Source organism: Pecten maximus, chromosome 8 (assembly GCF_902652985.1).
Source record: "Pecten maximus chromosome 8, xPecMax1.1, whole genome shotgun sequence".
In the NCBI taxonomy this organism is placed as follows: Eukaryota; Metazoa; Mollusca; class Bivalvia; order Pectinida; family Pectinidae; genus Pecten; species Pecten maximus.
In genome coordinates, this window is record NC_047022.1 from 26121565 (window position 1) to 26180477 (window position 58913).

The 58913-nt window shown below is 36.5% G+C and overlaps 2 protein-coding genes across 2 annotated transcripts; one reads left to right on the forward strand and one right to left on the reverse strand.

Moving 5' to 3' along the window:
- The first annotated feature begins 5891 nt into the window (after window positions 1-5891).
- Window positions 5892-47820, forward strand: LOC117332996. Its single transcript, XM_033892102.1, has 3 exons — window positions 5892-5946; window positions 24214-24276; window positions 42456-47820. The coding sequence occupies exon 3, from the start codon at window positions 42756-42758 to the stop codon at window positions 44328-44330; it is 1575 nt and encodes a 524-aa protein (XP_033747993.1). The 5' UTR covers window positions 5892-5946; window positions 24214-24276; window positions 42456-42755; the 3' UTR covers window positions 44331-47820.
- Window positions 47821-51301: 3481 nt separating this feature from the next.
- Window positions 51302-58127, reverse strand: LOC117332997 (mitochondrial import inner membrane translocase subunit Tim22-like). Its single transcript, XM_033892103.1, has 4 exons — window positions 57881-58127; window positions 55541-55725; window positions 53573-53645; window positions 51302-52415 (listed from the first exon to the last, which is right to left on the reverse strand). The coding sequence occupies exons 1-4, from the start codon at window positions 58113-58115 to the stop codon at window positions 52333-52335; spliced, it is 576 nt and encodes a 191-aa protein (XP_033747994.1). The 5' UTR covers window positions 58116-58127; the 3' UTR covers window positions 51302-52332.
- Window positions 58128-58913: the final 786 nt, after the last annotated feature.

Here is a 58913-nt window from a genome sequence, read left to right on the forward strand (position 1 = left end):
CTAGCACGGCCGCTTTAAGTCCATTTCTTATCTTTAAATCATGGTCAAACGTACAACAGAATAAGTTATTGAAATTCTTATGCGTTTGATATTTTAGGCGGATTGAACTAAATTAGGAGATCGAGCGATCGCCCATCAACCGACTTTTCAAGTGTTACACCTGTTGATATACTAGTAGTAGGAGTAGGGGCTGATATTTTTTTCTATAAATACTCACCAGATGCAGACACCTGTGGTGTTGCTGAGATGTCCACTTCCGTTAGTGGTCGGAGAGTGGTTGATTCAGGATTGGCGAGTTCGGGATGTTGACAAGACCTCCTACACACAAATTAAGTGTAATGGCCAGTACTATGATTCCATGAATACTAACAACATGTTATAAATCATATACATTTTCTGCTTGTCATACATCGATCGCTGTGACAGCGTATAGATCACTAACAATAACATAACTTAAACCTATTCATACTGACGGAACAGACGTCACTAGCGACCTTTGTTACAGTAACAATAATGCTGTATTGTGTAGTAGTACATGTTCTACTAATAAACTTATATCATATATAGAAACGTACAAAAATCGTAACCTCTTAAAGTAACCTACGTTCGTTTTTATAAAGAACACAGCGTGTTGTCAGAGCTGAAACCGTGAAAAAGATCCCGTATGCTCTGGTAATAACATTTGCTATGTTAATCAATGACGTCATCCAATATTACTGAACTTTATCCTTTGACTCTGTGCTAACACCTCCACATGTGTTCGTCATTGGAATGAAACATGCCCGAGTTCATGTTCACATATCGCCCTGTGATATACAATCACCCGTAAATCTTAGCATTAAATTACGTATAAAATGGAGCACAGAGTTAGATTTACCATATTGTTTTAAAGCTAGTTGATGAAGACAAGGGGGATTGTAATGATCTAAATTGTAATTGCCAGGCGTTGTCAATGTTGTTGCATGCCTTTTGGTTTTGGTGGTCGGAGTTAACTCATTATGTTGATAATGAACGAGTATTTGTACATTGCTTTAAACACAGTATGATGAATGTTTTTATTCAAGCAAGAAATCAATTTGTTGAAAGGTCATCTAAATGTTATTTATATAACTATTATGTAGAGAGATTTACATTGCAATTTTACCTAGCAATGTTTATTCCTGATGTGTATCGTAAACTTATTTCGAAATTACGATATTCACCGCATAAGCTTTTTATAAACGAAGGTCAGTATCGTAATATCACAAGGGCGAATAGGGTATGTCGTTATTGTAACCAAAACAAATTATAGGATGAGTTCAATTCGATTCATATTTGTCAACCGTATGTTGATATTCGTAAAAGGCTCATAAAAAGTATTACTGAAACCGCCCTTCTTTATTCAAGCTTACCCAAATGCTTTCTGTACGTAATAAAAAAGATCTATGTAATCTTGGAAAGTATTTGCATTCAAGCTGGTTAACACGGTTGAGATTCTAACCATTGGTATAGATCAATATCATATTTGTTTGTGTTTATCTCCAATCATACGTTTTGTTTGGCCCATCCCCTAACTGTTTTTTTCAAATTGTTTATGTACTTATCTCCAGTTTTACCTATTGCTTTGTCTATCCTCTGACTACTCTTATAAATTGTATATATTCTGTTGAAATGAATGTTACTGTATACCTCTCACCAGTTACGCCCATTTTGTCCATCTCCTAACTTACATGTTGTATAAATGTTGTTGAAATTGATGTTTCTATGTACATACTAATGAGCCGTAAGGCTTCAATTTGAATACAATATTGAACTACAACAGACGGAAATCGACCGTACGACAACCATTGTCGTGCAAGAAGTAGAAGAGAAAAACAATGTAGCGCCTTTCTCGACCTCATTGGAAGCCATGGCAATTACAGGGGATTGGGATAAGATAGAAACAAATTTAAAGAACACTGTCGTCTACTCGATTTATAATATATTACACAAATGTTAGTCGATAGAGAGACAATGTTAATTTGGAATTTCACATGTGAAATGTGAAACTTATCCGTAATAGGACGGTAAGTGATACGCACAATGCAAAAGGTAAAGGTGTTGAGCTTTGGGGAAGCGACCACATTGATAAAGCAACAGCAGTGTGTGGTCTTAAAAAAGGAACCGCTTGTTATAATGAAGAAAACTCCACTAAACAGAAGAGGATTTGATTGTTAACATATTACAAAGAAAATTCCTAAATCTTTACAATGTCAAAGTACTAATACCATTAAAACTAACACCTGGATCAACTGTATCCACGGGTTATACAACAGTACTGGTGTGTATCAAGAGGTGAACACTATAGCTCAATACATCCGGCCAGTGTTAAATCATCCTTGAAATGTAGCAGGCTGAAGTTAGCAGCGAATGTCTAATCCGCTGCTGGCAGTTGCAGCGGATTCGTTATTCGAATCCCAAATAACGAATAACGAATCCGCTGCTAACTTCAGCCCGCTTAGAAATGTCAGGTTGCGCTTTCGGTCTTAGTGATGCATCGGATGACGTAAAACACAGCCATCAGAAAAGTAGACCAACCAACTGACTGGATCAGCTGACAGTGGCGAAGCCTACAGGAAAACGAGCTTGTTGTTTGGGCCTTAAAGACAAGAACGCTGCAATAAAGAGATAATACTATCAACTGTATAATAAAGTGGATATCATACCGCGTATACAAAACGCATGATATTCAAATTCGATAATGTACTAATTGGGTACTGGCAGGACGCCATGCATTCAACATGAACTCGAGCAAATTCTGTTATAACAAGGTGCCGTTTCGTAATAAGATTACGCAGGAGGTGTTTCAATTTCGGAGCAGTCGACATTCCAGTGATATATGGAAACCGATATAGACGATATACCAGTTTGAGGATGTAATGTTGAGGAACATGACAGAAATATCAAAACGTTTCAAAAAGTTTGTTGCCGTATTTAGTCACGATTTAATCAGTACACGTTAGACAAACAGACAAACGTTTGTGGTCGAGTCGGAATCTACTACCCTGGAACCCTTGAAACAAGCGCCACCTTGCGTCTTTAGAAATAAAACTTGAGTGTAGAGCTTGCAAGGACGCCCTATTACGAGTCTACATTCAAACATATGTTGAAGATCATTTCGACAACGAAATATATCGAGTAATAAAGGACTTTTCAGTTACAGTGCAGAAATAGGAGACATTTCACAGAGAAACCTCAAATGATATAACACTTCAGGAACGATATAGTGTGATCGAGTTGGGATGGCCTTAACACCGATCAAAATCACCGAGTTTGACTTATTCCCATGGACGTGTAATGTAATCCTAAAGAAGATACATCCAGATCACATGGGGAGGGGTTGTTAAACGAAAGAGTGTCAAGTCTTGTTCTAGCCTGGAATGACTTATCAATTAGCATGCACAGTAACGTCGTAGCAGATTCCAAGACTCCGGAAATTCCATAAGGGAGAAAACCTTAATACAAACACCTACAAGTATATCCCGGACAGGCCTTGGAAAGTTGTGGCTATAGGCTTTTGCTAGACAGGGAATTCCTGTAAGTAAAATTAGATAATGATCCAAAACACTTGCCAATAGAATTCAGACAGTTCGCCAAAGAATTTGAATATTCATATTGAACATAAAACGCCTACAATCGGATACCACTAACATTTTGTGTAACATAAGCGGTCCTTTTATCAACATAAGCGGTTCTGAAAACACTAGCGGTTGGTGAAGTATAAGTGTAATAACACTCGTGTTTGGTGAAGTATAAGCAGTTCTGATAACACGTGAGTGTGTCGTATACTCAACATGTGAGTGTGTCGTATATAACCAACACATCAGTGTGTCGTATATAGCCAACACGTGAGTGTGTCGTATATAGCCAAAACGTGAATGTGTCGTATATAGCCAACACGTGAATGTGTCGTATATAGCCAACACGTCAGTGTGTCGTATATAGCCAACACGTCAGTGTGTCGTATATAGCCAACACGTCAGTGTGTCGTATATAGCCAACACGTCAGTGTGTCGTATAAAGCCAACACGTCGATGTGTCGTTTATAGCCAACACGTCAGTGTGTCGTATATAGCCAACACATGAGTGTGTCGTATATAGCTAACACGTCAGTGTGTCGTATATAGCCAACACGTCAGTGTGTCGTATATAGCCCACGCGTGAGTGTGTCGTATATAGCCAACACGTCAGTGTGTTGTATATAGCCAACACGTCAGTTTGTCGATAGCCAACACGTCAGCGTGTCGTATATAGCCAACACGTCAGTGTGTCGTATATAGCCAACACGTCAGTGTGTCGTATATAGCCAACACGTCAGTGTGTCGTATATAGCCAACACGTCAGTGTGTCGTATATAGCCAAAACGTGAATGTGTCGTATAGAACCAACACTTGCCAATAGAATTCAGACAGTTCGCCAAAGAATTTGAATATTCATATTGAACATAAAACGCCTACAATCGGATACCACTAACATTTTGTGTAACATAAGCGGTCCTTTTATCAACATAAGCGGTTCTGAAAACACTAGCGGTTGGTGAAGTATAAGTGTAATAACACTCGTGTTTGGTGAAGTATAAGCAGTTCTGATAACACGTGAGTGTGTCGTATACTCAACATGTGAGTGTGTCGTATATAACCAACACATCAGTGTGTCGTATATAGCCAACACGTGAGTGTGTCGTATATAGCCAAAACGTGAATGTGTCGTATATAGCCAACACGTGAATGTGTCGTATATAGCCAACACGTCAGTGTGTCGTATATAGCCAACACGTCAGTGTGTCGTATATAGCCAACACGTCAGTGTGTCGTATATAGCCAACACGTCAGTGTGTCGTATAAAGCCAACACGTCGATGTGTCGTTTATAGCCAACACGTCAGTGTGTCGTATATAGCCAACACATGAGTGTGTCGTATATAGCTAACACGTCAGTGTGTCGTATATAGCCAACACGTCAGTGTGTCGTATATAGCCCACGCGTGAGTGTGTCGTATATAGCCAACACGTCAGTGTGTTGTATATAGCCAACACGTCAGTTTGTCGATAGCCAACACGTCAGCGTGTCGTATATAGCCAACACGTCAGTGTGTCGTATATAGCCAACACGTCAGTGTGTCGTATATAGCCAACACGTCAGTGTGTCGTATATAGCCAACACGTCAGTGTGTCGTATATAGCCAAAACGTGAATGTGTCGTATAGAACCAACACGTCAGTGTGTCGTATATAGCCAACACGTCAGTGTGTCGTATATAGCCAACACGTCAGTGTGTCGTATATAGCCAACACGTCAGTGTGTCGTATAGAACCAACACGTAAGTGTGTCGTATATAGCCAACACGTCAGTGTGTCGATAGCCAACACGTGAGTGTGTTGTATATAGCCAACACGTAAGTGTGTCGTATATAGCCAATATGTCAGTGTTTCGTATAGAGCCAATACGTCAGTGTATCGCTATTTATATAGTTGATTTTCATAACTCTTAATTTTTTGAAAATCAGTTTCAATTTCGATGTTTTTCACATAGGCCGTTTAGCAAAGCAAATATAGTTCCGATTTATTGATAATCAGTCAATAATAGTATGCGTAGCAGAAATCGATTGTGGTTATCGCATCAGTATTGATGTAAACAAAGACAGCACTGACATCATATCGTAGGTTGAAGTGTACATTAATTGTCAATACATATGTGAGCAGGGACTCCTTTTGTGCTGACCGGTCATTGTGCCAGCTATGACTGCTGTGACGAGCTTGAGTTTTGGCGTCAACGCTCACGTGCGGCAGCGGGTCAAAAGGATTCTGATTGGTTGTTTTCTGCTGTCGCTACTTACTGAATGGACATAAGTAATGAGGCCAATATTTAAACACCATCGGTATACACTTGTATCACACTGGCGTGAAGGATTTCTGCACCACTCGGCAGAGGTAAGATTTCATTTCTTCATACTGAGAGGCCTTTCACAATCGGGTAGCAACATCATGTCCTTTTAACATTTTGAGATGGATTGATTTGAATTATTCCTCATTAAGAAAACATCCAGTTTGATGATTTCAGCTCTCTCTCTTTCTAAGATTTATGGCTTACATACGTACTGAGGATCACAGTGACGATCTTTTAAATCATTTTAAACATGTGCTACATCTCCGACAAAGAGTTAATTATGATCGTTTGATATCAAGAAAAGGTTGTATATTTTAAACAATACCTAAAGTTCCTAGTTTTTCTGATTACCACCTTCCAAAAATTTGAGTTTCTATTTTTTTCTATTGATATTAAAGTTAATCAATCTTTACTTCCCGAAGAAGTTCTATCGTGTTTCCCCTGCATATTTTGTATTTTACTTTCAGTCTTATAAGCGGTCATTATTGGAGCGCTTTTTTTGTTTCTGTTTTGTCATTTTCTGGTGCTAATTAGATATTGTTATATACTGTGGTGACATTAACTTGTGTTAGATATATTTGTATACTATTGGTGACATTTGTTGGTGTTATAATGTTTTTATCATGTGGGTGACATTTTATGCATTTTCGTCAGAAGAAGTGTATACGGTGTCAGCTATGTTTCACCTTTAACCATTGCGTTAAAGTAATACTTAACTTGTAAACTTCCATAGATGGTAGTACCAAATAACAAAGTACATATCCAAGTGACACTTGTAATAAATTAAGAAAATTTGTTTAGATTGACAAAACAACCTTAACTGAATCTAAAAGCACTGTGGTTCGTGTCATAATTTATTGAATTAATGGAATTTGAATTGTTATAATCGTGAATACATTTAATTAACTTCCGATTTGCCGTCAGTATACATTCCAATTAACATTTAGTGTTATTCCCCATTGTGACTTACATAACGATGAAGTGGTATATATTTGAACAGATACATAATTGTGGCGTTATACCTATCCACGCTTTAACTGTATTTAGGTTAACGAAAGTTTGTCTCGCGAGGAAGGACCTAGACTGAATTTCCTCATAAGCAACTATTAATTTATCTATTTATCTATTTCATTCATTTATTTGCAATTTGCACATCTCCATTAAATTCTTTGTTCCCGTTTATGAAACTCGCTACAGTGTATAAGCAGTGAGAAACACTCGAGACACCATTTGCCTTCCACCTAAATCAGAGATATTATTGACGTATCGATTACGTGACATTGTATTGCCACCGAGAGAGGTTTTCACTGAAACGTGGGATATTTTTTATGACTGCACCGGCAAGAGTTCTGTAGCATTTAGCAAATACAATGGTAGTGACGTTATCGTATGACAGGTGATTGGTGTTTACTATAATGCCAAAGTCCTACACTGTTGTCCGGTCACCACAAACCAGTGGTAACGTACTAATCGTGTTTCCTTTAGGGATTACGTAACAATTCCATTCACAAGCCACACGTAAAACAACTGCAACTAGAAATACAGTGCATGTGATTTATAATAATAAGATCACAAATTAATAGGTAACGGCGCGATGGCAGCAGATGTTAGTATGATGACGTTCCCACTCAGATCGAGAGTAGACAGGAGGTGGGCAGGGTGTGATCTACACCACCTTTTCTGTCACTCGATAATATTTGATAATTTATCAAACAAGTTTCAACATATATACGCCCTTTCATTCGCGTCATTTTCTTAGATGAACAGAAAACCCTGTGGGCGTTATTAGACTTGCGCATTCTACTATGCTTTAAGCACCAATAAGCCGTTCAAGTTTGAGTTTACCCCCGATCTGATATTAAGTATGGCTTCCGATGGTCACATTAATTTTGTTTTACACACCTGAAGCTTTCTATCGCGACTGTTGCACCAATGTCATTTATGACATCAATAACCACAAAGCTACATACATACACTTACTACATCAGTTCTTACGAATGATTTATTTACAAGACTTCATGTAAACTACGATATAAACTATCAACGAAATCTAATTAATCACTTAGAATAACAATCCGACCCGGCCTTAGGTTGCTTTTGTCTGATCAGGAAGTCAACTACGCATCTCGCGTCTCTAGAATCACTAACGAGTCCTAGAAGGACGGAACAGCAGTACGATGTCTCTAATATCACTAACGAGTCCTAGAAGGACGGAACAGCAGTATAATGTTCCTAACATTACTAACTAGTCTTAGAAGGACAAACAGCTGTATGATGTATCTAATGTCACTAACGAGTCCTAGAAGGACGGAACAGCTGTATGATGTATCTAATGTCACTAACGAGTCCTAGAAGGACGGAACAGCTGTATGATGTCAAATATCACTAACGAGTCGTAGAAGGACGGAACAGCTGTATGGTGTCTCTAATATCACTAACGAGTCGTAGAAGGACGGAACAGCTGTATGGTGTCTCTAATTTCACTAACGAGTCCTAGAAGGACGGAACAGCTGTATGATGTCTCTAGAATCACTAACGAGTCCTAGAAGGACGGAACAGCTGTATGATGTCCCTAACATCACTAACGAGTCCTAGAGGGACGGAACAGCTGATATCTCTAATATCACTAACGAGTCGTAGAAGGACGGAACAGCTGTTTGATGTCTCTAATATCATTAACGAGTCCTAGAAGGACGGAACAGCTGTATGATGTATCTAATGTCACTAACGAGTCCTAGAAGGACGGAACAGCTGTATGATGTCTAATATCACTAACGAGTCGTAGAAGGACGGAACAACTGTGTGATGTCTCTAATATCACTAACGAGTCGTAGAAGGACAGAACAGCTGTATCATGTCTCTAATATCACTAACGAGTCCTAGAAGGACGGAACAGCTGTATGATGTCTCTAATATCACTAACGAGTCGTAGAAGGACAGAACAGCTGTATGATGTCCCTAGAATTACTAACGAGTCCTAGAAGGACAGAACAGCTGTATGCTGTCTCTAATATCACTAACGAGTGCTAGAAGGACGGAACAGCTGATGTCTCTAATATCACTTACGATTCCTAGAAGGACGGAAAAGCTGTATGATGTCTCTAATATCACTAACGAATCGTAGAAGGACGGAACAGCTGTATGATGTATCTAATATCACTAACGAGTCCTAGAAGAAGGAACAGCTTTATGATGTCTCTAGAATCACTAACGAGTCGTAGAAGGACGGAACAGCTGTATGATGTCTCTAATATCACTAACGAGTCGTAGAAGGACGGAACAGCTGTATGCTGTCTCCAATATCACTATCGAGTTCTAGAAGGACGGAACAGCTGTATGCTGTCTCCAATATCACTAACGAGTCGTAGAAGGACAGAACAGCTGTATGATGTCTCTAATATCACTAACGAGTCGTAGAAGGACAGAACAGCTGTATGATGTCCCTAGAATTACTAACGAGTCCTAGAAGGACAGAACAGCTGTATGCTGTCTCTAATATCACTAACGAGTGCTAGAAGGACGGAACAGCTGATGTCTCTAATATCACTTACGATTCCTAGAAGGACGGAAAAGCTGTATGATGTCTCTAATATCACTAACGAATCGTAGAAGGACGGAACAGCTGTATGATGTATCTAATATCACTAACGAGTCCTAGAAGAAGGAACAGCTGTATGATGTCTCTAGAATCACTAACGAGTCGTAGAAGGACGGAACAGCTGTATGATGTCTCTAATATCACTAACGAGTCGTAGAAGGACGGAGAAGCTGTATGCTGTCTCCAATATCACTATCGAGTCCTAGAAGGACGGAACAGCTGTATGCTGTCTCCAATATCACTAACGAGTCGTAGAAGGACAGAACAGCTGTATGATGTCTCTAGAATCACTAACGAGTCGTAGAAGAGCAGAACAGCTGTATGATGTCCCTAACATCACTAACGAGTCGTAGAAGGACAGAACAGCTGTATGATGTCTCTAGAATCACTAACGAGTCGTAGAAGAGCAGAACAGCTGTATGATGTCTCTAGAATCACTAACGAGTCGTAGAAGAGCAGAACAGCTGTATGATGTCTCTAGAATCACTAACGAGTCGTAGAAGGACAGAACAGCTGTATGCTGTCTCTAATATCACTGACGAGTCCTAGAAGGACAGAACAGCTGTATGATGTCTCTAGAATCACTAACGAGTCGTAGAAGAGCACTTGTAACGGCTTATTGAAATTATATTGAGGAGTACATGTACTTATATCTTGTATGTTTTTGTGTTACCCTTTTAAAGGCGATAAATGTTGAATGAGTGAATACTGATTAAAAATCAAGGGCTTCCAATGCCAGTAGTCCCGTACTACTGTCCAATAAATATACTTGTGAGCTCTCCTATTATGACACGTCTAGGATGGCAAGGCGATCCGAAATAAACATTTCCAAACTTTAATTTTAAAGGTAAAAACGAAAAACGGAAGAAGTAAGAGTTGGTCTTGAAAATATTTGTTTTATCATTGAGCAAGAATATGATAAATGCATGTGTATCTAATTTCAACAACGATCGGTAAAACACGACATCGTAAAACAAGGAACTTATCAGACCATGTGTTCCGGAAGGCTAAGGACACATTTCATATCACACCAGGAAATTGATTTTTGCAAATGCTATCATGGTGTCGAACATTGTGTCGAACATGGAAACTTCTTCCATCCACATTTCTTGAAACCCTGTGTTATTAGTTTTCAGTCAGCAGTCAACACCTCCTTGAATATCAAATCGAATAGAGCATATTAACACTGTTTGGTTTGTTTTTGTTTAACGTCCTATTAATAGCCAGGGTCATTTAAGGACGTGCCAGGTTTTGGAGGTGGAGGAAAGCCGGAGTACTCGGAGAAAAACCACCGGCCTACGGTCAGTACCTGGCAACTGCCCCACGTAGGTTTCGAACTCGCAACCCAGAGATGGAGGGCTAGTGATAAAGTGTCGGCACACCTTAACCACTCGGCCACCGCGGCCCCTATTAACACTGTAGACAGGGGAGGCAGACGTATCACTGTTTAGAAAGTGAATATAAACAATAAGGAAAATTGAAATCACTGTGTTGATACAGCTTACATTATCAGCTTACATTATCAGTTTACATTATCAGCTTACATTATCAGTTTACATTATCAGCTTACATTATCAGTTTACATTATCAGTTTACATCCAGCGGTCCCTGTTGGTTACCTTGTAAGTAAACCTCGAAGCGACTTGGGTTGATGTCTGTATCGTCCTTAACTTCTATTTCTTAAGAGTATATTGGATCGACATGGCCAATCGAAGGTCGCTTTAATAATAATAAAAACGAAAACTAAACCAAAACTCCAAAAAAACCCCAAAAAGAACAAATACAAAAAACGCATCATCACTATTCTATGTATCTTTTGGATATCTTTCATAGTCACCGATTCTTGCTCTGATAAGCTCTTAGAATATAATAGAATCACATGCCTCAGCTCTTTATCATAAGCCATGTAATGTAGAATAGTAGTTAGGAGATCACTCACTCAAAAGCTACTGTATCACGTTTTTCGGGAAATCGTTATTTCTCTAAATTAACATTCAAATAATTTACTAAACCAAGCATATTAAAAACTACCGAAATGAAATATCGACAAAAGCGTGTGCTCCTGGTAAAACCTGATTCTTGTTTCTTTGTTGGTACATGATCCTGCTTGTTTTGTTCTGGCTTTTAACAATGAACGTTTTAACAATGCATTTTTTTCGGATTTTTAGAAACATTTGCAGGTGAAATATATTGACATACCACAACTTCCATGAAGTAATTATGATATTTATCTATTTTAGTTTAAGCCAGCATTAGTGCCAATTAATTGAAGATTGATTTCTAAGTGACGTCAATTGAATAGCAGTACTTGAAGTTCAGTGTTTATATAGTATGATATCTGTTTGACACATGGAGATATCCGGTTGGCGTCACACTATGCTATTTTGGGTATTTTTATGATAGACTATATTGGCTTGCATGCAAATAAATATCATTCAGGTTCTCACCGATATCCCTCGCAGTGTTTATCTTTCAACTTCCGGTTTTCATATACTTCCGTTAATGTGTATATACATACTTCCTGTTACGTTGTTAGGCGGGCATTTTATATATGCATGACTCTTTAATGAAACTGCGTCATACCGATTCAAAAATATACCAGACAATTTTAATATATATATAACATATGACCTTGACTCACTTTGACGTTTACCTCTTGATTCCTAAGGAGGGCCACAACAAAACTCACCCAACTGTCTCGACACCCCATTCAATATTATAGGATTAAATAAAATATAGCAATGAAAACATATCATGTTTGAATTATCTTACGAATAAAAAACGTTGTTACTGTGGAGCTATATATCTGTAGTTGACAACCTTTCCCGCCAAATTGGAACCAGCTGTTTAGCGACTCCATTAATTGTCCGGCTGTAACATCTATTCGTAGAACGCCGAAGGAAGAATGACACTAAATAAAAACACAGATTAAAATGTAAAAAGAAGTAATGATTCTTGTTTTGTATCGTTTACTGGTGTGTCATCTGCATTTTTTACAGATATTTCACGTGCGCCAGTTGAAATATCTGTAAGCAAAAATGCATTTTATACACCAGTAAACGATACAAATAAAAACATTATTCCTCAAATAAAATCGCCGGAAACATAATCGTTTTATCATTATTATCTTGAGACGATACTGGTGTGCTGATATACGAAGGAAGATTGATATATTGTGAGCCTCGTTTGGAAGGAGGTACTCAAGGATGTTCTTTTAAAGTCCCACTATTCTCTGACTATAAAGGGTCGTGTACCCAAGGACTGGCCTCATTTGGTAAGTTTATATCGACGAGGTAGCACTCCTAAGGATACCCATAATGATATGGTAGCAACACTAGGGAAACACCCCTTCATATGCTGCAGTAAAAAGGTGGGTGGCGGAATTAGGCGCGGCCGACAGAGCCTTGAGGACAACCCCAGCAACACCAGAAATGGTCAATAAAGTTCATGATATTGATATGACTGACAGACGAGTCACAGAAAGATATATAGCCAGTAGAGTTGGCATTTCACACGAAAGAGTACATTCAATTCAAGATCGACCCGATGGGTACCAAGACCTCAGACGGTTGATCAGAAGCACGCCTGGCGCCCATTACCGCGTGATAATCTAAACCATTTTGAGGAAGATCCCGCCAACTTCCTTCAGATATTTGTCTCTATGGATGAAACAAGGCTTAATTATGTTACCCCGAAAGAACCCTTGCTCTCCCCTGCCAAAGAAGGCAAATACTGTTCCATCAGCTGGGAAGGTTATGGCATTGGTTTTCTGGGATGCAGGTTGTATTCTGCTGATAGATTATCTCCTAAAGGGACAAACAATCAATGGCACATACTATGCCTCAATTCTGAGACAGTTACGGGAAAATATTAAACTTAAGTGCCGCGAAAAGCTCACTAAATGTGTATTATTCCATCAGGACAATGCTCCTGTCCACAAGTCTGTCATTACCATGGCTGCCATTCACGATTGTGGCTTTAAATTGATTGAGCATCCACCTTATTCGCCTGATCTCGATCCATCAAACTTCTATTTCCAAAATTGAAAACAGCTATTTCAGGCACCCACTTTCAGTCCGATGATGAAGTCATACATGCAATGGATGACTTTCTGAATAGCCAAGAAAGGAGTTCTATGAAAGTGGCATTGATGTCCTTAAACACCGCTGGCAAAAGTGTATAGTTACTGAAGGGGATTATGTAGAAAAATAATACAATATGTCCGGCAAAATTCAAAACCTTCAATATGAGGCTCACAACATATCAATCCGCCCTCGTATGACGATTCCATATATCAAGAATGAAATGTGTTGTCCACGTAAATCTGTCGTTCTGATATATGATTTTGTTTTGGAGAAGGTAACAAAACAAAATTATATTTGTTGAGCAGGAATCCATTCAAGTGTTAATACGTGGCATACTGCATTGTAGTTAGCAACTTCCTGTAAACATCTTATCTAAATAGTGAAGGAGTAAACAAGGTCGTCATGCTGACATGTTATTGTTGTTGTATCTCCGACCTCTTGTCATGATAATGAGATTTAATGTACGTTGATTTCTCAAGCAAACTAATTTCGTACTGCACTATTCCAAGTTCAGCCCCAAATACAGTCCTGTACATCGCTTCATGATATTTTATAGTGTATCGAGTAAAAAAAAGAGATTTGAAATTTGTCAAAGATCAAATATCTTTATGTAGGAGTCTAGTATATTTAATGACTGAACTTACTAATTCCTCAAACATAGGGGTATTGTACTACAATCTGTATATGGGTTATTACTTCAAAAGAAAACGTAAACGACTATGTCCGAAAAAAGGTGACTGCAAACTGAACGGGCGAAGAATCGGCGGCTAGAAAGGAAAACTAGTCTCTGAAGGGTATAGATTTATCGTTTCTTTGCGGCCTCTTTACCAACTCCGTGTTTAATGCGTCATCAACATTAAGAGGTTAAGAGCAATATGTCAGGGGCACGTGTGTTGTCTTCACTCGGAGTGATTTTCACATAGATTAGAAATCACGCGATACTTTCACGAGCCTTGTTATTTAGCTTAGTGTTAAAACAGTGTATGTTAGACGTCGTGAATTGGAAATAAAAAAAGAATTCTTAAAGAAGCAGTTGCTCCGTAAGTTATATTAGGAATTCCTCTAGTCTCGTAATGGGCCGACATGTTCTTTTTCAGACAGATATTCTTTTGGACTTTCTAAGCAGGACTTCTACACTTGTGTAATGTTGAATGATAAATGTAATCATCCGAAAAGGTTTGTCACTCAATCTTCCAGCACGAGCAAAATAATGGCTGTAGCCATGGTCTTTCTAGAGTGCCAAAGCGGAAATGATTTCACCGTTAGACGACTAATCCATTAACACAAATTAAAAAAACATTTCTTGTGACTTTATTTATTTTTTCTAAACGTCGTTTATATCTGTTTTAAGTGACTTGTCCTTGCCGTAATGCACCATTACCTCACAAGACGTCTTCAAAGATATTATATCAGCGTCGATGTCTTTAAAGTCGTTATCAATCGTGTTGCCATTCTCGCCTTAAGATTTACAGCACGTAACCACGTAAGCTATATGTGTCTTAACATCTTAGTTATTTGCTAATTGTTCAAAAAGTGAAAATTAACTGAAGGATGAACCGGATCATAATTCAAATACTTTGCGTACGTACGACACAGGGAAGTGATATCAATGTGAAGGTTACATCATCAAAACAGAGGAAACGTAATAAAGTCAAGGTTTATTTAGCTACTTATATATATGTTACCTGTAATAAACTACCTTAATATGTAACTTGTAGTTAGCTACTTTGATATTTTACCTGTACTAATCTACCTTGATATGTTACCTGTAGTTAGCTGCTTTGATATATTACCTGTAGTTAGCTACCTTGATATGTTACCTGTAATTAGCTACCTTGATATGTTATCTGTAGTTAGCTACCTTGATATGTTACTTGTAGTTAGCTACCTTGATATGTTACCTGTAGTTCGCTACCTTGATATGTTACCTGAAGTTAGCTACCTTGATATGTTATCTGTAGTTAGCTACCTTGATATGTTACCTGTAATTAGCTACCTTGATATGTTATCTGTTGTTAGCTACCTTGATATGTTACCTGTAGTTAGCTACCTTGATATGTTACCTGTAGTTAGCTACCTTGATATGTTACCTGTAGTTAGCTACCTTAATATGTTACCGATAGTTTGCTATTTTTATATGATACCTGAAGTTAGCTACTTATATTTGTTACCTGTATTTTGCTATTTTAATATGTTACCTTTAGTTTGCTTTTTTAATAAGTTACCTGTAGTTAGCTATTTTGATATGTTACCTGTAGTTAGCTACAAGTTAAACATATTAGTTAAGCGTTTCTGCCTGGTATATAACGACCATATACATAATATGTACTCACCTCTCCGACTCTGAATCAACATTGAGATAAAAATAACATCGATCGGATATGTTCTATTGCTCACCAAAATATACCAACCGGCGACGATAGGTTTTCTAGGCACAACTTAAAACTGCATTATATCTAGCGTAAATCAAATTAGATAATAGTGAGTATTGTCTGAAATTGATGTTGATTAATTTTTATTCTAATTTTCAGAAAAAAAATCAGAACTGTTCATCATATCAATGTTTGCATTGAGATTCTTGAGAACTTCTGACAACTTTATAATGTTTGTCTTCATATCATTCATTTTAATCCAATAACGTTTGATTTAAATATTTTTATTTTATATTTGAAACAATTTCAAGTTATATTTTTGTTAAGCGGAAAATGCGTTCATTTTTACACTTAACTTTTAATGTTAAAAAAGACTAAAATTAAATGACATCAATGTTTAAAATCTCTTTCAAACACCGTTCAATTTCTTTATTTAGAAAACAAATGGAGACAGTCTTCCATAATATAGTAAACAATAGCGTGATGTCAGCTTGTAAAGTCACGGGTTGTCTACCGGACCGGTTCAGGCCTTTTACTGATGAGTTCAGTAATGGTTACAATATTTTAGAAGATCGATTAAAATCAAGACACAAAGCATTTCAAACGTTTTCTTTTCCTATTTTGGAGAATAGTTTCTTTCAAAAGGATATGATATAAAATGTTGTTATACAGACAAAATTCATCGACGTGAAATGATTGAAAGGAAATAGCGATGAAATATAATCTGATATTTCAAATCTAATAAACACTACAACGATATCAAAGAGACTAATTAATTGATCAGAAAGTCATAACAAAATAATAATCTTTGAAGACATAGCAATGAATATTGAGAGGATACGCGACAGGCTAATCAATATCGGCTTTACAGGGACATTGCGTGAGAGAAACAATGTCGGCGGATATCTTCGAATGTGATTAAAACTTCAGGACTGGACTAAACAAAAACGTCTATAGTAATTTGTCAAATATTGATAAGGCAGTATAACGTCTTATCGTTTTTACGCTTGAAGTAAGCATTTATGTGAACAAGATCTCATTACTGACAATGCCCTCGAATCATCACGTGACCAATGCATTGAACTGTTCGATATTCGGCCGTAACACTAACCTTTGAGCGTTTTTTGTATTAATATTGGAGATTAAAGATTGCAAATATCTTTTTCAATAAATATTGCTTCCTGTTTAATATTTGCATTAATAGAAAAGCATAATTGAATCATGCAGAATTTATATTGAGTATAACTAACGGATAGTAAATATTACATACATCATTGTTAAGAAACAGTCTCGAACTCTTTCCCCGAGCGATAAGAACTGATTGGTAGAAGTCTGGTATAAGATAGAAAATTGTGAAAGAAACCATTCCCAAACACCAGAAAGAGTTATTACGTCGGCTGATATATCGTAAAACCAATAGAAAATTATACTGCGCTCGTACCAAGTAATTCCTTTAAGTTACTGTTTATCTTTTTCTCGTTTCGCTAACTTGAGTGGTTTCAGAACCTTGATCACGACTCCGATATGTAACGGACGACTTAGGCTGTAAATCAATTCGATGTTATCATGGCAAGTAGTGTCTATCATATGTATCCATGCATCCTATACAATATATATTTGACGCAATGGACGACTCTGAGTCAACACTGATTTACAGCGGTGAACCGCAAACAACGAACTTATAGGATGGTTGTTTTAACGTTTTTAACAGTAAATCGGCACAGAGGCAAAGTAAACGCTGTTTCTACACAAATACAGACACTTTAACCCGAACAAAAAGAACAGAACTTCTCGAATCTGTAACAAGAAATAACATCGACATTATCTGCATTACGGAAATTCTACCAAAATCTTCAACAATAGACTTCATACCAGAAAACTACCAACTGGAAGGCTACGACTCCATTTTTGGCACAACCGACCATTGTCGTGGAATCGCCATATACCATCAAAAGGGGCTAGTTGTAGAAAATACCAATCTAAACACAGACTTCAAGGAATATGTATCCTGTAAGATCAAGCTTCGTGGAAACGACACGCTTCTCTTGTGTTGTATCTATCGCAGCCCAAACAGTACAAAACAAAATAACACAGAGTTATCTGAGCTCTTGGAAGAAATCCAGAACTCAACCTGTACACACAAACTAGTCCTAGGAGATTTTAATTTCAAGGAAATTGACTGGAATGCAACATCAACAGTAGGAGTCAACCACCCAGCCACGGTATGCCTGGGAAAATAGAGGACAACTTCTGGTACCAGCATGTCACCGAACCAACAAGATTTAGACAGAACCAAACACTATCTGTCCTGGACCTTATCTTTACCAATGAAGAGAACATGATCAGTAACCTACAATACAAAGAAAGTCCTGGACCCAGTGACCACATCACTCTACAATTCAACTACAACTGTTACTTTGACCCTCCTACAAGCCCGAACAACCTGGAACGCAAGAACTTTCACAAAGGAGACTATCATGCCATCCGTAATGAATTAAAAAAACATAGACGTAGAGGAGCTAGCAGCTAAACAGGATGTGCATCAAGCATGGGAATGCCTTGTAGAGATATTATCTACGATTATTGACAAGCACATACCCGTACACAAGGTGAATGCTAAGCACAGATCCAATTTAGACCAGCAAACACGTCAGTCTATGATCACAAAGTCAAGGAAATGGCAAAGTACCTACATTGTAGTACCCAAGACAACTGGGAAGCCTATAAGGAAGCCAGAAACCAGACAACTAAGAATAAAAGGACTTCAGAATACAACCTTGAAAGAGACCTAGTAGAGAAAATAAAAACTGATCCTAAACTATTTTGGAAGCATGTTAGGCCAAAGACAAAAACAAAATCGTGTATCCAGCAAGTTAAGAATGAAAACGGAATACTTACCCAGAATGATAAAGGAACAGCTGATACCATGGTCAGATTCTTTGCAACAGTCTTTGTGAAAGATACAAACAATCCTCCACCAGCACTTAGAAACAGGACAGAAAAATGGCTTACTAAACAGTGTTGAAATAACAGAAGAAAAGACAGTAAAGGCAGTTAACAAGTTAAAACCAAATAAAGCTGCAGGACCAGACAACATACACCCCAGATTCATCAAAGAAACAATAAACGAACTAAAAGAATCACTTAACTTGATAGTTAACAAGTCTTTAGACCAAAGTACTCTCCCATCTGACTGGAGACATGCTCATGTCACATCTATACATAAAAAAGGATCAAGAAATGAGCCTGGCAACTACAGACCAATCAGCCTTACATCCGTGCCGTGCAAAATTATGCAACGAATCATTAGAGACTCTATCCTACAACACATGGAAACAAATAACCTTTTCAGTTCACACCAACATGGATTCAGACAAAAGAAATCGTGCACAACACAACTCCTTGAGACAATGGACGACTGGGCCAAACTGCTGGACGAGGGAAACAACATTGATGTAATATACATGGATTTCAGTAAAGCCTTCGATAAGGTTTGCCACAGACTTCTACTCCACAAAATGGAACACTACGGTATCACAGAAAAACTGCTAAAATGGATTGCTGAATACCTTACAGATCTAACTCAACAAGTCGTCATAAATGATGTAAAATCGGAAAGCTTACCAGTCCTAAGCGGTGTCCCCCAAGGAAGTGTAATAGGGCCAATCCTCTTCCTAATATACATAAATGATCTGCCAGACCTGTTGAAATGTACTACCAAGCTATTTGCTGATGACTCCAAATTATACACCAAAAACTCAACACGGAAAAAACAACTCAATCTACAAATCAGCATAGACAAAATGTGTCAATGGACAGAAAATTGGTTGATGAAGCTTAACGTTGAAAAATGTAAACACCCGGAGTTAGGATCTAAGCAAATGACTACAAACTACACCCTCACCCAACTCAACAACACCTTCAACATAGAAAAAAAACAAGTGAGAAAGATCTAGGCGTCATAATAGACGAGAACTTAAACTTTTCGGTTCATGTCCAAAAAACAGTGAAAAAAAAACCAATCAAATAGTTGGGATAATTTTCAGAAGTTTTACTTATATGAGCAAAGACATGTTCGTCCAATTATATAAATCTTTGGTAAGACCCCACCTGGAATATGCTTCCGTCATCTGGTCACCTATGTACATCAAGGACAAAAGGGCAATTGAGAACATTCAACGTAGATTCACCAAACGAGTGCCATCCCTAAAAGATAAACCATACCAGGAAAGACTACGATTACTGGGACTACCAACCATTGAATATCGAAGGGAAAGAACGGACATGCTGCAGGTCTATAAAATTCTCAACAACATGGAAAACTTGGAAAAGGGTAAACTCTTCACACTGTGCGAATACGGCGCTACCCGTGGCCACTCAAAGAAGTTATTAAAAAAAACATGTAAAGGGCAGAAAACCCTAAACTACTTCAGCAACAGGGTTGTGTTAAACTGGAACTCGCTACCAGAATGTGTGGTTTCAGCCCCGTCAGTAAATAGCGTTAAGGACAGGTTAAACAAGCACTGGCGTAACTACCCCCTGAAATTTGAACCCTCGTTCAACTAACCTGGAATAGTAATATCAGCAAAAACACAACAAGTACATGTAGAATGTGCGAGTTCCAATCCAGCTCAACTAGGAAACTATGACATAAGTATTCCACAAACTGTGTATACTATATAAGTATAGTAGAGCTATATATGGACTATCAGCTAACCGATAAATGTATTACAGTCGTAACGTCTACCTTTCTCATTAAGGACATATACCCCAGTTTTTATGCCCAACTTCGACACTATACTCTGAGTATACATTATGTATTTTAGAACTTTTAAAGTGTATATATACAGTTTTGCGATTTCAGTGTGTGTGCAACCGGAACGAAGTCGCGAAGGACAAACATTAGTTGTGGGAAAACGCCAAGATACATCAAAGAAGTCAAATAAGACTTATGTCGATGTCATCCAGTGATTCCAGTGATATGTAACATAGGGTTCATCACGGTAACCAGCGTCCTTCTGTATCCATACCTCCTATACAATATATATGTAACATAGGGTTCATCACGGTAACCAGCGTCCTTCTGTATCCATACCTCCTGTACAATATATATGTAACATAGGGTTCATCACGGTAACCAGCGTCCTTCTGTATCCATACCTCCTGTACAATATACGCATATATTTCAATTAGAAACATGGTAGTGTTGCTTGATTCATTCAACGGTCTATTGACGAGTGAATTTACACGCTGACATACTATCTATGTCTGGATAGTTTATGTAAAAAGAACCGACATGTAAGGGTAGCACTGTTAAAATACAAACTTAAAAACAAACGACACTGTGTAAACATGTAATCCAATTTAAGATTTATCATACCTCTTTTTAACCACTGTTATATAATAATTTTATTTATGAATACAGAGAAGCGATCTGATACTGAGAGTAAGATTAATACCCCCTAATCTAACATTCTAACATACCAACTATCTCTACACAAGTCTGTAACGTTTACGTAATGCAAATGTTAAAACATAATGTAAATATACAATTCTTCCATGAATACGAAACGAGAGCTTTTTCTAACACGATATGTCGAGGCTGAAGAAATGATCGATTTAATGAAATTGATGCAGTTCATTAATGTATTACGAAACGTTTAGCGTATGTTGACAAGCATTGTATTTGTAAATTGCAGACAACTGTTAGCATTGTACTTTGAGATATGCTTTTAATGTTACCTTAGCGAAATACAGTAAAACATGTCAGATAAATATAATGTATAATGTCACTTTACAAGACACATAATTGAGCATTTTCTTGCACAAAGTCGTTTACGACTGTTCCAAATTTTCTGCGAAAAAAAAGACATAAAAATGTCTGATCAATCGGCCTCTTATATTATTGCTGGTGCCTTCGATAAATATTTCCAGGAGATGAAACCAGGTGACTTCCCATGCCTACCATGAATACAGCAATCATATCTTCTATGTATATCTTACTGCATATTACACCTATTTATGGACCTGGCGTCAACTGATGAAGTCATATTAAAGAAACAATTATTTGTCTACCCATAAGAAATGATAGTTGTTTCAATTCCATGCATTAATGATGAAGCTAGTCTCACTAACAGAAAACGTCTAAGCTTATGTCCTTAATCTGATACGAAATGAGAGCTAGTGTTTATACCATATTCATGTATAAATATTGTTATGTCACAAAAAATTAATTTAATTTCGCCTACATAAGCTGACTTGACACACGAAACCACACCCAGGATTCTGAGCTAGCTATTCTCTCTTCTTGATGGCACTCGTTCCGTTTGTAATCAAAATGCAAATGAGGGAGTTCTGTTATACAGTTATGTGTACGTTTATGTAAAGCATGGAGGGTTAAACCATATTTACGTCCTTTGACTGCTGGTGTCTGAGGCCTAGCATCACCAATCTAATAAGAATATGAAGGAATACAATTTCAACTTTATCGATTAGTGACTGCACATGATATCACGACGCTTGTAAAAATACAACTTAATCAGATTCATTTACTGGGAAATTAATCCAAGCAAGTCAAATTAACAACACATATCTTAAATCACAATACTTTATTATTAAATCACTACTACAAGTATTATCATTGCTACTTCATGATTTTAACCACACCTAGGACCAAATGTTTTGACTTGATAATTCATATTTTCAAGTCCGTCGTTTATATATAATAAACGGCAATTTCAATTCAAACTAGTCTCTGTGTTGTCTTTATCGTTGTTTGTATTTGGTCCAACAAGCTTGCCCTCACGACAGTCATGTATAATAAAACTTTATCATCATTGAATGTAAACGGTACATTGGTATATGCACGTTATCTAAATATTAATCTTTTCTTTCGAGCGCGAACAAACAACATAAAAACGACACGACACCTAGTAAAACAGACACTTAAATGGTTTTCGACCTGGCAGATCAGTTAGATTTAGATTTATTGAGATAATTATACATTGATTTGATATTTCATCTAGTAATTTACGTTTCTAAGGACCTCTTACTATTCTTTGTCCCTGTATCACCTGGCAGCAGTATAATTTGCTGGGGTAAACACACAGAGCCCAAGCTGTTAATCTCTAATTTACAGTTCTTGGTATTTACAGAAACTTGAACGCTATATGGCCTCTATCATGGTCATCGTGGGGACATAATATATTTATTTTTGATGACGACTTTTGATATATAATTGTACACCTTGTCTCCAATCTAAGACCTATCATTACTTGGATTGACGTACAGGTAGACGATGTGTTGGAGATCTCCAGAAACACCTGGTCTCTTGTACTTATTATTTCATCGATTCACTGATGTTAAGGAGAATGACGGCTTTGACTGCTCGGTTGGTTCCTTTTACTGCCTGATTCGCGATAATGACAATATTAGTAATAATTCGAATGAAGGCGTGTAATTTTAGCCTTATAATAACCTTGTTTTTAATATATAAGCTGAACAATAGAAATCTGACGTTTTCACAAACAAAAGAATGACTTACAAAAGTTGAGGGGAAAAAAAGAAAAAAATAACTTGATGTACGTTGCGTTTGAGGGTGAGCATTAATGTAAATATTTTTAACATTTAGACCGTGTCACATCCTCAATATAAGAACAGGGGCCATGACAACGAAACCATGGTAGCGGAACCATCAGACATCATTGACTGCAGCAAGTCAGAGCTCATACTGGGCAATGGAAATGGTTATAACCCAATGAGTCTGTAATGACCATCGTACGTCAGTATGAGGCTGAACGGTATGCTACTTTAGTTTCGAACAATGTACATACCGCACGAGGAGGGAATAAATATGTACATACGACACGCGCAGGGATAAATAGGTTCATACCACACGCGCAGGGATAAATAGGTACATACCACACGCGGAGGGATAAATAGGTACATACCACACGCGGAGGGATAAATAGGAACATACCACACGCGGAGGGATAAATAGGTACATACCACACGCGGAGGGATAAATAGGTACATACCACACGCGGAGGGATAAATAGGTACATACCACACGCGGAGGGATAAATAGGTACATACCACACGCGGAGGGATAATTATACCACACGCGGAGGGATAGATATGAATGGAATTTGTGTATATTGTTTTATTGGCTTTTGATGTTTGACCATGACATACTATCATTGCCAAAATCATGAATATCTCTATTTAATATTAATACATATCTTAATTGTTTTATAGGAACTTCAAGGATGTTGCTGACACTGTACCTGTGTCTATGCCTCACATATGTTACTTCAAACGGTCTGTATACTCTTTATCGTGATTTGCATGTTTTTTTTATGTTTCATATGGTCCTTAAATTGTGAGCGCCGTTGTAGTATGTTAATGATGCTAGTCATTGCATTGTCTTTCCTTGCCTTCACGTGATCCTCCGATTATGTCGGAAGATCTGCTGCTCTTTTTATATTATATTCTATCTCTATTTATGATCGCTTTCGAACTTGAACGTACAAAACTTCTGTACAAAAGCAGATTTCTCGTACTATACAGGTTAAATTTTATACATTTGGTAATAGCATTGCGGTCTAACTCATATCACCGCCGTCAACGAACTTTTTTTAAGAAAGAAATCACCACACTTACACGCAGGAGCCCATTGCTTCATCAAAGGACTCGGTTTATCTGATGCTTCGTGATCTTCTATCAACAAGCTCCTGGTTGACAATGAAACGCTTTTCGATTTCCATGCTTTTTTTTTATCATATTAATGTAATATGATTGCGAAATGTATTTATCGAATTATTTGATAGATTTGAGGCGAAGTTTTGATGGACCTAAACACGAAAATAATATTATACTTCCATGTTACTAAATGATAATTTATTTGAATATTTGTGTTTCCCTACAATCATTTGAGAAACCATCCTTTGCAATAAAAGAATAGTACACGCATAGTCTAAATATTAAGGGAAACCTAATCACGTCATGTTTATCTATAGTATAATGTATTCTTCGATTTAACATTATTTTGATATCACAACACGTGATAAATTATTATTTACATATACATTATTCATCAGTGTGGAATAGGCATTGCCCTGTGTTACAGTGGCGTTTTATTTATGAACATCTCCGATTTCTAGATTTTTCTAAAATACCAAAAAAGGACCACTCTGTCTGTAAACGACTACAGCCACGGATGTGTATAGTGTTGATACATTCTCGCCATAGACGAGTGCAAACTCTGACATCGGATAGCTAAATAAGCTTTATCTTTAAATTATAATTTTAGCGAAACTTTGTGATAATTCTGTTAAATGATGATCTGAAAGCAACATTCATACATTATGACGTCAGTAAAATATGGCAAAAGTATTCTGCTTTATTTTACACGATGTAGGCCACGACGCGCGTAACATATAAGATACAAATGATAAAACAACAGTCTTTCCAGTTTTATTGCTGTGCGCTTTAAAATAGAATGATAGAATAAAGCCATTTAAGCATTTAAAAATTAAAATTAACGAAATGAAATCACAAATATATTTAGTATCACAGCAGTGCTTTTACAGATAACGCTGTAAACGATTTTTCAACACTAATACAGAATATATTTGTTAGTGAATATGTAAGGCATATATCTGATATTGTCGAAGGCCTTCTGAGAGACTTCAAGCTATATAAAGTTTTCACTATATACAGTATATACTTGTCCCTTGACTGTATTGATATGGTCTGTAGCGTTGTGGACTGTATCGCTGAGAGAGACTACAAGCTATGATAACTTTTCACTGTTTATACTTGTCCGTTGACTGTATCGCTGTTGACTGTATCGTTGCAAGAGACTTCAAGCTATAGTAACTTTTCACTGAATATTAATACTTGTCCCTTGACTGTATGGCTGTGAGAGACTATATGCTTGTCCCTTGACTGTATGGCTGTGAGAGATTATATGTTTGTCCCGTGACTGTATGGCTGTGAGAGACTATATGCTTGTCCCTTGACTGTATGGCTGTGAGAGACTATATGCTTGTCCCGTGACTGTATGGCTGTGAGAGACTATATGCTTGTCCCGTGACTGTATGGCTGTGAGAGACTATATGCTTGTCCCTTGACTGTATGGCTGTGAGAGACTATATGCTTGTCCCGTGACTGTATGGCTGTGAGAGACTATGTGCTTGTCCCTTGACTGTATGGCTGTGAGAGACTATATGCTTGTCCCTTGACTGTATGGCTGTGAGAGACTAAAAACTATATTAACTCCTCACTGTTTATGCTTGTCCCTTGACTGTATGGCTGTGAGACACTTCAAGCTATTTCAGCTTTTCAGTGTTTATGGTTTCCTCTTGACGGCATTGCTTGATTTCAGTCTTTAGTGATAAAGGATTCTTAATATGCATAATAATAACCCGTTCCTTTAAGGGTATTAAATGGCGAGCTGCCACTCACGTATAGAAATTAACTACTAACACACATAGCATTCAATATTATAAACAAGTTTATGAAGGAGTAAAATACATATGTAGACTCGACGAAGTTGTTTTGGGTACTTGATATTGCTTAATTTTATTCCTGGGCAAGAGAACGGTAATTGGAGCTTATATATTGTTGTATAGATATGAATGAACATCTGAATTCACGTACGATTAATTTACATCAGCATATACCAATTAGCTTAAAGTCGCAGTTTGCATATGAAATCCGATTTCTTTCCTAATTTCAAAGTATGATGGGCTCGTTGTGAGGAAATCTCCACAGAACGGGGGCTTGTCTCGTACTTATGGTCTCTAAGCACGGAATCACGTGCTGAATACAGCTACGATCAAATAAGGTCTCTCGAAATGAGACCGTGGAAAGAAAGTGGGATGGCTTATCGAAATTTTATAATCACACGTCCAAGAAAATTATATTCTATAAATAAGCCGGAGTCAAGTTGCTGGAAATGTGTTATCTTAATGAAATGTTGTACTGAAAGGACCTCTCTCCAAAACGACATTTAAAAAATCCAAATCAATATTGATGCTCTAATAGTATCGCCATGTGTACTGATTATAGCATTTCATGAAAAACCTTATTTTTGACTTATCAAGTGTTGGCTAATTTATAGCATAACTAACGATAAAAATGTGTCTACTGAACATATTTAACATAATTATAAAAGATCATTACCTGATCGTAACCATCTACTGAGATACACACAGACTTTGGCCAGTATATGCTTTAATTCCCCAGACTGTACACATGTTCTTATTAATGCCATGGGTTTGACAATGATATGGCGATATGAATCCCGTTACAAGGTGTGATACAAACGTTGTTGTGCGTAGCTGCCCGATAACGGACACTACGAATCCTTTGCGTAATTAGATCAATTACATACATATGTCGGTATCAATGTCCGGTCTTCCAACACAATACTACCAGTGCCATTGGTGTAGATCGTTTAATAATGGATTATCATTACAGGACAGTCTTTATTATATAATTACACACTATAATGGTACACAATGTTACATAAAGACACATTAAAGAAATCAATTCATTGTCGCTACATACAGTGTATACGAGGCCAATAGATATCCGGTTTGTGTGTTCATCCATGCGTGTTAAAAGACCGTTGTGTCGTGATTTCGTTGTTACAGGTGTAGCAGAATATGCATTAACACCTGTACCAAAATACCATCGACTGGTCATGCCTAAGAGTCATATCCAAATATTGTATTCCAACATAATACTGATTGCTTGTTTTCCTAATTTCACCCTTATATATCGATTTATGTCCTTGTTAGCACTTACATATCCACATATGTAGCAGTAATAATTTCTAATTTTCAAACCAACTCATGAGTACTTTTCCGACACAATTGCCATTTATATGACACACGGTAATTGCGATTTTATTACAGATGAACACGTCCTATTTATCGGATGTCTATTCAAGCTGATAATAAATTGTGGTCGCTTCGTCAAATCGACCAGACAAGGTATAGATGTTCGTAGGAATTCAATAAACAGACTCATAATGTAATGTTAAATTCAGTACATCACATGAGTCGTGATACTTCTATTGAAAGTTAATGGAATTTATTTCTACTAAAATGCAATTATATTGGTAGTATATGGTTTATTGATAGTAACGGTATGACATTGGATATTAAATGATTTCATTATGAAATAATCTAGCAGTAATGGACTGCTGTATTAATTGTAACAACGGCTGTTGTAGTTTTGTTGTTCGTCCTTCGTGTTTGATGTACCGATGGGCTTTTATAAAACGTTATCTCCTTGGTGATACAGTTACAAATATGAAAATACAAGTCAGCATGTCTCTGAGTGAAACTATCATATAATATATATACAGGCCAAAACAACGTTTAAATGATGTCCATGGAATTCTCGAGGGAGTTCTGGTTCAACATACGTGTTTTCTGCTTCCCAGAGAGTTGTAATGGCATCCGAAGAGTAAAAGAAAAAGGGAAAATATTCGCCATATCATATGTATGAAACCTTAAGTAATAAACAATGTTCACATACAAACATACACTTTACATGTATATTCTGTAAAAGATTAACGCTGGTATATTTGAATATATGGTGATTGCAGTTTTCATTGTATAGAAGTAAATAATAAAGTAAACAATAAAAGTAAATAACAGAAGTAAACAATAAAGTAAACAATTGAAGTAAACAATAAAGTAAACAATAAAAGTACACAATTGAAGTAAACAATAAAAGTACACAATAGAAGTACAAAGTAGAAGTAAACAAAAGGAGCAAGCAATAGAAGTAAGCAATAGAAGTAAACAATAGAAGTAAACAACAAAGTAAGCAATAAAGTAAACATTTTGTTTGTTTTTATTTAACGCCAGGGTCATTTAAGGACGTGCCGGGTTTTGGAGGAACCACCGACCTACGATCAGTACCAGGCAACTGCCTCACTTGGGTTTCGAACTCGCCACCCAGAGGTGGTGGGCTAGTGATAAAGTGTCGGGGCACCTTAACCATTCGGCCATCGGGGCCCTAAAATAAAACTAAACAATAAAGTAAACAATAGAAGTACACAATAGAAGTAAACAGTAGAAGTAAACAGTAGAATAAAGCAATAGAAATAAACAATAAAACTAAACAATAAAGTTAACTATAAAGTAAACAATAGAAGTACACAGTAGAAGAAAACAAAAGAAGTAAACAAAAGAAGTAAACAATAAAGTAAACAATAAAGTAAACAATAAAGCAAACAATAAAAGTAAACAATAGAAGTGAACAGTAGAATAAAGCAATAGAAATAAACGATAAAACTAAACAATAAAGTTAACTATAAAGTAAACAATAGAAGTACACAGTAGAAGAAAACAAAAGAAGTAAACAATAAAGTAAACAATAGAAGAAAACAATAGAAGTAAAAAATCAAGTAAACATTTAAAGTAAACTATAAAGTAAACAATAGAAGTATTCCGTAGAACAAAAATGGCTGGTCTAGTCTGTTGTCTCCGTTCAAAGTCTGGTTCTCGTTTTTATCAGACAAATGTCTGTTCTGGTCTTTTGTCTCCGTCCAGAGTCTGATTTTTGTGTTTATCAGACAAATGACTGGTCTGGTATCTCCGTGCAGATATTTTTATTTAGATATTGATCGATCGATATTTGTACCGGTCTTTTGATTAAAAACAAACAAAAGTAAGATTTGAAATGGGAAAGAAAATCATATGCTATAAAAAGATATAGCATAACCCCGTCAAGGTATTATTTTAAAGCGCATCAAAACGCATAACCGAAATGATATGCGATATCAAATGCATAGACAATGGTGAGAAATAGCACTAACCATGAACACTCCTCTTTCAATAATGAAGCACGTGGAAAAGCTCGTTAGTGGCATTTGTATTCGGAGGAAATGAAACGCATGGCTTATTCTGACTTAACGGTGATCTGTTCCCTAAAACACTGGATACAAATAGACAGGGGTGGCTAGATTAAAGACACTCGACTATAATTAGAATATGTTAACGGCGACAACAACAAGGGTGAAACATGACTGTTGTCAATCTATTTGTTAGTTTGTTCTCAAGATTTTTATCAGAACATGTAAAGTGGAATGTCGTTAGCGTTGTACTGATACAGAGCATGGTTAATTTTGTGATACAGAAACTGGATGTTTTGAATGATTTCGTCCACACTTCTTTTCGTGAGTTGACATCAAACTATGCATTCTTAACATAAGCTTAATCCACCTACAAAAATGTACATGTCTAAATTTCCTGTGATTGTGCTTCAAGTGGAATACAGGTTGATTTTCCTGGGTTTGGAACTTTGTTTTTAAATTATTCATGGGCTTGTCAATCTAACAATGCTTTGACTAAACGGGAGTGTCTGATGTGTTTACAGGCATGCACTTCTAGCATCGAAAATCTATTCGTAGCCCCTCGGGATTCTAACGACCCCGTATTGTGTTTAGATGCCTAAGATTGTACCATACATAATACCGGGTTTACAAAAACTGTTTGTATTCAATGAATAAATTAAATGCTTCAAGATAGCACCCTGCTGATAGACAATCATTTCATCAATAATGGATATACATATTGTCATGACAACGATCGAGGACAAAACTCTCATTACTTATTTCGATTTGTTTGGTGAGGATGTCACTTTCGACTATTACATTACTTTACAAGTATAGTCGCAACTGGACTAAGATTCTTATTATTTTTAGCATTTAGTTAATGTCATATTATATTAACAAACAACTACCCCAAAAATATATAATACATCGACAATATTCTAGTGTATTGTGTTGTTTTGTGCGTTATTACAGCGCTGCGCGCTGAAGTGTGTACGGTCAAAGTGTAACACTAGTACGACAGGTATTGGTACTACATTACTGTGTATCGACAGTACTCTAACAAAGTCGATCGCGCTGAGTAAGCGTTGATTTGATTGGTCGAACTGAATGCACACACCTTTCTCAGCACTCGTGTGCACATGAGTAAACTTGCGAGAATGGCGGGTTATGAAAATGTTCTTCAAATGAAATATTCAGTGACAAGTTTATAAATGAAGGTCCATATATGAATTTATCCTGCAACTGCCACCGCATTGTCGGAATACACCCACCGTAGAGTGTATTTTTGCTGTATACGGCAGTGACGGAAAACAGCTGTATTTTGGAATCTTAGCACGTGCGTCAGATCGACTGACCTACTTCAAAGTGAAACTACGTTTAAAAGACGAACATACATCTGTGATATTTGACACCGTTTCACATAAAAATGATTATTTTTGATGATTATTTTCTTGACTGTTGGAGGATAAATAGAATACATAGTCAGTGTCTTAAAATATAAGCTGTATTTCTGGCTCGGGACAGAAAGACAAAACAGAGACCTATATACTAGTAACCCTCGCCAAAATACAGCTTATATTTTAAGTCACTGACCATGTATTCTTTATGTATATACTATACATACATAAATGGAACGTCATCACCATCGTGCCAAGCCCCTGTGCTCCGGAACCCAGTTTTGTCTGATGTTTGACCCTTCCAAATTACATGTAAACTGAATCGCGATCGTGACCCAGATAGTTTAGCTTGTACACGAGGTGTGAAAAGAAGTGCAAATGCTATCTACCCTATACAATGGACTTTCCCACTCTCAAATCAGTGTATTGGGAAAATATATCACCGAACTGAAGGGTCGACCTGGTCAGCTGGTGACAAAGTTCGAATGGCTGGTTAGCTTGACGATCATCAATCAATACGTGCATAATTTTCAAAATACCCTGACTGTGTTGTCCATATTGAAAGAACATCTGCATAATAAACATTTAAATGTATAAATATTAGATATATTGTAAATTTAGCTGGTTAAACCTTGCAAGTTGCAGTTATACACATGTAGTTGTGAGCTTATGTAATGCAAATCACCTTGGTTACTTACATGTCTGACAAAGAACCCGGGAAACTATAGGTCTAGACGGTGTACACGACGCTACGCATATAACGTACTACTTCAAACATGTAAAATTCCATGGGCCGTGTTTACACCAGAGGGAAAAGTAAAAAGGTGACTCAAGATGTTATGGAATTCATCCAATTCAAAAAGAAATGTAAGCCAAGTATTTAAGATGCTCTGGATTTCCCTGCTTCGTTCATGTCTGGATTTTTCCGACAGCGTGGATATGTATAATCACGGAAGGTATCATATAAGTTGTTCATAACAACATGGCATATATATGTGTGTAATAACCCATGTGTTCAACGAGTATCAGATCTTTATTAAATGCTTAAAACTTAAACGTAAAAGTTGTCATTGTTTTGGATAGTCATGTAATTATATATAATCGCACACGTGCACGTATGCACAGCCACGGTCCTGGTACAGTACATACTCCGTGTTCGCCCCGCCCCTTTCGGCACAGAACCAATCAGGAAGGTCGATGCATTGTTTCAAGCTTATCGGTTGGCGATTCAATACAATCAACAGTTGCTGTACTACTATTGAAAATGTACCGTACACACTTCAGCGCGCAGCGCTGTAACCTTACCATTCCCTTACTTTTTGTTATTGACCTTACCATTCCCTTACTTTTTGTAATTAACCTTGACATTCCTTACGTTTTGTTTTTTGACCTTACCATTCCCTTACTTTTTGTTATTGACCTTACCATTCCCTTACTTTTTGTTATTGACCTTACCATTCCCTTACTTTTGTAATTAACCTTGACATTCCTTACGTTTTGTTTTTGACCTTGACATGCCCTTACTTTTTGTTATTGACCTTACCATTCCCTTACTTTTTGTTATTGACCTTACCATTCCCTTACTTTTTGTTATTGACCTTGACATGCCCTTATTGTTTGTTATTGACCTTACCATTCCCTTACTTTATGTTATTGACCTTGACATGCCCTTACTTTTTGTCATTGACCTTACCATTCCCTTACTTTTTGTTATTGACCTTGACATGTCCTTACTTTTTGTTATTGACCTTGACAATCCCTTATCATTTGCTAATGACCTTCACATTCCTTATGATCTTGTGTACTCTAACAATCCATTTTTTTATCCTCAGTCTTGGCAATCCTCTAACATATGTCCTCTATTTCTTTATTTCATCACTCACCCCTCACGTCCGTTTTATATACTCATTACTCAATATTCAGTGATGTGTTAACACACACTGTCAATATTTATAATATTGCCGATTATATATCCTCTACTCTTAAAATCTATACCTGTCCTTTAACTCTCTATATGGCTTGTTCGGGCCATTATCACGATTTCAATGACAACTGACGAAGACATTATTAATAACACAAGGTTTCGTAGGATGCAGGTTGATGAAGACCACGGGGAACTATTACGGTCGACATCAAGATCTCATTTCGAAATATTCAATTTCATTTACCGATATGAAGTCAGACGTGTATGGTGGGTGTCGTCGACACAATAGAAGACGCCCACCCTCCTGGAACATCTGGTCTTGTTATCCTTGTACTTTTGTTATGAGTCTTTATGCAATGGTATATTTTGTTTATATTTTGCCCTCGTTTAATCGATCTTGAGTTTGAATGTATGCTTCGCTATCATGTCAGTTTTCGTTGTTGTTTTCGCTCTGACATTTAAACTACTCTATTGATGCCCTAAACTCCATCAATCCTCATTACCATATTACCTAGCTTCAACATTGTAATTCTTCCGCTGTTTACCCTCAAGTGAATCATTCTACTTGTATATACCCACCGCTTAGACCCATCCTTTTACGAGTTAATTCATTTTAAATATAAAATTCTACTAAAGGTAATCTAATCAAACTAATTCTATATACCAACGTATTCATTCCAGAATTATCAAGAAGCAAGACGCAAACGTTTTTGTTCAATCTATTTTTGTAGTTATATTACCCGGAAGTGAAAAAAAATATAACAAAAACATCCCAGAAGTATTCCTACCACGCGCACTCCCACGTATTTTACATATTAGTGATAAACAACAGGTGGTGGCCAGCGGGCGTGGATTGGATTTCTGTAGCTGTGGAAATTACATCCGAACAAATATATATATATATATATATATAAGTTCAAAAGTGAAATTTCTTATTAACAAACCATTAGCTAGACGACATTGAGAAAGTAATGATTAGGTTTCTTATCATTTCTGTACCATGTTTCTGATATTGTAAGATAAATCAAAATTAGGAAGTTTTATATAAATGAATGAACTATTGGATAAATGCGTTCATATTCATATGACTATATTGTTTTACTTGTCTGGCAACAATCACCTACACACAATGTCAATACATACTGTTTATTGGTGTACAGATCTACGTTTGTCTCGGCCAATTTAGACCCTTCTAATTTCCCATGTTGGTACGTACACATGTATTTAATTGAGGAGTCCTAGAAGCACGAAACAGAAGTACGATACTGTCTTATTCTCTTCTGTTTTTTTTTTGTTTTTTGTTTTTGTTTTTTGTTTTTAATTTAAATGTTCTGCACCTATGTCGTTTGTACTTTGGATTGATTGCATATGCAATATAGGATGTTGGCGTTTCGTTTACATGGTATGGGCATATGTCTCGGATTCTTCCTCGGGAAATATTTTTCTACATCCTCCGTTATACACGGCATATTCAAACGGAAATTTTAAGTAGCATTTCCGGATGCCAGAAGGTAATTTGCATTTATTTTGTTTTAATTTCACATTTACAACGAGACATGGACAATCAATAGAATCACCAATCACGGTCTGAGGTAATATTCCCTGTAATCCAGCCCGCACCTACCAACACACAAATGCTTTAGAAAGCCGCCACCAGAGAGAGGTTATTTTCCAATTATTAACATTCCACTTCCTGATTTTCAAAAGTTACATGTAGAGAAAATAAAGGCTTCTGTGAAAATTGTTTAAAATTGCTTTCATCATTCCCATAAGAACGAAAATTAAAAAAAAAAAAAAATTATTTATTTTACAAGATATATACACTAACGGTTGTATGATTTATCAACGGAAGTCATACTGAAAGACAAAAAAAAAGCCATTCTCTTGTCTGACGCAGTTTATAGACTTTATCGTTTGCCATTGTTAATCCTTGTATAATGTTAAATTAATGTTTTAATTTTATTACTCATACCGGAAGTCAGAAGATAGGTGTCTTCATAATTAAATCAATTAATTACTTGATCTTGATACTGAATATTACTAGTAGTTAATCAATTAACTTACAAAATGTTACCAAATAAACGATCACATGCATCCATTTAATTGTGGTTCAAAATGACGTCGTTGTTCTGACCTTTCTTACCTTTCTGAAAACAAGATTACATTTGGTGGAATGACAACCTACATGACTAATGTGGCTTTTTTGGCATTCGCTGATATTTTTTGAATGGCCAACAATTGTCGATGAATAGGTCATTTTTATGACGGAAGTAATACAATATTCGTTGATTTAGTGTCTTTCATGAGAAAATCAATAATACATGCAAGCTAAATTAAACTGTGGCTAAAGATCGCTTGACAGAAAAGGGATTGGCGTTGTCATTACGAGTCTAGGTCTATATAAACAGACTGGACAGGGTTATTTATGATGACAGTAGGTGGACAGGGTTATCTGTGATAACAGTAGGTGGACAGGGTTATTTGTGATAACAGTAGGTGGACAGGGTTATTTGTGATAACAGTAGGCGGACAGGGTTATTTGTGATCAAGGTAGGCGGACAGGGTTATTTGTGATAACAGTAGGTGGACGGGGTTATTTATGATAACAGTAGGTAGACAGGGTTATTTATGGTAACAGCAGGTGGACAGTGTTAATTATGATAACAGTAGGTGGACGGGGTTATTTGTGATAACAGTAGGTGGACAGGGTTATTTGTGATAACAGTAGGCGGACAGGGTTATTTGTGATAAAAGTAGGTGGACATGGTTATTTATGATAACAGTAGGTGGACAGGGTTATTTATGATAACAGTAGGCGGACAGGGTTATTTGTGATAACAATAATAGTAGATGGACAGGGTTATTTATGATAACAGTAGGTGGACAGGGTTATTTATGATAACAGTAGGTGGACGGGTTTTTTATGGTAACAGCAGGTGGACAGGGTTATTTATGATAACAGTAGATGGACAGGGTTATTTATGATAACAGTAGGTGGACAGGGTTATTTATGAGAACAGTAGGTGGACGGGATTTTTATGGTAACAGTAGGTGGACAGGGTTATTTATGATAACAGTAGGTGGATAGGGTTATTTATGATGACAGTAGGTTGACAGGGTTATTTATGGTAACAGTAGGCGGACAGGGTTATTTATGATAACAGTAGGTGGACAGGGTTTTGTATGATAACAGTAGGTGGACGGGTTTTTTATGGTAACAGCAGGTGGACAGGGTTATTTATGATAACAGTAGATGGACAGGGTTATTTATGATAACAGTAGGTGGACAGGGTTATTTGTGATAGCAGTAGGTGGACAGGGTTATTTATGATAACAGTAGGTGGCCAGGGTTATTTATGGTAACAGTAGGTGGACAGGGTTATTTATGATAATAGTAGGTGGACAGGGTTATTTGTGATAACAGTAGATGGACAGGGTTATTTATGATAACAGTAGGTGGACAGGGTTATTTGTGATAACAGTAGGTGGACAGGGTTATTTATGATAGCAGTAGGTGGACAGGGCTATTTATGATAACAGTAGGTGGACAGGGTTATTTATGATAACAGTAGGTGGACAGGGTTATTTATGATAGCAGTAGGTGGACAGGGCTATTTATGATAACAGTAGGTGGACAGGGTTATTTATGATAACAGTAGGTGGACAGGGTTATTTATGATAACAGTAGATGGACAGGGTTATTTATGATAACAGTAGGTGGACAGGGTTATTTATGATAACAGTAGATGGACAGTGTTATTTATGATAACAGTAGGTGGACAGGGTTATTTATGATAACAGTAGGTTGACGGGGTTATTTATGATGACAGTAGGTGGACAGGGTTATTTATGATAACAGTAGGTGGACAGGGTTATTTATGATAACAGTAGATGGACAGGGTTATTTATGATAGCAGTAGGTGGACAGGGTTATTTATGATAACAGTAGATGGACGGGTTATTTATGATAGCAGTAGGTGGACAGGGTTATTTATGATAACAGTAGATGGACAGGGTTATTTATGATAGCAGTAGGTGGACAGGGTTATTTATGATAACAGTAGGTGGACAGGGTTATTTATGATAGCAGTAGGTGGACAGGGTTATTTATGGTAACAGTAGGCGGACAGGGTTATTTGTGATAAGAGTAGGTGGACAGGGTTATTTATGATAACAGTAGATGGACAGGGTTATTTATGATAACAGTAGGTGGACAGGGTTATTTATGGTAACAGTAGGTGGACAGGGTTATTTATGATAACAGTAGGTGGACAGGGTTATTTATGATAACAGTAGGTGGACAGGGTTATTTATGGTAACAGTAGGTGGACAGGGTTATTTATGGTAACAGTAGGTGGACAGGGTTATTTATGGTAACAGTAGGTGGACAGGGTTATTTATGATAACAGTAGGTGGACAGGGTTATTTATGATAACAGTAGATGGACAGGGTTATTTATGATAGCAGTAGGTGGACAGGGTTATTTATGGTAGCAGTATGTGGACAGGGTTTGTATGATAACAGTAGGTGGACAGGGTTATTTGTGATAACACAGTAGGTAGACAGGGTTATTCATGATAACAGTAGATGGACAGGGTTATTTATGATAACAGTAGGTGGACAGGGTTATTTATGGTAACAGTAGGTGGCCAGGGTTATTTATGGTAACAGCAGGTGGACAGGGTTATTCATGATAACAGTAGATGGACAGGGTTATTTATGATAACAGTAGATGGACAGGGTTATTTATGATAACAGTAGGTGGACAGGGTTATTTATGATAACAGTAGGTGGACAGGGTTATTTATGATAACAGTATGTGGACAGGGTTTGTATGATAACAGTAGGTGGACAGGGTTATTTATGATAACAGTATGTGGACAGGGTTTGTATGATAACAGTAGGTGGACAGGGTTATTTGTGATAACACAGTAGGTAGACAGGGTTATTCATGATAACAGTAGATGGACAGGGTTATTTATGATAACAGTAGGTGGACAGGGTTATTTATGATAACAGTAGGTGGACAGGGTTATTCATGATAAAAGAAAGGTTGACCGTGTTATCATATAAAAGAAAGGTAGACAGGGTCATTTATGATAAAGGAAAGGTGAACATGGTTATTGATGATATAAGATATGTGTACATAGTTGTTTATGATAGAATAGATGTGGACAGGGTTATTTATAATAAAAGAAAAGTGAACAGGTTGTCTATGTTAAAAGAAAGCGAATAGCTTATTCTCAATTATAAATGTTTCAATTGTTGTGTATTAAATGTAAAAGTTATTTCATAACATCATATTTATAAACAATAAATATATAAATAAAACAAAAAGGGGAATTCCGTACATTTTTGATGGTTCTAAAAATAGAAACACCAGACAATGATATATATATATATGTATATGGTAACTATAAATGTGTTATGTTTGTTTTTATCCATACGTAATTTCTCCGACAGTTACATTGTGTATGACATTTATGATATTAGTATTGTTACTTTTATGTTTTAATGCTTTTACTAATCATATGTTTTTGTAGAAGGTATATTTTCTACATAATTTATATCGGACTGAAGCAGCAAACTGTCTCCTCAGATAGGGATTTTTCCATACTGGAGGTGTTTGGTCTGTTAATTCATGATTAAATACTTTAACTTCAGTGATCCCTATAGCTTTTATTTCATCCGTACTGTTTGGCTAGACCTATCCATGTCCTCTGTACAGGAATCAAAGCTGCAAAAAAAAGCGTATGACGAAATCCTGCGATACAGTTAATTCCTATCTAAAAACACATACACATCGCCAGGTCCGATGTATCTGAGGCCTGTGATTCCTGTCATCAGCAGAGACCAAATCGAAAACGGCAATTGATGGAATTGGATTCCTTGCTATTATTCGGGTTGACTGCATAATTATGGTCGGAACGGATTATTCTTCATTTTGGCGTCCATTCCATTAAATGGTCTGACACGACCATTCTGTCAATATCCTTGTTAATTATTATAGATTTCATATAAATATCTACCGTCATTTCCTGGGCTCAAAAGTGATCGAAATATATTTCGACATCCTATTGACATCGTTGGAAAATGTCCCTTGTTAACAACAGAACTCATCATTTGCGCGAAATCTGTCGGTTCATATGATTCTGAGACGTGAACAACAGAACTGATGTATATATGGCTACATGAACCTCACGGCTTGGTAGGACACTTTTATGTATATATTAGCACTAAACGGGATGTATATTGATGCTAGCTTATCCCTACATAATATCGATAAAAACTAGTACTAAACGTCGTGACAATAGGCTGTATCAATAAGCAGCAATATCATTAATGTCAAATAACAGGTTATTCGTTAACGAAAAGGAAAGGTACGTAATAAAATTCTTTGAAACTGCAGTTAAACAGACTAAAATATTGTTAAACAATTATAAACAATGCAAAATGTAATCTCCATAATACAATGTAAATTTATGATTGAATACCATGGTTTACAAAAACATGTAATTTATTTCAATTTTATCCATTAATAGTGACATTGATACATTCTCCGATATAGGTATTTATTTCTTTGACGATCAATTAAGATACATATACATGTATATCAGTATTGAATGAAGTAAGCTTTATCATTTTTGCCTGTCTTTGATATTATATTTGCCCTCCAAAAAGTGCACTGTTCACAAGGATTAGACCCCCCTCAACGTTTGTGCCGCTATGAAATAACAAAATCTTCTTTCAGGAAAAACATAGTTTCAATGGCATCCCCGCAACTTCTGTAGCAACTTCTTTGAATTTTATTTTGCATTTGGTTTAAGTAGTCGTCTGTAGTACGAGAAGTCATGAACGCCGATGTGGTACGATAAGCCATGAACGCCGATGTGCTACGATAAGCCATGAACGCCGATGTGGCACGATAAGCCATGAACGCCGATGTGGCACGATAAGCCATGAACGCCGATGTGGCACGATAAGCCATGAACGCCGATGTGGCACGATAAATCATGAACGCCACTGTTGTACGATAAATCATGAACGCCGCTGTTGTACGATAAATCATGAACGCCACTGTTGTACGATAAATCATGAACGCCACTTTTGTACGATATATCATGAACGCCACTGTTGTACGATAAATCATGAACGCCACTGTTGTACGATAAATCGTGAACATCGATGTGGTACGATAAATCTCGAGCGCCGCCAGTTTCCAATTTGTCCTGGCGTGATGACGGTGTAGTACTCTCTACAATCCTTCATCCTCATAGAGAGGTATCCCATTACAATTGGTATTGTACCAGACGCAACTCATCTCACAATATACGGTAACATTAAACGGGATGAAGGAAAGGTCTGATCATGAATTATGTAACATATTCTAAAAGGATTTCAAACAAGGATATCATATATCTTCATTATGTATTCTAGCATTAACATGCACCGATTCAGATTATTCAGATCAATTTTAGGTTCCTTTGAAGAATAACCACTGACATTCTCGTGTTTTGTATTAGTAGGACCTGAAATATTGCAAACATGTTTTTCTTTTCATTATACCCGTCTTAATATTAATACTAGGATGTCATATCGCTGCAGCCATATTCCCAAATGATCCCCTTGCGCTCATGTAGCGTTTAACTCGGATCAATTTGCATGCTAACGCCGTATGTTGTATTGCTATATTTGGTATTGTATTATAATTTGTATCCCATGAAACATGGTATCTAGACACATACGTTCTACGATATACAATACATCGTCTGCTTTAATTATCGTGTGAAACATTCATTTATCTTGAATATTACATGAAAAATGCGATTTATGTGTAATTCGCTTAAATTACGATTATGAGAGTGGAAACAAACCAATGTAAGGTATTAACCAACTACTTCCCATCACTACTAGACATAAATGAACGCAAAGTCTGACCATGCGACATGTGGCTATTTATTGCGGACTTTATATGATATATATTTTCTAAGGGAATTTTATATTCAGTGTATGCTATATCTCTCTCATTGACGTATCAAACTCCCAATAAGTTATTGATTTAAATTTGTTTACTGTTTCTGTTTAATGTCATCAAAATGTTATCAGCACTATCAATTCTTGTCACCCTGTTCACTCATCAGAGTCGATTTAGGAGCAATTACTTATAAATGGCGATCCAACATTGTGTGAACGAATATCTTCACCATGCCTAAATATAGGTGTAAAATATCAGTATAAGAACAACGTCTTTTCTGTAAATACAAATATCAATGTCTCGGATGTGATACAAGGACCAATGGTTTCGATGAAATGAGCGCTAAGACTATAATCACATTCAATAGTAGAAAGAAAATGAATACCAGCGGTAACAATGGAGATTCCACTTAGGCTGAGATTGAATTACTACACTGATGTCGTAGATTCGTACACAATATTGGGGAATTATTCGAAATAAAGAAATATTTTTTTCTGAAATGCAGGAAAAATAATCAGTTATAACGTATCTTTATATGCAAACGTTTCTGAAAAAAAATCGATTTTTTAAAGTTTATTTCATTATCAGAAGTAGACAGACATTAATCGCCTTTCAATAGCAAGCAATACTCTATTGTTTTTCTATATCGGGAACAAAGCCTAGAAATGGCTGTATAAACAACACGGAAGGGAGTTGATATTAAGTTTAAAAAAGATACACTTAAAAAAATACAACACAAAGGTGCAAAGAGTGTATACGTCTTAGAGGAATCATGGCAACGTATTGCCGGTGTTTATTTTACCATGGTAAAACATAAACTAAAAGCATTCTTAAGAATTATGATCTTTGTAGGGTTTTAGGCTTAAAATGTCTTCACCGTACAATCATCTAGCAATCATAGAGTCAATGATTTCTTTTCATTATTCAAACATAAGATTTGAAGAAAATTCAAACTTTTGATATACAAGAGGTCAAGATCGGATGTTCTGGAAATGTAAGCACCTTCTGGTTCAAAGACGGCTCTCATAATTAAAGTCTATGTCAAAATCCAGGAAATATCACGATCTAAATATGTGATCAAGCGTACTGATGTACATAGCAAACACTAAAGGGAAAGGGATAATATCATAATATAGACTACAATCTTTACCATGGTGATCAGTATTGGGAGGAAGGGAGTCATAAAGAGATGGAAAATTGATAATGATAAAATTAAAATCATTATCATACAGATTTATTATAAAATGTTATTGTTGGTTAAGCAGTAGACAAGATATTTTTGAACGGTTTTTTTTCATCAACCTGAAGATGTTTCCTAATGTTTCATGTGTTGTTATTTTTTAGTTTCTGGATATTACGACGACAGACGAGAAGCCTTAGTGGACCAGGGTGTTAATGAACAAGAAGAGTCAAGCGACATTGTAGGCGAAGGGCCATATAGTTTTCAGGAAAGCCCATACGGAGGATTGGACATTGAACCCGAAAGTGAAGATAAAGGGGGCGATCTTACCTACTATGCAAATGAATATCCTGATGCATTTCAGGTTGACGATGTGAAACTCAGTAAGCGACCGCTCGTGATGGGAGGAAGTGGTTTCAAGTTCGGAAAACGTTCAAACAAACAAGGCACTTATCGACAGGAAGATGACGACAGTGATGGACCATACGAAGACAACATATCGACCAACAAGAGGTACTTTCGTGTTTAGAGGAGGCAGACACAAGTTTGGAAAGAGACCATTTGTGTTTGGAAGTGGTGGTTACTTTGGGAAAAGAAATGGTGATGAAGATGTGGATGAAGCCAACAAGAAGCCGATATTCAATAAGCGACCGTTTGTCCTGGGAGGTGGGTATAACTTTGGTAAACGAGATGTGAACGAGGAGAGTGTACAAAAACGGCCGTTTGTCCTCGGTGGCGGGTACAAATTTGGAAAACGTCCTTTCGTTTTCGGCAGTGGCTATAAGTTTGGAAAGCGCAACATAAACGATGAAGAAATTGAAACCAGAAAAAGATATTTTGTCTTAGGAGGGGGCTATAAATTCGGAAAGGGGCCATATGTTTTAGGATCTGGTTTCAAATTTGGGAAAAGAGACATAGATGACGATGTACAAAAACGACCGTTTGTTTTAGGGGGCGGTTATAACTTTGGGAAACGATCATTTGTTATGCGTGAAGGACATATGTCGGGGAAACGCGACGTGGCGGAGGATGATAGTGAGGAAGACAACAACATAGAGAAAAGGCCGTTTGTTTTAGGAGGAGGATATCATTTTGGGAAACGTCCGTTTGTAATTGGAAGTGGATATAAATTTGGAAAGCGTGACATGAGTGGGTTTGAAGATGATCAAGAAATAGAAAAGCGTCCATTTGTTCTCGGCGGAGGATATAAATTTGTAAAACGCCCTTTTGTTATGCGCGGTGGTTACAGTTTTGGCAAACGTGGTGTGAATGATGACGATAATACAGTTGCAAAACGACCGTTTGTACTTGGAGGTGGTTACAACTTTGGAAAGCGAAATCCCGAAACAGATGTTGAAAAACGTCCGTTTGTGTTAGGAAGCGGGTATACATTCGGTAAACGGGCAGACGTCGAAGGAGAATTAGACAAACGTCCGTTTGTGTTAGGAAGCGGGTATACATTCGGTAAACGGGCAGACGTCGAAGGAGAGTTAGAAAAACGTCCGTTTGTGTTAGGAAGCGGGTATACATTCGGTAAACGTGCAGACGTCGAAGCAGAATTAGACAAACGTCCGTTTGTGTTAGGAAGCGGGTATACATTCGGTAAACGTGCAGACGTCGAAGGAGAGTTAGACAAACGTCCGTTTGTGTTAGGAAGCGGGTATACATTCGGTAAACGTGCAGACGTCGAAGGAGAATTAGACAAACGTCCGTTTGTGTTAGGAAGCGGGTATACATTCGGTAAACGTACAGACGTCGAAGGAGAATTAGAAAAACGTCCGTTTGTGTTAGGAGGTGGTTATAAAATTGGAAAGCGTGAAATGCAGATATACGACAGAGATATGAACACCATAGAAGAAATAAGAAAGCGCCCATTTATGTTAGGGTCAAATAACGGATTCGGAAAACTCCTGTCAGGTAGATCATTTAAAATCGGTAAGCGCGATTCGGAAATGACAGACATGGAGGCCCAAGAAAAGAGCGATGAGCTTCACAAAGAAGAACTTGCCCAACACTCATCACTGAAGAGGAGTGCCTGATTGAAGGGTTTGGAGCTTGATCGAGACTATTTGGACACTAATGGATCCCGCATTCAAAATAAATCTCTGCGATTGGTAAAAAATGTAGCGTATTCACATTCCAAACTATCTGAAAACAACAAAATCATTAAAAGAACGGAACAAAAAGATATCTGTGTGGCCGCAAGGTAAACAAAAAAAATGTGATTGTATAAAGAATCAAAGGAGAACAAAAACATTCGCACATGTTAAGACATTTTTATTCTGTTAATTAGAATACTTCATCATTCATTCCAGAAGTCATTAATCACAACATCTAGGTGAATAAAGTCCTGTGCCATGTTACTGTAGAACTAAACCAAGCCGGGACAATATGAAATAATGCTTCAAACCGATAATAGGTCGTCCTTTGGCACGAATTCAGAAGAAATGATTAGAATGGTATTCGCGTCATACCAATCTGTATCCCTTGTAGGTCTAGTCAGACACTTGTCAAAAATGGTGTCGTCGGTTATTGTACGAACTTGTTTCGGCGACGTGGAAGACATCCATAGGAAGTATGTAGGCGGGTCTTATGATATAATTTTCTCCGGAGAGGCTGGAGCCTTGGCGCTGATGAATAAAACATGTTTGATTAACTTTGCCCAGACTATTGTCAAATAAAGACTTTCATTGCAATCAAAACTGTCTGTATCGCGAGGGAAAATAAAAATCATCATAACAGTATTTAGGATTTTTCATCATGATCGTATTAACAAAAACGTGGGATTTTTCGTTAGTGTATTTATCATATTTTTTGTTATTTAGATGAGATCTTAACATCAGTTTTTATAGCTAAAGCTTCAAAGGACCTTCAGTGGTATACACCACACATTCACATCAATGTAGACACTGTTGGTTTACTTAGTGTCGCCAAGTTTTACAAGGTTCACTATAACATTAATCTAATTAAAACAAGGCTTGTTATTTTCGGCGATACGCTCTAATGCATGTTTTAAAAAGCGTTAATTCTAATTTTAATTAGATTGACCATTACAAAAAAACTATCAAAGCAAAGTTGTTCACTAAAATTGTATTATATCAAGAAGAGCATACATCAGCTATTGCAAATTATGATCTCAAATATTATTGTATATTAACACTCTTGAATATCAGCTAATGATAATATAATTACAGAAATTTACGATTTAAATAGTATCTTCTCTATCATATTAATTGCACACTCAGTTATTGTTTTTGAACATACTCTTATAACGCTTAGACTGGTCCTTTATATCGTCATAGCGAGTTCGGTATGAACAAGCACCTGATAAGAAAGCACTTTCCTATACTAACATAAACACTTATTGTGTAAGAACTATTTGTGGATATTGTTATGTTGTTCTTGTCCTGTCATCTTTACGTATACATATAGTAAGTTTTGATTATTTTTGGTATGTTAATATTATATACGTATAATTAGCTGACCTCTGTGACATTTTCAGTCTCTTTTCGATAAAAGTCAATGTCGAATTGGTTTGCTTTTAGATACAATGGAGAATGATTCCGTTCCTAATGCTTTTCAACATTTTCTTATAATGTAGAATATGTTTCTTTAATTAGAAAATCTTTCTCCTTTATATCTCACAAGGAATTCTTGATCTAAGCTTCTTGGATCAAGGTTTGGTTGTCACAGTTATCTCGTTAAAGGAAGACAATGTTAGTTGTCGAAAACACATATACGTGTCTAAGGACAATAATTGCACTTTTAATAAGTTGAGTTTGTAATCAGTTGAGTAGACTGGATATCGAATATTGCTATATTAGATTTTTCAGCTTTTTGTAACTATTGTTTATGAGCATGTCTGTTTTGCTTTCATATTTAAGATCAAATATGTTTTATTCTTGTCATGTTTGTCTAATTAATGTGTTACACGAGATGATTAAATCATATCTTTTTTCTTAAATGGATATAACTAAGTTGCACTAAAATTATAATTACACAGTCTAATAGCTGATTTGTAACGAGTTTCCATTGTACATATTTCAGAAAAATAGTATTTCTTGACAAGTTTAATAAATCTGAAACCAAAATGGAACCAAATGTATGATACTATTCATCACAAATCCAAGATCTGTTGCTAACATACGGGTTTGTATTTTCTTCTCAATTTGACTTAAAATCTAATATTCATATAAATATGTCTACATTTTGATTCAAAGCCGTTTAGTAGATAATACCACACCCTAATTAGAATAATGTCGTAACCACAGAAACAATGGAGGCACATATACCATTAGAGGTCTATTAATGTTACCCTTATGCTCATAAAGATGGGGACAGTGCTATCAAACGCTGGATATATTCATATCCGTTCCCCGAAAACAGAATTTCATCAAACGTCCATCATAGCAAAAGGCACTACTAGGTACCAGTGTTGATAGTAATGTACATGAGGCTTCATGAAGTTAAGTTGGATGTTGTATTCGATGTGCACTCTTAACTAGCATATAGATTATTTTATATAAATATGTTTATATTGTAACAGAAAAAAGATGAAGATGATATTTCAATATTACAAAAGGCGCTACTAGGCATCAAGGTCTATGTGCGTATAAAGTTTCGTGAAATCGTCTTGAACGGTTTTCGAAATTAAAATGAAATATATAATTACTGTAACGACAATGTTAACCGTAACCGCGACAGTGATAGCAATAGATAGCGTAGATTGAGACCTACCCTGTAGACAACCCCAGCTACGTTTATGAGTATCATATTTTGGACCATTATGAGGCAAATAAGATCAAATTGATCATATTCGTTAAAATTTTAATTGATAGCTCATTGTGTTTCTTCCCGTTCAGCGCTTTTAGTTGCATGTTACTGTAATAGTGTTTTAGTGTAAACAACAATAACAGTTGCGTAGTGAATGCTAAAGGTGGTACTGTTTTTGTAATATATTGTTTTCGATATAAATGATGAATTTTCTCTTGGCTACGCTTAGGAATTGTTAAAGATTGTTTTCATTAATGTATTTTAATCACTAATTAAGGATTGCACACATCAAACACGAATTCCAACACGTTTTAATGAGTTAAGTAACAGATGTGGTAAATGCTGGCTGATGAACATGAAAACACCACACCATACAGCTGTTTCATACATGTACTTGTGACACAATGTTTTGAGCCAGAAGTTAATGAAAAAGGAAACATATAACAACAAAAATCAGGCATCCTCAAAGCTCACAGTTTGGTTATACTGTATTATGACAATACACGAAGAAAAAACGTAATACGATCGATTACTTTATAACGTGTTCAAAACAATTTTGCATATTTTTTTTTTTAAATAATATCTTCTTTGTAAATTTATCGATGATACGGCGTGACTAGCACCTGTATAGGTTAACATATCAGTAATAGCCAAGCTGGTACAATGTAGCTCTCTGACAAAATAGTGTATTTTTCCAAAACAAAACAAAAAACGTTTGTTTTCGTGTACATGTTATCAATAAAATGTCTTGCCAAGCTTTGTTTTATGTTGTTTATTTACTAGATGAAGGATTGCAAAAAAAAAACAAAAAAACAACAAACAGGATATCAGCATTTCATTAGAAATTGCGGGTTAAAATACAATTAAAACCAAAAATCAATTAAACTGCACCATGCAGCCGTTTCTACATGTAAGACTCAATGATATCCATACTCGTAAAGAGCCTATAGCTTTGATACCAAGAAAGCAGAAATATCGAAATCTTGATTGGAAGGTGCAGTAGCCTAATAATAAATAATAAATAATAGATTAAGAGTAATTTTACTATGTGTTATTCAGAGACCAGACAGGTTGTCATCTGTTCCAGTATCATTTATACTGGACATTTAATTAGTTATGTAAAAAAAGTTGTTAAAAAATTAAAACAAAACCAAAACATGAAACCAAAGAGAAGAGGGATATACATCAGTCTACATAACACAGCAAGTTAGTACACCTTGGGGAGTCTGGACAAAAACGAAAGGGTGACAGCAGCACATACCAGTGACGTATTATAATTTGGAGAATGTTGTTTGGTTTATCGCCGTGTGAAGAGCGAGTGTTATTTTGATGAGGGGTCTAGATAATGACGATCTCACTGAATTGTAAATAGATCTAACGATACTTGTGTCTGGGCCAATGACAAAACTAGGACAACACAGACTGGTTCTTGATCTCAGATTTCTCGAGAAACATTGGCCTTGGCAGGAACCGAACCACACATCTCAAATTTGCTTACCGATTGAGCCATGATATGTCTTTCAAGTTCAAAGCCAAATAAGTGTTTATACGTACATAAAGTCAAATCCGGTCAAACAAATGCTCCTATCTTGTGCTAAAGACACTTGTGAGCATAACAGCTTGGCTAATGTTTGATTATGTGTGTGACTTAGAATTATTCCAAGCTACATCTTACCACAAAGTAACTCTATAGAAAAAAACTATTAGCATATACAGCAAATTACTGGTGATTTTAAGAAACTTACTGCATGTCCAAACAAACATTTTGGTATATAACATAACTATTTTTGTGCAATTTTTTTTTTTAGATATTTATTCGTGTTTGAAATTCAACATTATTCTCCTATACTGTTGACCCTTAAGAAACGGGTCACACATCCAACAGCCTTTGTGATGCATATACAAGGGATCTAAGAGGAATCTTGGCGACCACCAATGAATGATTGCTGTTTGGTCTATGTAAGACCGATTGATCTTTTCTCGCCTGTCTTTTTAATAATTTCAACACAAAGGGAATCCTATATGGAACTTTCTGAGAAATATCGATAGCTAACTTCTGATAATAAAATTACAGACGGCCGCCAAGCGGTCATTTCGTTTATTAGATCAGTATCCCCATTAATCCAACAGAATAAGGACAAAGGGAAGCCTTCATGAACATGTAATTTGAAATATAACTGATAAATTCAAAATAACGAAATACAAGACGACTGTCTGTCCGCCATTTTCTGTATTTGTTTAGTCTGAAAAAAGGACCATGAATAACTACGAACCAAGGGGAATATATATAGATACATTAACTTAGAAAATTCATGACAGAAGGTATTTTCTGCACGAGAAATAGAGGTAAAATGTATCGATGCTTGTTGGCTATTGTGTTATCCCGACCAGACACACAACTATGAACCAAAGATAGTCAAAATATGTGCATATGAAGTTGCGATAACAAATTCCACCTGTCAAAATCCAAGATGGTCACCTGTCGACTATTTCTCTGATCCCTATCAAATCAAAATTGGTCAGGCAAAACTAGGGAGACACACTGATATATGAAGAATGAGAATTATCCTTCTATTATTCTTGGGAAATAGCAATGGCTTTCAACAGTAAAAATCTATGATAGTCATACAGGGCGTTTCAAAAAACATGTCCCTTCTTTGCATGCCTATATCTTTATCCCTATACAAGATAATTACAAACTATCAATTGCATTTGAGAGAACAGCTATTCATAATTTGTTTCATCCTAAGCACAAAAACTGATGACGTCATAATTGTCTTTGATGATGTCATTGCTGACATCAATGACGTCATCAAATTATAGTAATTAGGGGCCGTGGTGGCCGAGTGGTTAAGGTGGCCCGACACTATATCACTAGCCTTCCACCTCCGAGTCGCGAGTTCAAAAACCATGTGGCCTATGGAGCAGTTGCCTGGTACTGACCGTAGGCTGGTGGTTTTTCTCCGGCTTTCCTCCACCTCCAAAACTGGGCACGTCTTTAAATGACCATGGCTGTTAATAGGACGTTAAACAAACAAAAAACAAAACAAAACAAAAAACAATAAAAAAAACAAAAACAATGTACATGTAGTTACAATGTAGCTGTTTTTTTTCCCCAAGATGGATAGCAAAAAGGATGTGCACATTGATGTGGTAAGACTTTATTACGCAAATGAAAAATCACCAACACTAGTGAATAAGTTTCTGAGAAAAAACTGCTGTTAAAAGGCGCAAGAGATCATACAGTCAAAAAGTAACAGAATGGACAGCAATGAGCGTTTCGGGAATCTTTTCTATGAGGAGGATGGAGACACTGTTAGTGGACATCTGATCGATATTTATCCATGTTGATGCGTAATTTTGTTCCCGCATTAAAGAGAAAAGGTATTGATGAGATGTGGTTTCAACAGGACGGTACCACCCCACACATTGGAAACATAGTCCTAGAAAGGCTAGGTAACACATTTGGGGAGAACTGTATGTCATTGTGCTCTGATACCGAGTGGCCACCTCATTCGCCGAATTTGAATCCATTAGACTTCTCTCTGTGGGGATATTTGAAGGAACGTGTCTATTCACCTGCCACTCAAGACGTGAATGACTTGAAAGCAGCAATACATAGAGACAAGGAAAATTCCAATTGACACCTACAAAAATGTTACCAGAAATAGAAACATGTTGAAGGTTATGATTAACAAAAAAGGAGGACATCTTGATCACATCATAAAATGACGTTACACGTTGTATGATTAGTAAAAATGACGTCGCTAGAAATTTTTTAATTTGGCATTAATTTGGCAAAGCTGCTATAATTTTTTGAAGTTTTATTGAAAATAACACATTTATAAAATTGTATATTTCTCTTTAATCTAATATATGTCATATTTCCATACCAAATGTTTTATTGTTTTTATCATGTCGAAAAGTGTTTTTGGAACACCCAGAATATGAGCACATTTGAGAGATGTCTACTATCAAAATCTGGGGTTGGCCCCTTTGTCTTCCTACTTAGAGTCAAAATTGAAAGAGCACAATGAAAGACCCAAGGGGAACCTACTAATCAAGTGCGAGTATTTCTCAAGAAGTAGTAATGACCATGTTCAACTGGCAAAATCCAATATGGCTGACTGTCAGCATGTTTTTCATATATATATCCACAATAAGACAAGTACATCTCATCCCAAGATTTGAAATTACTGATTATTACTAATATTATAAGCACAAGTAACAAGAAAACGCACTCAAAATCACTTTTTTATTTTTCACAATATTTTTCTCAAAATACCAAACAAACATTTATCACATTTTGTAATCTTTTCCATGCATCACATCCACACCATCTAACTAAAACTAAAACAATGGTCGCATAAAATAAAATATTCACTCACACTCCCTCAAATATCTCTTCTTATGTAGTTACCTAACAATTAAATATACAATCCCATATTATAATTTAAACACTTGATACAGTACTCATTGTAACAAATGTTATGATGGAAACACCAGGTACGGTTGTCATAGTAACAAACATACGATGCAATCACTACACAGGGTTGTCATAGTAATATGTTGTGCTGAAATACTAGGTAGGGTTGTCATAGCAACAACTGATTTGATGGAAACACTTATTAGGATAGTGCAAAATAGCAAAATAAGATTTGGAAGAGCTACCATAGTAACAAACTAGCATTGAATAAACAGTAAAACCTAAGCTTGTTTATAAGAAATCCACATAACATGAGGAAATATTTCATAACATCTGAAATTTGTTTTAGGATCTTAAATATATAGAGGTTGAGCCAAATTTTGGGATTTTAGTTTTCTTTGATAATAAACAGAAAAAATTCTTGTAAGCATATCCACAGGCAGCATAAAAAATGAAAAAGACCATTCTTTTTAAATTCAAAAGAGAATGAAACACAGAATAACTATGTTATATTGGTCAGTACATAAATCGTAAGTTACAACAGATTTGAAATCTTTCTCTAACCTGTACTTATTATAACTACAGGGTATCTAATCTGATGACCTCTCATACAGGTTTCCTCTGGGTCATAATTACCAGACACACCAGGAATGTTGCCATCAATGGTATATATATACGTATATCATTATAGTTCACCATTTGAAGATCTAAAGTAACACACACATCTATTTCTATTCCAGAAGACACCTTCACATGATACTTTGAAGTTTTATACAGTTAACTTAAATTACATATACAAGTCTATAGGTTTAGGCTCTATTGTCCTTTGGACCAGTGTTACATCACATGTGCCTCATGTAATAGTCTATTAGTGTTGAAAAAGCTGCAAACCCAAGAGATCCTATTGCGCCGGCTTTGAGTCCCGCTGAAAACAGAAGGAAGTTACCGATTAGTAAATATCTAAATGAACAACAGTACCACAGGGCGTACCAATATATGCCTCTCCAATACCAAAGCGACACAGATTCTTGCATCAAAATGCTAATAATAAACCAGAGTTAAATGTCATGGTAACAAATCCTATCAAGTCTCATAGACTTCAGTTTAAAACAAGCTCAGGAGACCTTTGGACAAGATAAAAATTTAAAATGCCGTTCAGGAAAACACAACCAGAAATGTACTCTACATAACATGGTTTAGCCCGAGTTTCCTCTGACCCTGAAACCATGCCTGGTGTAGGAAGACATGGTGTCAGGGCTAGAGGAAACTCTGGCTTATCATGGTAAAGAGCCTAAAAAGCTTTAAAGAGGTAAGTTAAACACTGAGAGAGATATCTTCTCTTGAGAATAGTTTTAAGTTTCAGGTGAATATATAATAAACATGAATTAAGCAACATATTACACAAATGTTTTTTTAACAAATTGTCAAATGAATGTAAACAGAAATATTTCAACCAGACTTTCAGAGGACCTATTATATTACCTCAAATGGAATGAGAGAGGAAACACTTAGTCACATTTTGGTGAGTTTTTATCTTGTCTAACAATAACCTCTTCTAATTCCCCCCATCACTACTCTTTATCACAAGTTTCCATTGATTCTATACGGATAGTTATCTCCCTTGTGAAACAGTCAAACATGTACTGGACAGGTTGTATCAGGAGGAGGTATCTCCCTTGTGAAACAGTTAAACATGCACTGGACAGGTTGTATCAGGATGAGTTATCTCCCTTGTGAAACAGTTAATCATGTACTGGACAGGTTGTATCAGGATGAGTTATCTCCCTTGTGAAACAGTTAACCATGCACTTGACAGGTTATATCAGAAGGAGTTATCTCCCTTGTGAAACAGTTAACCATGCACTTGACAGGTTATATCAGGAGGAGTTATCTCCCTTGTGAAACAGTTAAACATGTACTGGACAGGTTGTATCAGGAGGAGTTAACTCCCTTGTGAAACAGTTAATCATGTACTGGACAGGTTGTATCAGGAGGAGTTATCATCGTCCTTGTAGCTGTATAGCACAAGTGGAAGATGTTTGATCTGTATGTATACTCAGTATAATCTCCCTTTTGTCTTACCTCTGATGCCCAGGACACCACCAACAATTCCTCCAGACATTGTCCCATTAATCAGTTCTGTCTTCCCACGGTACTGTGTAGAAAAGACAGCAAAACTTCAGCAATATTATTATGAAAATGCAATAAAAGGACATTTCTAACTTAGTTTGGTAATGTGGAGAGGTTTACACATATAGAGTTTACTTCAAGTTAGTTTAATTAAGTATTGTTTAACTCCCTATGTAAGAAATGCTAGTGTTTTGGGATGGTGCAGTATGTTTGTGTGTCTCCCTGTAAAAGCGCGGAACTGATGCAGACATTATAGTGCCACCTCACTGAAACATATTGCCAGGGCAGGGCTCAAAGTGGCACCTATATTAGTGGCCATGGTGCCTTAAATTCACCATTGGCGACCAGTTATTGACCTATAAGGCGCCTGCATGGCCACTAAAAAATTTGTGAAAATATGCGATTTGGATGATCTTTTAAAGGTTGCTGTCAATTCTAAAATAACGTTTACAATTGAAAAAGCTACAGAGATTTTACACTGAACTAAAGAATTAAAAGATTTTGTTTTTAAATGTAAGACAACTTGGCCGGGCAACTAACTTGTGCTTAGATTTTATGACTTGGAGGCCAAATAGGCGAACAGTTAAAAATATCCACTTTGAGCCCTGCTGATCCAGCAGGACACCCCACCTGGTCACATTATACTAAAACAGGCAAACAAGTCTTCCCATTCCTATAATGCTGAGCAGGAGTAGCAACTACCATTTTACAGACTCTGGCATGTCTCGGCCAGGGGACTGAACCCCAAGCCTTCCTCACAGGGGCGAATGCTCAACTAAAGGCCAAAAGTGAGAAAGTGTCAAGGGAGACATGAGGAAGAAGAAAGTTGTTCTGAAAGAAGAGAGAAGATAAGATCCAAAGACAAATTCCAATACCTACTTGAAAGTCCATCACTATTCATTATCAGGCTAATTGAATTCTATAGACAAATATTTTTGGTTGTGACTCAACTTAATTAAGTACCATGAATTAAAAAATACAACCACCATAAATTTTGTCCTCCATGATCAGTGATGATACAAATACAAATCTACAAATGTGCATGAATTACGAATCAGTACTGGTGATGCTTTACAATCTGTAAGGGTTATTTCCCTTCTATTAAACAAGAGGTCTATTAGAGAGTCTGCATTTACATGTACTTACCTGGATATTTCAGTAAACATGGCAAAATACTCTCATATAAGTTATGATACAAATATTTTCCAACTTTTCGAGCTGCCTCTCCAAACAATGGTTCAAAACCAAATTTGGACCCAATTATGTCATACTTAAGGAAGAAGAATTTTTAAAGTGTTTTGCTACATTTTTCATATTGAGTCCCACCCCTCTGGCACGAAGGAGAGCCACATCCTCTCTTTATACAACATTGGATCTCCTTTGCCCAATAATACTGCAGACCAAATTTGATCAACATCCATTCAGTTATTAAAGACAAGTAGCGATTTAAAGGATATTTCTGAATTTATCTTATTGGGTTCATCCCCTACTGCCTCAAGGGAGCCACACCCTTCGTTTATAGAACATGTACATTGAATCTATTTTGCCAAATAACACTGACCAAATTTTATCAAAATCCATTCAGACATTCATGACTAGTAGCAATTTAAAGGAAATGTTGACAGACAACAAAAGACAGACGCTACACAGTGGCATAAGCTCACTAGCCCATTAGGACAGGTGAGCGTGTGAGCTAATTATGTAGACACAAGAGACTTGTCGCTGTAAATCAGTAGGGCTTATGTCAAATTATCTTCATGTACACTGTATTATTTCCTTGTCTCAATATATCTTGTGTTAAATTGTTTTAGATTTTCAGTGTTTTAGGGTAATTTTAGGTGGTTTGCTGATTGGAATAAATCATTCAGCTGCCCAGTAACATCGTAACTCACTACGATATTTACTGTAATGGAAACATACTGATTCAATCAGACATTCTGTTGTGGCAAACATGGCTCCAACAATGGCAAAGTTTTTTCCGTAGCTCCAGGAACGTGCTTTCATTTCTTGTAGCACCATCTTGGTGGTTGGAGTTTCTGTAGACATGGTTGACATTGGATCAATGGACGCAGTGAACAATCCAAACACGCCTCCCAAGGCAAACCCTGAAACACAATTAATACCAGTACTACTACAGTGAGAGAGAGAGCAATCATTTTACTCCACCTTTACTCTTAAAGTAATTATTGTACATCTTGGCATTTTCTAGATAAAAAGATGTTACATCCAACTACATGTAAAATTAAAACAGTCACTCAATATTACACAATAAATGGACTATTTCAAAGGTGGATATATACTACATGTATAGAAAATGTATGGTATTAAAGGACAAAAGTGCATTTGTTTCCAACAAAAACATTCTTCTTCATTTTAAGAAATAGCTATTATAGCGATAAATACATACATAATAATACATGTAATATGACCAGCTGTTAACAAATGTCCAACCTGTGGTGGTCTGCAAGCCAGTGACACAACAGTTATCTTCTTTTTTTTTCTGTATACTACGACAGATTTTAAAAAATCCATGTCCTTTCGCTACCCAGTTGTTTCGGTACTTGTGGAAGTTGTTTAGGTACTTACAAAAATAGGTTGGGTACTTGCATATAAGTGTTATTTTTACCAATAAAAAACTTCTTTTTTTTTTGTATGAAATACTGTAAAAGTGGATATTTTCTCGCGTTGAAATTTTCGCTCAGTCAGCTTCCAAACTGTTTGCGGTTTGGATATTTTCGCGCTGTCAGTCATGATCGAAATTTTTTTTTGCGCTGCGATGTGATTGGGCATTTACTTAAAGTAAGATTTTTTTTCTTCAAGAAACTCCATTGAAAATTCACTTCGATCAGCCCAGTAAGATTACCAATACTTTGATCAACATGTTAATTTGATGGATGTGTGATCATTGCAGTACGTCTGTGACACAAAATAAGTATATATGTCACTTATGTTAGTGTAGAAATACACCACGCTCGAGACAGCTGATTGCAACTTTAGGCCCCGACAATGTATAGCGATATATATATACGATATCAGTACTCGTGATGTATGGCAACCTAATTAAGAAATCATACATGTATTGTCAAATATAGTGTTAACTTAGTAATTTGATTATTAACGGCGACTGAACATCTCTTAATTATTGTCAATTATGGTAAATATTACCTGTAAACCTCCTCCCTCACGGTAAGTGAGGATCGGCGGCCAGTCATGCTGAGTGACGTGATAAGCATTCATGTCCAGTCAAAACAAACACAGGTGTCTCAATTAGCGATGGTTAATTTTGCAGGTATTAAATAATTTTGGTAGATATGTAAATACAACTGGGCAATTTAAAAGAAGACATTTTGATGTTCTGACCTAAATCTCCAACATATACCTATTTCTACAGTAGCCCTAGGCCTTTCGTAAACAAACTGTGACAAATGCACTCAAGTCTTTGAGATGGGGTACAGTCGTTTCGGTACCTGTTTATTTGGTGGAATTATTTGCGTGTCAATATTTTCACGTGTTATTATGCCCCATGGCTATATTTTCCTCAGAATTGTGAAAGATTGTTAAAAAAAACAACCATAGCGTGGCAGTATTACGTTTGAAGTGTGATGTTCATGATTAATATTGTATAAACAAATCAGATTGTAAGGTGAAAGTTAAACAACCAACAACCAAACAACTCTTAAAGTACCAAAGCGACTTTTAAAAAATACTATGCCGACTTCCAAAAAGTCCCGAAACAACCATTTTTTTGAACTACCAAAACGACCAGGTACCGAAACGACTGTACCCCATCTCAAAGACTTGAGTGCATTTGTCACAGTTTTTTGTTGTCTTTGGAGGTGGCATTTGTTAATAACATTTTTCGACTAATATGATTAATAGATGATAAAATAACAAGATAAAGTCAAAATTGTCTGGTGTTGGGGCCCCTACACTATATACATTGTGTCAGGGTCAGAAGAAACTCGGGCTATACCGACAGATGACATGTGTAGCAAGTGATTAAGAATCGTCTACCTACAATACTTACACAGACATCTACAAGAAGTAGTATATTGGAAAGGAATATTTCAGTAATAGATAAAAATATGTACATGGTTGGGGATAATTCTAGCAGAGGATATAGTTGATATTCAGTCAAAATATTAAGAATTCAATATCACAATTTATTCTTGTTCACTAGTTGATTCTGAATTTTTTTTTTAAATTTCAACCTGTTTCACCATTGAGTTGCGTGAATTATTTGACATCTTAGTATCTTACCCATTACTCCGCTGGCACAAAATTTGAAGGTGCAACCTTCGAAGAACTTGGTGATCATGACTTCTTGTTTGTGCAGTGGAAACCTTGGTATACCACCAATGACGATTGGAGCTTGATACCTACGAATTCCATGATTCCCCCCTAAAACTTCCCTTGACACAACGGCTAACAACTCAGCAGGGTTAGTATTTGTACCGTCCTTAGAAGAATCATGCTGCCCTGTGGGCGCAGCCATTTTGAATATTTCTAATATGGAAAATTGCCGGAATTGTACATCCGGAATACCATGGATAGATACTACTACTGTATGCCTAATATTTTTACTCTATAAGTATTTCCTGCCTTTTGAGAATTTTTCAATGAATTTTTGGACTTTGGATTTTAATGATTTTCTTTTTTCTTTTTGACAATGAGAATTATTAGCTCCTTCATCTGATAATATTTGTAACTATTCTGTCGTCTCCAACTTCGGTCAGATGAACCAGGTGCCCCTCGCTCCTGTTCGTTCACTGATGTCCAGACAACGAGCTAATGACTACGCAGTGGAAATTTGATAAGTTAATTATCGTATACTAGGCCTACATACGTATATTACACATTATGAACCAATTAAGTGATTATAGCAGCTCGTGTAAACTAAACTTGAATCCCGTCGAAATACTAAATATAAAACAAAAGTAATGATACCAGTGCAAATTCACTAAATATAAAACAAATTCAATACATAACCTTGGAAAGCAATATATTTCTTGTACATGCGGCAGAACGATTTACCCAAAAACACCCAAAAACTACCCCAAAACACCCCAAAACTACCCAAAACCATCTCACAACATCAACACATTACATGAAAACGTCATTAGAAAATGATATGTATATATTTAACATATCGAATACAGTTATTGATACCTTCTTTTGTTGACTTATCGGCGAGTAGGGTTTTGACGGCGAGATGTTTTTGGGTGTGTTTGGGTAGTTTTGGGGATGTTTTTGGGTAGTTTTTTTTTGTGTGGTTATTTTGTACATGTACTTC

Coding starts and splice junctions, on each gene's coding strand:
- LOC117332996 (XM_033892102.1), top strand. CDS start 42,756: ATGACGACAGTGATGGACCATACGAAGACAACATATCGACCAACAAGA.
- LOC117332997 (XM_033892103.1), bottom strand. CDS start 58,115: ATGGCTGCGCCCACAGGGCAGCATGATTCTTCTAAGGACGGTACAAAT. Junction 55,726..57,880: donor TTGTGCCAGCGGAGTAATGG/GTAAGATACTAA, acceptor ATTGTGTTTCAG/GGTTTGCCTTGGGAGGCGTG. Junction 52,416..53,572: donor TGGTGTCCTGGGCATCAGAG/GTAAGACAAAAG, acceptor TTCTGTTTTCAG/CGGGACTCAAAGCCGGCGCA.